This window comes from Dermacentor variabilis, chromosome 5, assembly GCF_050947875.1.
Source record: "Dermacentor variabilis isolate Ectoservices chromosome 5, ASM5094787v1, whole genome shotgun sequence".
NCBI lineage: Eukaryota > Metazoa > Arthropoda > Arachnida > Ixodida > Ixodidae > Dermacentor > Dermacentor variabilis.
Genome location: NC_134572.1, coordinates 84219003 through 84291091, shown reverse-complemented (window position 1 = coordinate 84291091; position 72089 = coordinate 84219003). Strand labels below are relative to the sequence as shown.

The 72089-nt window shown below is 46.1% G+C and overlaps 2 protein-coding genes across 2 annotated transcripts; one reads left to right on the top strand and one right to left on the bottom strand.

Annotated features, from left to right (window-relative positions):
* The first annotated feature begins 25281 nt into the window (after positions 1-25281).
* LOC142582909 (glucose-6-phosphatase 2-like) lies at positions 25282-32202 on the top strand. Its single transcript, XM_075693034.1, has 5 exons — positions 25282-25482; positions 26045-26149; positions 27100-27264; positions 29377-29708; positions 30607-32202. Exons 2-5 carry the CDS (start codon positions 26088-26090, stop codon positions 31122-31124), a joined length of 1077 nt encoding a protein of 358 aa, XP_075549149.1. The 5' UTR covers positions 25282-25482; positions 26045-26087; the 3' UTR covers positions 31125-32202.
* Positions 32203-33354: 1152 nt separating this feature from the next.
* On the bottom strand, positions 33355-64443 carry LOC142582910 (trypsin-1-like). The gene is made up of 6 exons (XM_075693035.1): positions 64239-64443; positions 50708-50826; positions 41580-41680; positions 39617-39885; positions 36036-36175; positions 33355-34662 (listed from the first exon to the last, which is right to left on the bottom strand). The coding sequence occupies exons 1-6, from the start codon at positions 64291-64293 to the stop codon at positions 34303-34305; spliced, it is 1044 nt and encodes a 347-aa protein (XP_075549150.1). The 5' UTR covers positions 64294-64443; the 3' UTR covers positions 33355-34302.
* Positions 64444-72089: the final 7646 nt, after the last annotated feature.

Below are 72089 nucleotides of genomic sequence, written 5' to 3'. Positions count from 1 at the left end.
TTGGTGTTTCCAACCCGTAAATGAGGCTATAGAGTTGCACCTTACGACAGCGCATTCGAGTAAAGACGACGAAAGCGCTCGGTTACAAAAGGGAAATTGCTGTGGAGGGGCATTGATGTTCACTGGCAGTTTCAGTCGAGGGGCGGAGATCGCCATGCATTTCCGTATGCCTGGGTGGTGCTTTTCATGGAGGAACAAGTTAAAATGTGGCAGTAAGCGTATCCGTTCGGTAAGCCTATTCATTCTTGAGCGTTCTTCCAATCGACACGGCACCTCGACTTCTGAGAGCTTCATGTAGGCCGCGCAATAAATAAAGTGCTCACCGCTTTCCCGTTATAATTCTATCATCACCCCTACCACATTTTTGCCTTCTTCGAATGCGCTTCCCTTCTCTTGGCACCCATTATGTAACCCTAATGGTCCACCGGTTATCTACCCTACGTATTAAATAACCTGTACAGCTCTATTTATTTCTCTTAATGTCAAACTAGTATCGTCTGCCCCTGTTTGCTCTCTGATCTACACCGCTCTCTTCCTGTCTCTTAACGTTACGCCTAACGTTCTTCGTTCCATCGCTCTTTGCGCGGTCCTTAACTTGTTTTCGAGCTTTTTTGTCAGTCTCCGAGTTTCTGCCCCATATGTCAGCACCGGTAGAATGCACTGATCGTACACTTTTCTTTTTAATGATAATTGTAAGCTTCCACTCAGGATCTGACAATGTGTGCCGGATGTGCTCCAACCCATTTTTATTCTTCTGTAAATTTCCTTCTCATAATCAGGGTCACCTGTGGAAAATTGACCTAGGTAAACGTACTCCTTCACAGAGAGGCTGACTGGCGATCCTGAACTCTTGTTCCCTTGCCCGGCTGTTGATCACTGTCCTTGTCTTCTGCACACTAATCTTCAGCCCCACTCTTATACTCTCTCTGTTAAGGTCCTCAGTCATTTGTTGTAACTCGTCCCCAGTGTTGCTGAACAGGACAATGTCATCTGCAAATCGAAGATTGCTGAGATATTCGCCATTGATTTTTACTCCTAAGCCTTCCCAGTTTAATAGTTTGAGTACGTCTTCAAGCACGCAGTGAATAGCGTTGAAGAGATTGTGTCTCCTTGTCTTACCCCTTTCTTTATAGCTGTCTTCCTACTTTTCTTGTAGGGTATTAAGGTAGTTATGGAATATCTGTGGGTACTTTCCAAGATATTTACGGAAGCGTCCTGTACTCCTTGATTACGTAATGCCACTATGACTGCTGGTATCTCTACTGAATCAAGTGCCTTTTCGTAATCTATGAAAACCCTATAGAGAGGCTGATTGTACTCTGCAAATTTCTCGATTACCTGATTGATGACATGGATGTGATCCATTGTAGATTATCCCTTCCTGAAACCTGCCTGTTCCCTTGGTTGACGAAAGTCCAGTGCTGCCCTTATTCTATCGGAGATTATCTTGGTGAATATTTTATATAATACTGGGAGTAGGCTAATGGGCCTATAATTTTTCAATTCCTTACGTTTCTTTTTTTGTGGATTAGTATAATGTTGGCATTCTTCCAGTTCTCTGGGAGCCTTGAAGACGATGGACTGTTCGTATAAAGGTCCCCTAGTGAGCACACTAGGCTAAAGAAAAAAATAAACAGACGCTCTCAGTCCTTCTGTGATTAGTGTGATAACCACGGCTTTATAAAACCACATCGGCGCAGAAAGAAATACAGGCTTCATATTGGCCTGTTTTTTTCTGGACTAATATAACGCACGCCTATTGGACGTTCTCCTGACGCATGCCTAGTGAATCTTCAACCGGACTGTCCTCAGCCGGTTCCATACGTTGCACAATCTCGCCTCGCTTCTGTGCTGCATATGCATGAGAAAGAGTGGGAGAGAAACAAAGAAAGCAAGGAGAGGAAAGGCAGGGAGGTCAGCCGGACGAGCATCTTGTTTGCTACACAACAAGGGGTGAGAGGTAAAGTGGGAATAGAAAGGTGAAAAAGGGAGAGATCGAACAGTACATGCACATGGTACAATGTACAAAAAGGCTAAAGCGGTCGCTCAAGCTGGTACCCTTCAAGAACTGTCCTAGAGCACGAATAACTTTTTGTGCCAGTGACAGATGTGGCCACGGTGCGAGTATCTTTGACTCGGAGAATAATCCCCAGTCCAGCCGGTAGAGAGCCTGACCTTTACATTATTGGCGATTACACACGCTCCACTTGGTCCGGATGCTCCTTCCACCCTATTCTCGCCTCCATTCCTTACTCTGCTCCACCGCTCGTAAAAAATTCCCCTCGGCAGGACATACGCGCTCTTATCTCACCATGTGCTTGTGCTCCCTCGCACTTCGCCTTAATAGGGCGGAGGAGGTTGTGCTTAAGAGGCTGCGAGCCACGGGGTGACCTTTACACGGGCTGTTACCTTTACCTAGAACTAGGAGCACTTTCCTTTTGATGCAACGTGCCCAAATTGTCTCCTTCAAGTGACAGAAGCAGATGCTCGCACTCGCTTAATATTAACTTGTCCGATCTTACGCGCAGTACGGCTCCCGTGTCCGTCAGCAAGCAAGCCTCCACTATAGTACTGCAGGAGAACAGTTACCGCAAATGGCGCATTGATTTCACACAGAACACAGGTCTCGCAGCATACGCACAAATTATTTAGCTACATGAAAAGCCTTCAATGAAATCTTTAAAACTTCACCATATAATACCAAAACGGTACATTGAACTGAACTTGTCGTGTTCTAGCTTTGTAGTGTCAGCATGTAGGCGCACCTTTCCGCCTGTGTGCAGTTATTTAACAACAAACAACACCATGTGCAGACCTATGCCTGTACTGATCGCCCAAAGACTGGTCGAGGATTTCGATATTTCTCTTTGACACTATGTCAGATCTTAGTGCAAGGAAGAGCTGATGCGGCCGACAACGACCGATTGACTCCTATCCTGCAATGCAAGAGAACGTGGTGTCGCCAACAGTAATGTTCAGATAGTGTTTCACTTGATGTGTATGCATTTGAGTGTATGTCTGTTCCACGACGAAGGCTGAGGACCTGAAAAGGCGATAAAGGCATGCGCCAAAGTTTGCAGAACGGACGTACAGTGTCGCTTATCATATTTCGTTAGGCTGTGACAGTTGGAACGCTGGACAAACAGCTCAGTATTTCAGGGATAAAGCTACGATGTCCACTCCATCACTGCGCGACAACGCAGCTGGGGTCTTATCAAGGCATTGTGAGCAGCGCGTGGGCGTCACTTTAAAATAAACAACACATGATCTACAGATTTGCAGAATATATGAAAGGGCGTGTATTGGCGAAAAGGCGACTGTAAAAGAGTAAAAAGCTGAAACAATTGGCAATGATCACTGCGTTACAACCGTTGACGGAGTAGTCGTGTTATCGTTCTTGTCAGCAGCTGTAGAAGAGCTACAAACCCCGGCTTATTGTGTTTTATTTTTAGCTCTACAATTTAACAGGCGTGAACGCTTGAGCATTCGTTCCCGTTTGCTTCCTTAAAATTATGCAGATGTTTGAAGAGATTCTGAACGTGTCCCTGTTATTTCGTGTAGCTTGTCGCTGCTCTCTTGTCGCCTTTGGTTTCCGTCATCGCCTGTGATGTCGCTTTACATTAAATAACAAAAAATTAAGCATATTAGAAAGCGCGCTTGTCTGGTCGTAGTGCGCACACAGAAGAAGAAAAGCCAAGAGTGAAAGGGAAGACGCAGAGCTTAACTAGGATTACGTCAACTTTGCGACACGACATGTGGGAAGGGAAATTGCGGAGCGAAAGTATTTCAAGCAAGAGATCAGGAAATGTACGGGCGTTAACACAGTAACCAGTGTTAGCCCAACTATACTCGGGCCGCTCGAATGCGTTGACTTCAAGCGTCGAAGTATCAATAGAGTGGATACCAGGGTCGCGCGAAGCGAGGCCATGCTCCCGCGATATGAACTTCGGTAGAGTCTGGTGGTTACAACTCCTATCATGGTGTCTCACATAGCGTCCTCACTTGGCGATGTTCCTGCACTTGGCAAAACGTCGGCATGTCAGTATTTTCAGTGGGAGAGAGAGAGAGAGAGAGAGATGCAAATGAGAGAAATGCAGGGAGGTTAACTAGAGTTAACATCTCCGGTTTGCTACCCTGCAGTAGGGGAAGGGAAAGGGGAAGTAAAGACGGAAAGAAGAGCGTGACAAAAATAAAAGCGTGAGAAAAAAATATGAAGAAGGACGGAATGGGGTCATTATAGCCTTTCTAATAGGCCACTAGTCAGATCTTTCACACATAGGTCTTTTCAGTGAGGCACTGTAGGTCTTTTCTGTGAGACAAGGATATAAATTAGTGAAGGCTAGATGCAGAGTCACGGCCGATGCAGCAATGTTTCGTCGCATTGTGAGAGATTGGCTGAAAACTGGGATTGCAACAATAGAATGAAAGGGGGTTGGAGTTATCCGAAGGGTTACGACGAGCCAACGCGACATTACGCGGCAGCTGGCCAACGCTCTCTTACAGCGTACATTCTTCACAATGCTTTTCAAAAAGAGCTCTGAGAAGAGTTAGCGCTCTGATATGGACGCATTGTTGAGCACCGCTGGCGAGTCGGTTACCATCGATGACGCAAGACAGATGGACACAACACTTGCTTGGAAGTCTAACTCGATCCCGGCCACGGCTGCCACATTTCGATGAGGTCAAAATGCAAAAAAAGAAAACAGACACCGTGTACTAAGATATATTCTTGGGCAGCACACACAGAAACGAAACACGAGATAGAAGACAGGACAAGTGTGTGCACTGCCCAATATTGAATAGGTTCCAACTCGCCGGCTTTTCAATCCTTCTGCACTTAGACTTAGGTGCACGTTAAAGAAACCCTGGTGGTCAAAATTATTCCGGAGTCCCCCACTGTGGCGTGTCTCATAATGAAATTATGTTTTATTGCCTGCAAAACCCCATAATTTAATTTTAATTGGAAGTCTGGCTTTCGTCGCTTGCCGCATGTCCCATTTCGCTTTGCAATCGTTTTAAGTATCACTGACTTGTGCTAGGCGCCACGATGACGCCATAAAGGGTGGATATGCTTCTTCAGACCAAGATTATTAGGCTTGTGAATGATAAGAAAAGCAATAAAGAAATATGTGCTTGGAGTCATTGTCTTGAAAAGGCATTCGATGTATCATAGTAACCGTTGGGTGCTCAAAGGAACACGATGACCACTCGTTGTTTGATGAAACACTCAGGCATAACCGTGTTAATCGCTCGAGATTGGCTGCCTGTAATGTGCCCCTTCCGCGGCATTAACGATGTGCTTTAAGGTAGTAAAAATTATATAGGACTTGGGCAGTTTCATTCACGCAGCTTTGAGACGCGCTTTTTACACTGAGATTTCATTCTCCCGCTTTGCATTTATCTAAGAGAATAGGAGTAATTTCCCCTTGCACAACATCAAGAAGCTGCGATAAGCAGTATACGTGCATGGGTCAAGTTTACTGCGCGTAATATCTTAATTACGCGTTTCCTGTCAGTGTCGCGCCATAGCGATTGTTCTTTCCGCATGCAGTTCATTCGCCTTGAAGTTCAGTAACCAGAGTATGTCAAACTCGGTTTCGAGGTTGCCTGCGTAATTTCTTGAAGCGCTGAGATGTTTATTCACTTATTATCACAACTGATGTTATGGCACGTCAAAGGACAGGAGGTCACGGGCAAGAGAGTAGCTTTGAGATTGTGCCGACTTTCTCAAACTTGAGTTACAACGCCCAAACTGTACTCTTTTGCGACATAACTGGAATAGTTTTGGACGGTCAACGTATGAGTTTTTTGACCAGGGCTTAACTTGGACGTACTAATTGCCTGCAATTCTACACTTACGAGCTACATTCATATGCTATTCTTCCAAGTTCTTTAAACTGTGTATATATAAGTATTCCTACAAACTAAATTTACTGAAATCGACCATATAGACATCCTCATACTACAGAGAACCGTTGTCGGAAAGATGACTGGGGTAATGTTACGATTCAATGCCACCGCTATTCTCGCGCTTCGTGAGTAGTTCGAATGGCGTCCTGCCAACATGTTGATCGGCTGGTGGTGAACGGTGGGCGATAACGGAGGGACAGAAAAGAGCGACAAGAATCCGTACATTATATCGGCGCACGCGCTTTCGGCCGCCGGCATTGTTTTAAGCGTATCACACAAGCTTCAACTCATGAGGAAACTGGACAGCTTTACTGCTATAAAGCAATTTAAGCCTCACAACTGTGTTTGGGTGTACGTCCAGGATTTTCGTTACGCCGTCATGATTATTGTGCCATCGCCAGGCCACAACCTCTTCATCAACTTCACCATGCAGTGAAGGGAAGCAAAACTTTGCCTTCCACCGAGGATCGAAGTTATGCACTTGTGGTAATGTGGCAATGCGCCAATGTGCGTGGCCATGCGTTGCAATGCGTCCAGTATCATGCGGATTGTATGACTTAGCGATTACAGTATTACAGCCTGCCTTACATCTGCCTGTCGTGGTCGCACAAATCACCTGACAGTAGACGCCGAGGGTTGTCCATCAAAATTTTGCTGTGATTCTGTTGGTGATTGCTGTCATTTTGCTATGGCCGGCCAAGATTCGGCAGATGTGGTCTTTTCACTGGCTTTGTTCTTCGTGGTCCTTTCCACAGTACCTAGCCTAGGTGGCAGAGGAGGAGGTGGCGGTGTAGGGAGTGGAATGCGCGTCGCAGAGGCAACGGCCTTCCTTGAGGAGCTTCCTGATCTTATCGACGGCTTCTCGATGGGATCAATGTTCTCTCACCATCTCTTTCAAGATGGCCATTTCCTTCTCAATATGTGGGCAGTTCTTCGATGCAGCTTCATGTGACCCGCCACAGTTCGAACACTTCATTACAGTCATGCCACGTTTATCTGCAGCGTGGGGCTCGACACAGCGAGGGCATGCTGCGTGGCTTTCGCAGACACTGCTCACGTGTCCCAGTTTCATGCATTTGCGGCATTGAACAGGTTTCGGAATGAAAGGCCGCACAGCATGTCTGAAGCCTTCCACCTTAACATGCGAAGGTATATACTCGAATGCAATCTTTCGCGCAGCGTGAACTGCCTAGCTGAGTAACATCAACAATGACCTCATCATTTGAAGGCTTGACAAGAATCGGCAAGTCTTTATTAAGGATGGCCACGTCTACGTCGTAGATAACGCCGGTGACTACATCAGGTCCCAGAGGGATGTAAGGGCGCACCTGAATGCCACCGATTTCTGTTACGCTGCAAAGAGTAGTCATAGCAGCCGCATACTGGACATCAACCGCCAGTAGATCTTTCTTGGGTGTTTACTCGAATGTCCGATATTTCGCTTGGCGCCAGGGCTTCCAGTGAAATCGACGCAGATTGCTTGCTAAGTAGTTTCATGCTGACGGTAGGAAGAACGGGCATAAATATGATGGTATTGCCGTCCGGCCTCTACGTGTGTCTTACTGCTTGCTTGCTTGATGATGAAGACATCCCGGTGCTGCTTCTTTTCGCTCTGCGGCTCTGCACAAGCTGGAAGTCATCATCGGAAGGGTCCTCACTGCTGAGGGAGTAAGCATGGGTGTCCTTGCTGTCGCTGACGTTCTGCTGACCGATCTGCTTCCATGGAGGCGGCCGCCGCTGACGCCGCCGTCGCCGGCGGGCGCACGGGGTGGTCCACTTCCATCACGACCGATCAGGGAGCGAGGTCCAGTGGATGCACTTAGATTTTCACAGAAATGAACCGGAGCTGGAAAGGCGTTGAGATGAGGATGCAAGTAAGGTGCGTCTGCGTGTGCCTGTCTGAAGATGCGTGCGCATCCGCGAGGCTGCTGCGAGGCGCGACTTCAGGCGTTCTATTGTAGGTCCTGCCAAATTCAAATTTCGTCTCCCGTTACAGCGTCTCTCGTCAATAAAGTAATTGGTTGCCAAAAAAGAAATTGGAATGCAGTGAACGTGCGCTACCGAGCGGTCAATGTAATAGAACAACTACGAAGCTACCTGAAATGCAATTATTTACAAGCGATCCGTTGCGGTACAACCTGTAAGTCTGGCTCGTATTGACGAAAATCTCATACACTAGAATTCTTCGTGAGACCAAATGGCAACCAATCGTGACGTTGGACATGTTATTAGCAAAGGCGGCCGGCATGTAGCCAGAGGCACTTATAAACGAAAAGATTTGTGAAGTGAGCCCCCTCGTTCTTATACTGCTGCTACTACAGCCACCACGGCCATCCCCAGAGAACCGCCGTGCGCTGGGAAATGACACTTTAGTTGAAGGCTCGTGTTTTTCTTGCGGTGCCGGCGGCGGGCACGCGGCCAATGTCGAGGGCGATCGGATGCTGCTCAAGTGGCCGGCCGACGCCGCCGCGCGGCGCGGTCAACCGGAGCGTGCGCCTATCAGCTGTCGTCACACTGGCGTGTGCCAAGACCGCGTGCCGCGGCAGGCAGGCACGCCGTCGCGCTGCGTGCCTCAGTGAGCGGCTTCCAGTTTCGCATGCTCCGACTTCCGCGATTGCAGGTCACACCAGCGGCAGCTTCTCCGATCCCGTTGCCGCCGCGAGGTCCCCCTGCGGGGAGACGCCACCTTCTTCTGTGTATGCATATGAGAGGGCGGTTTTATGGGCGTCACGCACTCTGTCCCGACCGTTTGCGCCCATCGGATCATGTGGACAACAACTTCGCCGCTCGGATTGCCCCATCCGTCGAGCGCTCGTTTGTTCTGTCAAGAAGATGGATGTTCATTGTGGGCATTGAGCTTTTCCTGCTGCAACACAGGGAAAGCGATACTTGGAATGAAGAGAGTCGCGCGAAGCGTACCGATCGAACACTTTGCCACCGGTTGACATCAATAATTAAGTGATGAAGAACGTAGTGAATCAGGATAGCTAACTTTTAAATGGCACTATTTGCAGACGGAAATACCATTAACACGAGCGCGAATTCGCATTTACATCCCTTCGGAATACAGCCGCCACGACGGGAAGTTGAACCCACGTCCTAGGGCTGGGCGTGCTGCACGCTGTTACAGTTAAGTCATTGCAAATGATGATCGAAATGGGGGCTGGTTGGCTTGTTCCTGATGTGTAGGATTGAAAAGGGTACGACGAAGGTAAATTTCTATATAACTGAAAGCTGGGCGATTTGGCCGTGGTTCATTCTTGAACTGCAGCGCGAACGAATGACGAAGGGCACGATAGGGCTTGTTTGTCACTTCGTTCCTGTGTCCTTTGTAGTTTGGGCTCGCTTGTATCACCGACTAGCCCAAGCCCGCACGCTACTGATACCCACAATGTGCTTGCTCTGGAAGTGCTTCGAGAAGGTTTCCGCGATGACCTTTGCTTACTCACAAGTGAGAAAATTTTGATATACTCTACATTACTGTTTCGAGGCCAATCGCAAGTGCGAGAACAGTGCATGCGGCGAGTGTTCGGGCTAAGAGAGCGCACGACATGCTCGGATTCAAGTGTGAAACACGGTGCCTGCGAAGAACAATGGCGTCGAAAAATGCGTCACATCAGCGGCCATGGGTCTAAGAACGTATGGAGGACGGTGCATCGCCTTCTGCATTCAGGCTGATGTTCAGTGATGGGTTTCATCCAATCACGCAACCAAAGGCTGCGCGTTCTCAAGGTTGTTCGCCTGTCCACTTCGCAGCCTGTCGAGGTTAACAAGGCGGCAAGCAACGCCTCATGGAAGAGGCTTTCGGGTAATAATGGAATATGTGTAAATACTGATAATCTCTTCGGTGTTAAAGAGACCTCATTTTGCTAACGTAAGCAATGCTGTACTGTCGAAGCCTTCAACGATGTGGCGTGTTAGGCTTGCACGAAGCTTCTGCAAACAAGAACAATTTGCATAACTAAATTAACTACCCGGTAGGACTGCGATGAAACTCTATCAGACTTTAATAACAAGTGTTCTTTCATTTTACTCAGTCCCTGTGCACCAATTCTCCAAACAATGGTGATAATATTAATGAAACTTGTGAAATAAAACGAATAAAAAAATAAATATTGTAAAAGTAATTCTATACTTCGAGCAACAATTTTAATGACATAAATGTTAGCCCTTGTGTAATACGGGGCCGGGGCTAATGTTATTTTAAGTTTACTCCAATGCTATTCCCTTTCTGCTTTCGTAAGTTGTCCTAATGGTGCTGCGCCCTAGCTATCACCGGGATCGCCCGTGAACGGTAGGTAATAAGAAAGGAATAGAGTTGAGTGAAAAGTACCCTTACGTTTAACCGGCCCAGAAATCGAAATACATTGACCAGCGCAACCCGAAGATGTATTACCCCTGTCAGTTGCCGTAACTGTTACGGAAGCTGTTGCACCCATGAATATTTAAAGAATACTAGTTCGCAAATTATATAAACAACAGGTTCAGGAACTAGCCACAACTTCAACGGCAGTGCTCCTTTGCTTCATTTTCAGCAGTCCGGAAATTAGAAACCGAATTCACAAAGCCTTGCGTACGTATAAGATAGTTTGTCATTGATCTTTTAACTTCGCTATAAGTTTGCTATAGCGAATAGTGATTGGCCAGCGCCTCATCTTACGTACGACTCGAGCACGCGAACGAATTTGTTCGTTACAGTCTTAAACGGTAGCCACATTAGGCCTGTTCCTGGCATGCCTCTGACGCAAAGTCCGCGTCGGGGCGTCTTTTGCTCCACCGCACGATATCCACTCGATATAATCACGAATGAAGCGCTTTAAGGTGACCAGTTCAGTGGCAAGACGTAAACTGTTATTCAGCCGTAACTACAAAATTGGTGTCGAACGACGCTCAACAGGCACGTGGGTATTGCCTCGAAAGTAAATTTGATTAACGTTGCCTTTTGCGGGCCCGTTTAGTAATCAATGTGGGGAAAGCAGCGGATAAAGCTGAGATGGTTAACGCGTTGCGTGATTTCACAGAACCGAAAACTGTTCAAACCATTTGGCTGACGGCTACGCTTTCAGTATTTTCCACATTTTGGTGCTGTCCAATATGCCGGAAAAATGTAAACGTAAATATGTTTTCTTTGTTTACCTGTAGCTATGACTCATTGGCTACTGCGTTCAAGACGGTTGGGCGCTCGACTGTCACACGCAGCAGCCACATTATTATGCTGGTGAAATGCAAGGAAGCTCGTGTGCATAGTCATGTGCACGCTATAAAATTGTTCATTTCTCCGCTTCTGAACAGATAAACAGAAATCAATCAATCAATCAATCAATCAATCAATCAATCAATCAATCAATCAATCAATCAATCAATCAATCAATCAATCAATCAATCAATCAATCAAATTTCCGGAGTTCACGTTAAAAGTGATGAAGTCATTTGAAAAAGGGAGTGAGAAGGTATCTGTGGGGAGGAGATGACTGTAATGGCTGGTGAAGGGTGTGCACTGCCTGATAAAGGGGGTAGATAAGAAGGAGCACTTAATACTTGTCAGCGGTTTTTGACCTTCAATGTCTCCATTACTCCAATGCTAGGTGGGAGCACGTGGACGCAGGGTGTCCAAATGTGTAGGGGGATTTGTCCTTCGGCACTGCTTTCGTACATTTAGACGATGCTTTCGAGCTCATTCGCTGTTATAAGCTACACAGGCACATATTATCACAAAGATATGATTTGGTAACGGTATATCAATGGCTAGGATTGCGGTATGTTGCGCAGTAGACATGACAATATGTCATGTCTACTGCGCGAAAGAAAAAGAAAAACGGGAAAAAATTGACCAAACAAAGCGTCTGATTTTCCTCTCACGCAATTCTTTATTCTCCCGGGCCCGTATTCACAATAAAATTTCTTACGATACGATTCTTCATAACATAAAATTTCCGGAGTCCTCCACTACGGCGTGCCTCATAATCAGAAAGTGGTTTTGGCACTTTAAAACCCTATAATTTAATTTTTAATTTAAATATACATGCGATGTGAAAACAGGCGAGACGACGGGGGCCGTTCTAGACGCGCGAATGTATTTAGATCTTCGTAGAAACGTACGCACCGCACTGCACGTTCTGCGCATTTGCCAAGAGTAAACAAACGGAAGAAGGCACAGAAAAAAAGAAAGGGAACCATGGGCAGAAACGGAAAGTTGATAAGCGCGACAGCCACGTTTGCTGAAGAGACTGGAAGGCGACGGAAAAAGTGCCATCTGCGCTCTTCCTGCAACAGGAGCTGAGGTTGCGTGAAACAGAACGTGAAATGTATCGTCGAAGAATTCCCCAACTTCTTATTGCTCCGGGATGAAATGCGGTGCTTTTTTCTTCCGTAAAGGACGGTGGAAAGGCAAATGTTTGGTTAGGATGTCGTTTTGCCACAAGGACCAGATAAATGTGTGGCGTGGGGAACGTGGGTAAGAGAGCCCTGTACACATCCGGTTTGACGTGCGCCTCATCCATCTTTGTGCAAATACAGAAGTATTGAAGTCATTATGGTGGAACTGTCTCTAGAACTTCAGAAATGAAGAAACATTATAGTTTATAGGACCCTTGTGGGTACGAAGGTACGTAATTTCGACCCCGGTACTTTTGTGTACCCCAAGAAACTACCCCCCCCTCCCCCCAATAAATGATATGATTGCAGGTAGTCCATTTTTCTGCTGTATTAAATAAACAGTTGCTAAAATGGAAACCAAACAGCCCCTGCAGATTAATATATTTGGTGGAAGCTGTGCTCACCTCGCTGATATACAGAGCATGAGGAAGCCTATATATACTTCCCTGTCGAATGGCTAATAATCAGTTCTATGCTAACAACCAATTAGTTTTCGAGGTACAAGTAATAAATTTGCTTTAGGAATGGCACTATGCTCGAGCAGTTGCCCTTAAATGCGACAAGCGTGGCATATGGGAGCCTCTGGTCACACACGTCTTTGAAGGTTACTCAGTAACATTCGGCTTTCTCGCCCCGTTTTATACTCTTCAAACTTTTAAAATGATGCTGAAGCTCTAGGTTTTCTCTCACCCTCTCTACCTTGTTTCTTTGCTTGGTACTACGAGCAGACTATCAGGCTAGAATACATTTACCTCGTGCCGACATCTCGGCTTTTCCACAAGTAAATTTCCCTCTTCTCTTGTTGGGTATATGATCAACAGTTAACGAAAAGTCTTCGCCATGGCATATGCACGCCATGAAGACCTCTACAAGCGCTGCCGATCGCACGCCACGCTTTCTCTTAGATTTAGCGGGTCTAGCCCAAACGCTAAGGAGAGCTCTCAAAGCTGTGGGAGAGCTTCACCATATCAGCCGGAAGGGTTTCCAAGTGCTCGACTTGAGTGCAGTTGCGATAAGAAAGACGCGGGAGAGCGCGTAATGTTCGTTGCAGTATCGATGGCCCGACGGCATGAAATTTTATCTTCGTTCATCACGCTGTTCACAACTTCTGCCGAGGTGCGAACACCAGAACAGGCGTCGATGCAGCGATGCCATAAAGGCAAAGGTTATGTATGGTGCTTTGTCACGATAAGGATGTGGCGAGGAAGGGTGTATGCGTAGAGAAGTACGACGCACATCTAAATGCATTTAAGGATTTTCTACTTGGTGCGTCACAACGGCGCATACTTATTTTCAGAGATTGGTGCTTACATTAAGCTTCACTTCAAAAGCATCAGAAGAGATTCGGACTGCACGAAAGCGTTGGCCCTCGCTATGAAGCAAGGGGCAGCGGGCCTTATTGAATATTTGCGAAAACCTTTGATGCGTACTTGCGTGTCTGTGAGGGTGTTTGCAGGTTTGCGCAAGTACTGCATATACCATAATTCTCTCCCAGAACCTGGAGTAGCCTGGCCGGCAATGCACCAGGTGAACATCTCCAGCTTCTCAACAAAGCCAGCACTCCTCTTCCTCTGTTCACAGGTCACAACGCGTGAGCTCTTGTCTACTAAATAGCGACAGCCCTGTACAGGTGGAGTCAACCGTGGCACGCGCGCATGTAAGACAATGGCACCGCTCACAGTAGTCGTCGAACGTTTCCTCGGGACCTTATCTCCGGAGGGCTGCCCAGCTTCTTCGGAAAACAAAAGGGCGCTGGCGCACGCGCCCGCGAGCACATACACAAACAGCGTTATCGCACTGCGAGGTCCTGAGGTTAGGCGGCGAATGCGGGACGCGGGCACCCACCACGGCGGCAAACAGACAAGCAGCGAGAGGTTGTTCTTAGGCTGAGAGTTGTAAACAGCGCTGACCGACCGGTCGTTGCCCACGCCTGCCGCCGAAATATGGCCCAGAAGAGCAGAAAGCTGCCGGCATACCGCATTTCCTCGTGTGTTACTCTCTACGAAGAGAGAGATGGAGGCGATCGAAGAGAGAAAGACATGGACGAAAAACAGGTTTGTGCCCTACACGGGAGAACGGGTGAAAAAGGGTATACACATACGAAAAAGAAAAGAAAGAAAGAAAGAGAGAGAGAGAGAGAGAGAGAGAGAGAGAGAGAGAGAGAGAGAGAGAGAGAGCGTAGACACACGATAACGGCCAGTCATGGTTACCACACTCTTCCACAGCACAAGATCACGCGCAGAACAATGAGCGCCCACTAAAGACAAAAGCCGTTTTTGTAGGTTTGTTCTCCTTAACAATCGCAGCAGTACCTTCGTCGATAACAGGCCACTAGCGTAACGAGCCTCTCTACGAAACCTCTACGAATTCTATACGGCTGGCATGGAAACGTTGACTTTTGTGCTAGTTTTTGTTAGCAATCATACATTCAAAAATGTCAGTAATAGCCACGTAAGACACCCTGCTGAATTCTAAGGAGCCCAGGGGCTTAATTCACCAAAATTTTGTTTATAAGTGCTGTTTGCCACTGACTCACTGTTTTGTCTAACAACAATACGTCGTGCATTTTGATTTGTTCGTACGAACATCGTACGAACAATTCTTGTGTGAGGATGGTTTGAGAAACGAGCCCAGTTATACTAATCAAGGTTAACCGTAGCGCGATGTTGAAGTTAAAGCGTATTGACGAGCGGTCCTGTAAAATTTAGGTTGGGCGTTGAGCTAAGATATGCTTGAACCTACCAGTTCCTTACTAGTTCGGGTATAAGCGCATTATGACAGCACGATCCTCCTAATTATCTCTGTGTACGTGAGGTCATTAAAATTGCGTTTCGTCTCATTAAAACCATGCATTGTGGTTGAACATACAGGAAATGTCTTAGCCGATCAGTTACCTAATTTCAGCAGCTACATGCGCTTCATTTCGTACTTACTGGTCGGGGCAAGCTTGCCGGCAAATAACTAATAACGAGTAGCATAAATGCCATACACACCGGTCTATCCCCAGCCGCTCTTATGTCCATGCTTGCTAGCAACCGAAATATTTTTGATTGGTTTTCGCTAACCGTATGTAGCTACCACAAATGGTGCAAAACGCAAATTGTGGCAGTGTTACGTCCACGCGTTTGCTTAACATTGCAGCGTGAATGAACCGTCAATGCATGATGAGTGAATCAGGGCCCGCATGCAGCTAAAAAAAAGTTTTTACGCTAGAACTGTTCGTATAAGAAACGAGCCGGCCGATCGGAATCTCGGACACTTTAGCGAAGGTGGTCTGCTTATGACAAATAAGGCAGGGGTAATGTAACGATACTATTTCAATGCATCGCCAGTGATTGAAGTGGCCCTCAGTCCGCGTTATCACAGGGAAGGATGAATGGCCGTGAACGGTGGATACAGATAATGAAATAGTTTCGAGCGAAAGGAATCCATATACGTTATGCTGGCCCAGCTCCTACGAACGATAAGCAAGACGAACAAGATGGTATACGAAACCTACTTTTTTTTTGCTTCACCGATTGTAGATTTAAAGGACCGACAGAGAGATTGGTTGAACCACTGATTGACTGGATGACCGGCCCATCGAATGATCGCATTCGCGAGTTCGCGGGTGGGCGGAGGCGGCTGTCAGAGCGCGCGAAAAATCGGTAACCCAGTGGATTCAGTCGTAATGCCTCCAACACATACGCGTCCATTCAGCCACATCGTGCACGTTTCGACAGACCGGAGCGCAATGCACTAGATGCCTCTCATGTTGTTCTGCGTGCGTGCGAAAGAAGAAAAAGCAAACGGCCCCTTGTAAATGAACGGTTTACGTGCTGTAGTAAGCTATAAGAGGCCGGCCGGCAGAACAGCGGTGCGGACCAGAATGTAGCTTCGCGCACACATGATCGGGAGTCTCGCGCCGCGCTTCCATAGCCTTGTGAATGCCATTGGAGTATATATAGCGATGGCGGAAGGAGTGGTGCCTTTGTTCCTTTCGCGGGGTGTTTATGCGTCTCAGCCGACAATTCTCCTCCCGGGAGCACGCGTATACATTGCCCGCGCGCCTCACGGACTTGTCCGAGATCGTGAAATAGCGGAGGCAGGTCGGCGCTGGCTGCATGATTCGGGAGGTCCCCCCCTCAGAACAAAAGGGCGCTTCTTGCTGGGATTGTTGGTTTTCTTCTTGCGGCTGCAGCCTCAGCTCGTACTAGGCGGTGAAAATACTCGGCCGGTTTTCTCGCCGAGAAACCTAACGTTGCCTGCCGCGCATTTCTTGCCATCTACCGTGAACAGATGTTCACGGTACATGTTCGAGTGCCCTCCTCTTCGGCACCCACGCTCTGACGGAGTGGCATGCAAAAAAAAGAAAAAAAAAGAAAGACGCTGGGGTACTTATAGACTAAGGTTCACTTTAAATAACGGCGCTTGGTCAAAGTTATTCTAAAGATTTTTTTTTTCTACGCCGTCCTTAATAATCCACTGTGCAGTTTTGGTCCGTGAATAACAACTTACCAATCGATAAATAAATCCCACTTCATTGTCAATAGATTGCCCCAGATGATATCAGAATACATTTTCTTCCGCCGGACTAGAGGGCTTGCTAGGCAGGGAGTTTCCAGCAAACGCGTGAAACGCTGTTTCACTGCGACTGGATTGTCTGAAAGAAAAAAAATAATACTTATGATGAGCAGCACTTTGGTCACTCCAATAAGAGGATCACTTCCAGAAGAGGCACTATGCGCGCTTCGCAAATTTTCACTTAATGAGTGGCAGCTGAATTGTAAGAAGATAATTAGGCACAACTTGTTTATCACGAGAAATAAAAGTGCGCCGGCTCTTTCTCGCTTCCGCGCGCGCGACAGGCAAATATCGGAAGAAGCCGGAGGCCTCCTAAGAAAACGGCTAGAGTTTCACCGGAACAATTAGGGCCACGACACGTTTCCTGTCACAGGAGAAGCGAACTGCCGTGCTATTTCTTCGACGTCGGCTGCGATCACGAGCTACGGTGACACGTCACATCAGAGTTGAGCAGAGGAAACGCCACTGATGTGGGCAGTGCGCCTGTGTTTGCAAAGCATACGGGTGGGAGCGTTTACTCATTGGGCAGCATTCAGGCACATGCCACTGATGATCAGGGTAGGAGCGAGACGATCGCTGCTACGGAGGAAAATCGCGAAGGGAACTTATCTACAAGAGAAGTCGTGCGATTACCAGCCCTGGTATTAAAAAAAATAATCTTACGTAGCTTCGGCGCGTGAACGGCCTGTCGATATGACGGCCGTTACGTAATTACTTTTATCGCTATTAGGAGTGGTGGGTGTCCGATCGCAGGACGACAGTAGAACACTTTTGCGTAAGAGCGCTTCTTCATTGACCGGCGTATGCGCTCGCGCACGCACGCACGCACGTACGCACAGGTAGGAGCTCTAAACCGATTGCACCATTTTTATCTTTAAAGGTGTACATTATTTGCTGCGTACACAAATTCACAAAACTTCGCTTTAGTAATGGCCTCCGCGATTGGCCATCGATGGGGTAGTTGCTTCGTTACCACGGCACTCGCTTGCGAATACAGGCCGTAGACAATCTAAATGCTTTCGTTTGCCAAAGCAAAGTGAAAGAGGGAGGTTCCTCGGAAGAATGCACAGTGTTCGCGAGTCCTGAATGTCTTCAGAAAAAAGCCAGCAGAAGGGATACGAAGTACGAGCTTCTTGTACTCCAGGCGATCCCTTTCCCAGCTTCATTGGGGCGATAAGCGCAGTATCTGTCGAGTGCGCCGGTTCCTCATTTTATGAGAGGGTGGCGTGAGCAGTGACATCTCGGCGACCGCACAATCCTCCAGCTTCGGGGTCTCGCCGATTCTCCTATACAACCTCCGGCTTCCAGGAAAACAACTCTGGTACAGAAATGGAGCTTTCGGGAACTACCCCTTCAGGCACTCTACTGGATTTGCGATAGTACTCCCCACTTCGTCGCCGGGTAGATATTGAACGCGTGACAAAGCGTAAATGGCTATCAAGAGGACGTATTTTGTAACAGTTGTTTTTATTTCCAATTAATTCTGCCCTTTCCAATTGTCTCGCGCGAAGCTGCATATCCTCGAGATTAGACCCTTGGAGGAACCAACCATAAGCGACGGATATAACCCGAGTAAATTCATCCTTATTAAACACGGCTTCTGACGTCTTCGCATATCTTCTGAAAGAGTGTATACTGGGCGCGATTTGGTAGTGATGCCTTTCAGATGCTATTCCTTTTCGCGATTTTCGCACTGAGATTGTGTGTCCGTGCTCCTTTCTTTCTTTTCCTCTACTTTGTTATCACTTTACCCCCCTCCCCTCTTTCCCCAGCGTAGGGTAGCAAACCGGATCTTCCCCTCTGGTTAACTTCCCTGCCTTACCCCCTTCTCTCTCCCATACTTCTCCAACTACCCCGGTCATGTACTAATTGTGGCCATGTCTTTCCTGCAAGCTTCTTAATCTCATTCGCCCACCTAACTTTCTGCAGCCCCCTGCTACGCTTCCCTTTCCTTGGAATCCAGTCCGCAACCCTTAATGACCATCGACCTTCCCTCCTCATTACATGTCCTGCCCATGCCCCCCGTTTCTTTTTCTTGATTTCAACTAAGATGTCATTAACTCGCGTTTTTTCCCTCACCCCATCTGCTCTTTTCTTATCCCTTAAGGTTACACCTATCATTCTTCTTTCCATAGCTCGTTGCGTCATCCTCAATTTAAGTAGAACCCTTTTCGTAAGCCTCCAGGTTTCTGCACCGTACGTGAGTACTGGTAAGGCACAGCTGTTATGCACTTTTCTCTTGAGGGATAATGCCAACCTGCTGTTCATGATCTGGGAATGCCTGCCAAACGCACCCCAGCCCATTCTTATTCTTCTGATTATTTCAGTCTGATGATCCGGATCCGCGGTCACTACTTGCCCTAAGTAGATATATTCCCTTACCACTTCCAGTGCTTCGCTACCTATTGAAAACTGCGGTTCTCTTCCGAGACTGTTAAACATTACTTTAGTTTTCTGCAGATTAATGTTTAGATCCACCCTACGGCTTTGCCTCCCCAGGTCAGTGAGCATGCATTGCAGTTGGTCCCCTGAGTTACTAAGCAAGGCAATATCATCAGCGAATCGCAAGTTACTAAGGTATTCTCCATTAACTCTTATCCCCAATTCTTCCCAATCCAGGTCTCTGAATACCTCCTGTAAACACGCTGTGAATAGCATAGGAGAGATCGTATCTCCCTGCCTGACGCCTTTCTTTATTGGGATTTTGTTGCTTTCGTCATGGAGGACTACGGTGGCTGTGGAGCCGCTATAGATATCTTTCAGTAGTTTTACATACGGCTCGTCTACACCCTGATTCCGTAATGCCTCCATGACTGCTGAGGTTCCGACAGAATCAAACGCTTTCTCGTAATCAATGAAAGCTATATATAAGGGTTGGTTATATTGCGCACATTTCTCTATCACCTGATTGATAGTGTGAATATGGTCTATTGTAGAGTAGCCTTTACGGAATCCTGCCTGTTCCTTTGGTTGACGGAAGTCTAAGGTGTTCCTGATTCTATTTGCAATTACCTTAGTAAATACTTTGTAGGCAACGGACAGTAAGCTGATCAGTCTATAATTCTTCGTCTTTGGCGTCCCCTTTCATTTGGATTACGATAATGTTAGCGTTCTTCCAAGATTCCGGTACGCTCGAGGTCATGAGGCATTGCGTATACAGGGTGGCCAGTTTTTCTAGAACAATCTTTCCGCCATCCTTCAACAAATCTGCTGTTACCTGATCCTCCCCAGCTGCCTACCCCCTTTGCATAGCTCCCCAAGGCTTTCTTTACTTATTCCGGCGTTACTTGCGGGATTTCAAATTCCTCTAGACTATTCTTTCTTCCATTATCGTCGAAGGTGCCACTGGTACTGCATAAATCTCTATAGAACTCCTCAGCCACTTGAACTATCTCATCCATATTAGTAATGATATTGCCGGCTTTGTCTCTTAACGCATACATCTGATTCTTGCACATTCCTAGTTTCTTCTTCACGGCTTTTAGGGTTCCTTTGTTCCTGAGAGCCTGTTCAGTTCTATCCATATTATACTACTTCATGTCAGCTGTCTTACGCTTGTTGATTAACTTGGAAAGTTCTGCCAGTTCTATTCTAGCTGTAGGGTTCATATTCTAGCTGAGGCGTTCATACGTTGGCGTTTCTTGATCAGATATTTCGTCTCCTGCGATAGCTTACTGGTATCCTGTCTAACGGAGTTACCACCGACTTCTATTGCACTCTTCTTAATGATGCCCATAAGATGGTCGTTCATTGGTTCAACACTAAGGTCCTCTTCCAGAGTTAAAGCCGAATACCTGTTCTGTAGCTTGATCCTGAATTCCTCTATTTTCCCTCTTACCGCTAACTCATTGACCGGCTTCTTATGTACCAGTTTCTTCTGTTCCCTCCTCAAGTCTAGACTAATTCGAGTTCTTACCATCCTATGGTCAATGCAGAGCACTTTTCCGAGCACGTCCGCATCTTGTATGATGCCAGGGTTAGCGCAGAGTATAAAGTCTATTTCATTTCTAGTCTCGCCATTCGGGCTCATCCACGTCCACTTTCGGCTATCTCGCTCGCGGAAGAAGGTATTCATTATCCGCATATTATTCTGTTATGCAAACTCTACTAATAACTCTCCCCTGCTATTCCTAGAACCTATGCCATATTCCCTTACTGACTGGTCTCCAGCCTGCTTCTTGCCTACCATGGCATTGAAGTCGCCCATCAGTATAGTGTATTTTGTTTTGACTTTACTCATCGCCGATTCCACGTCTTCATAGAAGCTTTTGACTTCCTGGTCATCATGACTGGATGTAGGGGCGTAGACCTGTACGACCTTCAATTTGTACCTCTTATTAGGTTCACAACAAGACCTGCCACCCTCTCGATAATGCTATAGAATTCCTGTATGTTGCCAGCTATATTCTTATTAATCAGGAATCCGACTCCTAGTTCTCGTCTCTCCGCTAAGCCCCGGTAGCACAGAACGTGCCCGCTTTTTAGCACTGTATATGCTTCTTTTGTCCTCCTAACTTCACTGAGCCCTAGTATATCCCATTTACTGCCCTCTAATTCCTCCAATAGTACTGCTAGACTCGTCTCACTAAATAACGTCATGTCATTATTTACTTGTGATCAATTACAGTTTATATACTTTTGTAAACGATCGATTACTCTTTAAGTCGGTAACGCTCACGGTAAATATTTAATTTGCTTGTTTCAGTAATCAATTACATGCAACCAGTTATTCTATTTACGAGAAAAGCTGCAACAGGCTACACAGCTTAGATTGAGTACTCCCATTTAGCGGGAACTGCAGTATAGTTATAGTTCGCGCTCATGCCGCACACCAGCTTCGCGAATGCGCCATGTTCATATATGAAAGCCCGGTTGCTCAGTATTTATCTCCTCATCTTAACGCTTCACCGGATGTTGATCGACGAACGTAACCGGCGCTGCTATAGCTCGATATCCATGGACCACTTCGTAAGTTGATGCCGCGTAATAGCCTATAGGGTCCCGATTTTTCCAGATTTCTTATTGGTTTTACCGGGATGACCGTCTCTGAACCCCACCTACAATGAAGCACCGCGCTTAATTCGTGGAGAACACGGACGCTTGCATCGGTCATTGAGTAACCGCATCTGGTGCTCAAGATGTTTGTACTTATACTAACGCCGCCCTTCTCTCCAGCGCGCATAAAGAGCGAGTTTTCAGCGTCGCTGCAGATGTCTTAAAGAGAAAACGAGCGGAAATGACCCACGAAAAATTTTGAAAAGCAGTTGTTAGTGAAAATAAACAACGTGTCAAACGTTGCACGGGTCGCTCCTAAAGGACCATGGCCGGCTCGTTCTATTTACTGAATTGGTGCAATATTAATAACAGTTGGGAGGAAGGTAGTGTAATAGCAATTGATTACTTTTCTTTGTTAATTGCGCAGTTACTTTTTCGGGCAGTATTTGATCAGTGTAATCAATTACATTTTTGAAAGGAGTAATTGTTATTGGTAACTTTTTTTGTTTCTGTAACGTGTGCAAAGGCTGATTTCAATGCGTGGCGCCGACCGCCTACCCACAGCAACGCAGCGACGGTGCTGCCACTCGCTGCGAATCGCGCGGCAAATGCCTTCGTCGGGGCCTTCAGTGAAGCCGCATCGATGAACGAAAGCAAACATCACCGCAACGCCAACATCGAATTGATCCGCACCTCGCGTGCCACTGACCCCCTTCTACACACCCGTCGCGCCCAACCGGTCGCTTCCTAATCTGCTGACTAACGGCGCGCAGTTCTTTACGAGATAGGCGGCGATACGGGCATAACCGACGCGTCACTGACTGATAATTCACGAACATGCGTGAGCTTTGAAGGGAGCGCCGCTTTTTTGACGAATCAGCGTCCCGGCTGGCCGATTCGGCGTGCTCGACTTTCTCTCTCCACATGGGAAGAATCGCGCCCGTCGGTATCTCACTGGACTTCGTTCCTTTGACGCCCGTATGGCCGCACGGGGGCCCGATTTGAAGGACGCCGTGGAACAGCCGCATGAACCGCTTCCTTATCGGAGAGGAGTGCCCCAGATATCACTGGTACGACAAAGCTCTCTTGGATGCTTCTGCTTCGTCTGTGCATTGGAGAGGGCACTTTTAATCAAACCTTCGTTCTTCACTATTCTTCTGCACTAAAACAAAATCAATATTACCGATACCATTTGCTCCACTATCAGTATTATTTGCTCATAGCTTGAATAGCCGTGGCGATGACTGAACGAATCGTGATTTACGGTATAGGGAATCGGAGTCTCCCGTTTTTAATGGCGTGTGGCGCTCATCAAAGATATTCCTCATGCTAGTTTTTTAAAATCTGTTTTGAGGCGCGAGTTCGACGTTTCCAAATTTTAAGCAGTGTGGGCACTGTAACATCTTACGCTTCACCGTGGTCTTTCCGACGGCACATGTCATCACCTTGGATGCCATTTAAATGTTTTGTTTCTCAAGTTATACAAATTTCAAGCCATCGCTACTTCAATGGGCAGGTTTAATTTCTGTTTGGTTGCGTCGAAGGACGACTGGCTATCGACGCTCTCAGGAGTCCTTTGCATGCCTGTCGCACTCTCGTCATCGACCTCGTACATGATACAGGCTCGGTTTCGCAATATTTACAAGGCAGTCATCGCTGTTTTCAGCGCTGGTATTAACCTTTCCCAGCACCTTCAGACGATGCCCTCAGCGTCGTTTGAGTACGTCACCTACAGTTGTTGCCTGTTTCAGCACGATGTCTGAACGACCTTGCGTAGTCGAGCGCTCTTTTGTTAAGTGTGGCACATATCTTATGCACGTTAGACGCGCGCGCACGCACGCACGCACGCACGCACGCACGCACGCACGCACGCACGCACGCACGCACGCACACACACACACACACACACACACACACACACACTGAAAAAAAGAAGGACGCAATTGCTCAGTTGCCTCGAAAGAGGTCACTACAGTATGTCACACATGGTAAACAGAGATAAGCCACAGCGCAATCGTTCGGAATACTGCTGCCTGCCCGCTCAGCTTCTACTGTTGTGCGAAGACAGCGCACGTTGTGAATACTCTGTTGTGCCCTATGACTTTAACCAAAGGGTAGGCTGACTTGGCTTGCCGCTTAGCTGGCCTGTTTGGGACTGTGCTAGCGCTCAGAGGGCGGTGGAATCTCGCTCACGTCACCTGCACCGCGCGTGCCGAGCGGCTGATTCAGAGGGGCGGCCGAAAACTCCCGTGAAGAACAGACAACAACGCGAGGCCGTCGTCTGCGGCCCTGCTGCGCTTGTCTTTCAATGGACCTATTTTTCTGGGTGCTCTCTGTCGACGCCGGAAGAAAGCGGTAGTAACGCGAGAAAGAAATGAAACAAGAAGACAGAAGTGAAAGCGTTGAGTCACGATAGAACGAAAGGCAAAACAGATCGCTGCGTGCCGACGGGGACAGCCGGTTGCAGCGAGCAAACGAAGTAACGACGCAGAACCTCGGCGCTAAGGCAGGAAATTCTCTGTTGCTAGCCGAATATCGTACGCTCTTTGTCATACGCTGGCGGCCGAGGCAGGAAGGCGAATCGCGGAGGCGTTGAGCCAATGCGTCGTGTATCGCTGTCGGTCTTGCTGTGTGCATGGATGCTGTTAGAGTTGGTAGAAGAGCAGAGCAGCAACTGGTTCCCCCGCTTTTTATTTTCTTTCTCTTTTCCATCCGGCACAGCAGGAGCAGTTACGTCCACGTAATAAAAAGTCCAACACACGTCCGACACGATCAGCCGTTGAACGCGTGAGCACTCCGTTTTGACAGCCGAGGTTTGTCATAGCTAGAGGGTGGGCTGACATAGTGGAGGGACGAGAAAGCGAAGAGGTGATTTCCCAGCAGTGTTCGGAAGGATACCCTTCGCGGCTTCTTGTTTTCTTATTTTTTTTCCTAACTTTTTCCTCGCCAGACAAGCCAAGAAAGCTCCTCCTTGCCAAGGGCGCCGGAGCGTCTGCGACTCGCCGCCGCAGCCCAGCAGCAAACATGGGGACACGTGACGGAAGCCCCCGGGAACAACGCGTCCGTATCGTCATAATTACGTAGCGGCACATGACGCCGCCACGCCGGTAGCACGTGTCTCCCTCTCTGTCCGGCCTCCAAAGCTTCGCCGCCCCGGCGACAAGCGTTATGAGGGCGAGGAGGTGATCGGAGGAAGAGAAGATAGAAGGCACCTAAGCGCGCCCTAACGCGTGCGCCCCACGAGCGTGATTTCGCGCGGCGCGTCGAGGCTTTTATTTTTTTTCCACCTCGCGCTTCTCCCTCGCCCACGATCTCACGCACCGTCTGGGCTATCGGGCTTTGATGGGGCGTGACGTCGGCGCCCGTTCTTCTCCGCACCTGATAATTGGCGGGGCACCGCGAAGTCGCCTGGAAGGAGTATTTAAGAAACTCACTGTCACGTCGAACCCCCACATGACCGCAGCTCTCCGTTACTGCCGATCAGGTTGTTCGGTCTTCCGGATTCGAGTGTTACCGAAAAAGCCGCTTCTCGAGTGCCTTCTTATTACTCTGCTCTTTCGTGGACACGTGCTTGTCCTTTAGCGCTGCAGCGTACTTGAGCATTCTCTCACCTTCGGAATCACCGCTCCAGTGTTCTTGGTAAGCATACGCTTCGCTACTTGTTACCTTTATTTTGGTGTTGCTAGAAGCTCGGGATAAAGTTTTTCGGGTTTCGCGCAATATTTGCATGACAGGCGATTCCTTGTATTTCTTTCATTTTATGTATATGTGCATTCTTTGGAGGAGGGTAGCTAGCTAGACGCACGCTTCAAGATGTCGAAGGCTGCGCTATCTGAAGCGCCGTTTGCAATTTCGCTAGGGTGCTAACTTCTAATTTCTCGCTGTGCACTGCTGAACGCCTGCGCGCGAGTTAATATAATGCCAGCGCAAGCTACAAAAAAGAAAACATCCTGCAAACAGGCGCTGACGGTTGCAGTCCGATATGTCTTTGGATACATTGCAACACACACGGTAGGCCCCGAGCTGCTAACTCATGCTGCAGTCTCTAATTCGCATGACAACAGCAAGAGCCCTCGAGCGAAATCTACCTACGCTGATATTCAATGCTTACGAAACAGGAAAAACCGAGCGTACCCCTCAACGATCGTTATAGGCTATATTGCTTGAATACTCATCTCTGTTCTCTCACTGTTCATTCCAGGATGTGCCAATCGTAGGTGCCTTGCTCTCGCCGGCTGCAAGAAATGATCCTGATGGATACGCTCTACGATAATGGCATGTTCGCCATCCAGTCACTGCAAACCAGGTGGGTTTTGCTCGTACTTTCCTCATTGCGCACTGTTTAAATTCGCAAAGAGAACTGCCACTTCCCATAAGCACGCAACTTTTGAAATGCTGTCTGGAATCAGGCAGAACGAACTCGGTAGCTGATGGGCTAGTTCTGCATTGTGTTGACCAACGTGTAAAAGCCTAAAACGAAGGAACGCAAACAAGTGCTGAAAGGGTTAAGCTTTTAGTTTCTCGGACGAAGTGCACGTCTTCGCATTAGTCGATCCTGCTACCGATCGCACTTTCTCCTTGCGCTATTTCGACTGCGTACCGGCAAAATTTGCACAATTTGCTGTTTAGCTAGAATTTAGGGACATTCTACGGTACCGCTGGGTCTCGAATTTTGATCTGAGGACATGGAAGCTGAAGGGCTCTCTATTTACCCCTAAATATACGTTACTCAAACTAGTAAAATATTGTAAAAGACCGAGGTAGGCTGCTTATGCTGCTGCAGGAGTGCAGCACGAACGCGATTTCGAACATGAAAAAATGGCTAAATGTACGCACGGGCACGCACAAAAGACACGTCAGAATACAGCTTGCATTCTGAACAGGCAGGATATCTACTAACTTTATGTTCGTCTAGACGGTGACCCTGTCTTTACTCTATCTGGACAGTACATCTGTTTTCGTCTTGTTGATGCCGGCTTTCTGTAGTTATACGTAGCCTACTATCCCAGGTGCGAACGCTGCTGCATTACCCATTCATCTGGTCGGCTGAATGTTTATATCGTCGGCATCAACGTTAACGGGCAAACATTGCCAATTCTCTCCGTTTAGCAACGTTATCTTCCAAGGCACGACTGGCGGATTGAATTACATGTAATCATCACTAATAAGAAATGATACAAATGCATTTTTCCCATTTTAAATAGGTGATAGTCACTCCTCACAAAAAATTCATGCACCATTTTTATTGCAACACAGGTTTCAGCACCAGCATGGTCTGTTCTTCGCGATCTCCAACTTCGGAGATCCTCGGTACGCCTTCCTCATCTTCGCGCCGCTCATATACTGTCTCGACTGGACGGTGGGACGCCGACTGATGTGGGTCACCATCATCGCCGAGTGGTCCAACCAGGTGCTTAAATGGTGAGTGCTATTGCGCACTAGTGATTTTCCTGTAAGCAGTCGAGAGTTGCAGGAGATTGAATTGAACGGTGAGAGTAAGAAACCTGCCGACATAGTGTGGGTTCGCTTGAAGCAAGGAGAGCCACTGGGGGTACCTCGAAGCCTTCAAACTGCGGCGGACTTAAATAGAATGATGATGGTAATCATAATGACGATCTCCTCTCATGGCGTCCACATTCGAAAAGTAATCCTGCTTCGTTCTTTTCCAAGCAGTGATGACAGGAAATGGGATAAAGAAAGAGTTTCTGCCTATAATCGGCGTATTCTGCGAAAAACAGCATAACCACAATCCACAATGGGGCGCAGAAGCACTGCATAAAGACGTGCGCACGTTAGAAACGCATCTTAGAAACGTGCTTGTTCCATGCTGTCAGCTCAACCTATTTCATTGGAATAACCTGTTTTTTTCGCAAGGATGGCAGATAATGACAGAAAGCCCGAAACAGGGATATACGGACACGTTACATTATTTTATATTGAGCGTAATTTTTTAAGACTTGTCCTGTACAATTAAATTTTCTACCGACAGGTCTGCGTCCTTGTTGTGTGGAAGTCAGAAAGTACTAAATTTCGCGTCTTAACGGAAGAAACATTACAGGATACATGAAAACTCCTCCAAAAAATTGTAGTACTGAAGTGCAGATAAGGCGTTAAATTGAAATCGGCTGTTTTTCTGGGAGCTCAACTGCGGGACATTTTGCAAAGCGAAATATAACTTATTGATTTCGCTTGTATGTCTTCATACGAACAGAGCTCATCGAATAACACTTTTTATTCTTTCTGCAGCGCGCTATGGTTTCTGCTGCAACATAGCGCTTAAACGCCCCCATCTGTGTTAAGAACCCGCCTTTATCTTTCCATGGTTGGGTCGTAAAACCTTTGTTATGGCGTTAGAAAGGTTCTTTAGAAAGGGATTCTGAAAGGATATGCGTAGCCAGAGAAACAATGCGCTTTTATTTCAGTTGTTAACAGCACTGGAAAGCTTAACGGCATACGTGGCACAATACTCTAGCAGCATATCTTATTGCCCTTAGGCCTACGTCGTCACTATCTGATAATTTTTTAGCAACAGTAATAATGAAACAATGCATATTTTCGCCCTCCACTGACGAAAAGACAATTAGATTTCTCATATACGGTGGCGTGTTTTACTTCTTTCTTTTATATATAGACACTTTGATCACCTTTGATTAGCTTGTAATTAGTGAAGCGCAGGAAGAAGCATGTGTAATCTCTTTGCACTTTTACGAAATCTGGAATGTTCTGTACATTCGTAATGCGTTTACTGCGTATCTCGTAGATATCAACTTCAGTGCCTCTATAAGCAGGACGTGGAACAGCAACGAGTGATAGGATTCCGAGAACATGACATGTCGTGCCAGATAAAAATCTTGGGTTGCTTATGGAGGTAAGGGTAAGCCTCTATACACTTCATTTCCAGGAATAGCAAACCGTTGCTGGCCGACATTGAGGCGAGGGTGTAGATTAAGTCACCACCGAATGCTCTGCTGAACTATGTCGTTACAGGCCACGCACCGTGGAAGGAAACATCTGGGAAACCGTGTTTCGTCAGCAAATGTAATGCGCTGCATTGACGCGCCGGGTGAAAAGTCTTGAGAAGTTGGCTGCATTTAAATGCATTTAAAGAGTGTAATTCGACCCCATGGAGACAGACTAAAGCACGATCGAATGGCCGCCCTTTCACTGCATTCAAAAAGGAAACGTTACGCTTAAAAGGACCATAAGAGGTTTTAATTTCTTTGAGCATATAAATGAGGTGTCATAAAAAATACGGGTGCTATTTTGACATATCATCCAATGGCGAGGGTGGTTTTCTCACGTGGGCCCTGGTCTTTTGCAAGCGTGATGGTTTAGCATAGGCTCGATAAACTCGAAATAAATGGTATCGTGCTTACGAAGAGAGAGAGAGAGAGAGAGAGAGAGAGAGAGAGTGGAACGAAGGTCCGGTACTTTTTCTGGAGATTCTAGTTCGTGCATAAGCCAAGGAAAGTTAATACCATGGCTGGGTACTGAGTGTTCACACACGCGTCCTTCTTTGTTTGGTGCACGCAGGATGCTGCATGGCGAGCGCCCTTACTGGTGGGTGCACGAAACAGAGATGTACAACCGCACGGGCACCGGTACGCCCGCCATCCGGCAGTACTCGTTGACGTGCGAAACCGGGCCCGGATCGCCTTCCGGCCACGCCATGGTGTCGGCGGCCATCTGGTACATCATCCTGGACTTTTTGCTGCGTCGCACTGGCGTCGCCCAGCAGATGGGCAAGGCGTGGACCTCCTCCTTCCACTGGTGCGCCTACGCGGCTCTCCTGTGCATCGTCAGCCTGTCGCGGGTCTACATCGCCGCCCACTTCCCCCACCAGTGCCTGATGGGCATGGTCATAGGTGAGTGCGTCTCTCCTGTCCTGTCACTGGTGCTCGGTGTTCGAGCAACGATATTTTAGGAAAGTGGTTAGAAAGTAAGAAAAAAGAACGTGTGTGAGGTGGCAGAAGAGAGAGAGAAAACAAGGATAGGAAAGCAGAGAGGTCAACCAGAAGAGCATCCGATTTGCTACCCTACACTGGGGGTGGGGGAAAGGGGAATAGAAAGAAGAAAAAGAGAGAGAGTAAGCACTGAGTGCGTGGGGGAGGGACGCTATACACAGCGACACTATAAACGGTCTCTTAAGCCGGTGCACTTCAACTATTGCACTAGTGCAAGAATCGCTTTTCGAGCCAGTGACGGGTGTGGCCATGGTCCGAGTATCTTTGACTCGGTGAACGGTCTCGCGTCCAGTCGGTGTAAAGTTGCCCGCAGAGAGAGGCGTAGGACATACGTTGAAAAGAAAGTCATTCAGAAGGCTGCGCTGTTTTAGGTACATGCTCCCTAAATCGTACGAATGATATTTATCTTGTAGAGGCTACAAGCTGACAAAGATGGCTTTGCCGTGTACGGGATGTCCTCTTGGCAGGACCCAGTCGTTAATATATATGGGCATAAGAACGGAGTAGCATATGGGCATATGCGTCGCGCTCTAAAAAAGAAAAGCGTAGAAGTAACGCGCCTTAGTACTTAATTGAAGTGTTCGCAGACGGTGATGGTGTGGCTTGGCCAATAAAGAGAGAAGGGGATTGAATACCAGACATCATAATGCAGCTCTGAAACAAACACTGACTGTCGACGGATCTTGACACTGGCACAGTGGATTTCAAACTTCTCACAAACGCTGCATGTAACTAACGTCGTGCATGACCTGGCGAACCAACCTTTAACGACATTCGGTTTGTTTCTCCCGTCATTCAGGCTGCTTTCTGGCCAAGTTCATGTGCAAGCTCGACACCGACCACGTGACCCGCCAGCAGTACGTCCTGATCAGCGTGGGTCTGTGCGCCAGTGCGTTGTCTACTTACGGCGTTCTTCGTCTCATGGGCGTCGACCCTATGTGGTCCGTCGACCGGGCTGTCAAATGGTGCGTCAAGCAGGAGTACATCCACGTCGACACCACGCCCTTCTTCAGCATGATGCGCTACTGCGCCTTCCCATTTGGCATGGGCCTCGCCATGACTTCCGACTTCTACCAGCGCGTCAAGTCGACCGAGTTCACTTGGTCCATGCGAGTGCTGGCCGCTATCTTGGCCGTCAGCGTCGGCAAGGCTTCTGAGTGGGTCTCGCTGCCCAAGAACAACGTGCCCGTCTTTTATGCCTCGGCATTCCTCTTCAACGCTCTCCTGGCAGCGATCATGTTCGGCTTTGTGCCCTACGCGGTGGCGTCTTTAGCGGGAAGCCGTCGCCGGCCTTCGGGAAAGGCAAAGTCTTCGTAGGCAGGGTAGTCTGAGGACGGCGCTGCTTGTCCTCGGCGTCCCTTGCTTGAACAAATTTCTGTCCCATACCTCCCCTAGTTCCCTTAGGTATTTTTAACAAATTGTTGCCAAAGCGTCCCTACCTGGAACCACGAAACCGCAGGTTCGGAATAGGGACAATGGACCGTCTCCGCGCAGGGTTTGTCATGCTGGTCCGAAAATCACACTCCACTAAATATGACAGATTTAAGAAGAGCAAGTATGTTATACGGTTACACAGCTTTCCAGCTGTAGTCTGATAATGCACAGTGCATTTCATGGTACCTAATTGGGTGAATGTATTCTTTTTTTCACTTTCTGGAAAATCATACAGACCATGCGCGGAGGCCGTGAAAAGTTCCTCATGCTTTCATTGACACTTTACCAATCCTCATCGAGCATACAGTACGTCTCACGGAACACTCAGTCGTGATAACCATTTCATCACAGTCATTATCAATCATGAGCAATGGCTGCATTTTACATCAAACTTGTCCCAGATTGAGACAAAATCAAGCATTGTAGAATTACCGGTTTGGAGCAGATCAACTCAAACCCATAGAGAAATAACAGAGTGAGCATACTCTGAGGTAAATTTATACGTTTGCACAATTTAATAATCTTTGCACTCTTGGCTATTGGCATTGACTCTTTCACTATTTCGCTCAAACAGATGTTAGAAGAAAGTAGCGGCTTCATATACCTTGCCGATGCGAAGGCGTTGCCGCAAGCAATTCTCAGGCTTGTGGTGTATTTTTTCTCCAACGACATATACAGCTGTAAACTGGTAAAAACGTTAGTCTGTAACCATTTTCACCTTGCCACCTGAACACATTAACATATCATTCCTCACAAACAAATTCATTGTAATATATCTTCACTGTAAATAATTGTACAGATCTGAACTGTTCGGTTGTGTATTGTGCAGGTGATGTTTTAGAGCGTGTGCGTAATGTCTGGTTAGATCTTCATGTCAGTCACAATGGTAAATGTGCCCAACGTTATACTGCTTTCAGTGGTTTAACTTTGAACATGTTTAATAAAGACAATTTTGCACGTTTTCATGTCTGTTTGATTTAATATCTGTTTGGAGATAACTTGCACGTGGAATGACCAAAAAATAGCATGGCCACATACTTCTTCAGAACCCCTACACAAAGGGTCACACCAGAGGAGACATTGGGTTAATAACATGAGCAAATGTTGTGTGATTCCACAGGTGTTACCTCCAGCGGCGCCTGTTGAGTACCTGTAATTCCTGTACAAGGCTATTCCGTATACGTTTAACGAAGGTATACCTTCGCCCTGAAAGGTTCCAAAAAGCAGCCTGAACTACATCAGCAACAGCGTTGAAATGGGGTGAAATGTTGATTACGTCTGGGCACGTCATGCCGAAAGTCCTGTGTTTGGCGAAACCGGGAATCTCCCAAGCTTCGGAAACATCTTCAGCTGAATTAACTAATGATTCTAAGACACAAAATCTGAGTCCTGGTGTCCTGTAAGTTCAGCTGCCTAAAAATCACTGCAACCTCACATATAGGCGGTTAATAAAGTCTAACTGACGTCGTCGATGAATAGTGTGGCTGCCATGCAGCATTGATTAGTGGTTTACAATGGCGGCCCTGAACTCTCTCAAAACGCTTTCGTTACTGTTCACGCCAGTTAACTTACGCACGTAGAGTGCGCTCTTTAAGGAGATCTGATTCCGAAGTTTACGTAATCTACGCCAACGTGAACTTGGGCCAGCCATGGGAGTGGGCCAAACTCGCGTGTTCGTCCTGAGCACCCTTGAAACAACTAAAACATATTCTGGTGAACAAAAGCTGGGTTACGAAGCTAACATATTATAAAAGAAAAGAAATACGAATAAGCTTAATTAAAACGAAACATGTCTTTAAGCTCCGAGGTGTCCAGATATGACATCGGTGTCACTCACGTATCAAGGAATTGAGCCACACCGGGAAGATATGAAGAGGGGGAAATGGAAGAGAGGAAACACAGGGAGATTAACCAGACGCACTTCCGGTTTGCTACCCTGCACTGGGGGAAGGGGCTGTAGGGATGGAGAGAGAGATCACAGTTTCGCGCACATTTAAAGGTTCGCACCGAGTCTACAAAAGGTCGCCAAGACTTGGTCGACTTGAATGTTTTGCGTCAAGCCAGGCGGCCGATATTATATCGCACTAGCAAGAAACCACCTGTCAATGGCGTTTTTATTTCTTTATTTCGGGAAATACGAGCTCAGATGATCACCACGAACGAGGAAACGTTTTTCCAGTGATAACGATAAAGACTTTCTCGAAGAGCGTGACAGAGTTGAAAACAACAAAAATATACCGCACTGTCTTCTGGTTTTGCTTTCCCGAATCAAAATTATCCATGGTGTCGGAAGTCACCATACTTCACAAAGGCCCTCATTATCATCGTATACTACAATGCGTCAGCTCGGTGTCTCCACTGCCCGTGCACTAGCGACGCAAATAAGCGGTGGAAGTCATGCAGTCCGAGTATCAAGTTTGAATCATTGAGCACTTTACTAACTTTACATGTAGGCGACTGTAAACTGCGAAGCACACTTTTCTAGGAAATTCAGAAGTTCGATTGCACCGTCTACCTGGGGCCACTATTGTTACAAGCAACTTCTATTGAGCATACATTGCCAGGTGAGCTGACCGTCGCTATTATAGTTCTTTTTACCAGGCTGCAATCGACATTGAAGACTACCTTTTTTTAAACTACTTCGCGATACTCTGGGCGATATTGGGAAATCGGCAAGCTAAAAAGCATAGCCGTGCTTTATGCCCTCTTATGGGTTGTCGCTGACTATAGCGATCGTTTTCGGTGTTTTAAAAGTCAGAAAGTGCGACGGTACGACTAGCAATGGCTTATTAGTGTGGCGTCGTTCACTCAGGACCAAAGTGTTCATACCCATAAACTTCCGCCCCTTGATGGCACACACGCACTCTGCAACGCACCGTTCCTGTTCTCAAGATAAGTAAGTGTCTTGGGGGCCGTGCGTATGGCCTGTGACCGTGTCATCAGTCAGTGGATGGTCGAAGCGCTGTAATGGAGCCTAATCAATCCTAAAGGACGTGCCAAATTGCGTCCAGTGTTCCCCGGTATGAAATTATGCGTGAGCGTGGGCTGAGACCATGGCGCATCACGCAGTAGTGTGGTGCGTCCGGTGAATAATCGCATTCGATGCAGTGACGCTAGTGACGCCGTCTCGTGGAGGCGACGGACGCCCGCTCACTGGAAGCCGTCGCCTTACGGCCGGAGTCCTGCGGTTCCACGATCCGCGGCGTCGGGCAGCGAACGTGGTTGTCCGTGTGCGAGGTCGACGACTGGGCAGCGCTGTGCTGTTGTATCGAAGGACGCGCTCGATCCACGGCAGGTACGGTTGAATGTCGGTGTAGACGCCTGGCGAGTTTGGCACTGCACAGCTTCGGCCCCAGGACACAACGCCGATCTGCACGGCAACGTCATTGATGATCTGGAACAACGGTCCACCGGAGTCGCCCTGCAGAAACACGCCGGAAAAAAAGCGAGAAGGGTTAAGATCTGCGAGAGAAACAAGGGGTCTAAGGAGCTCGATTTTTTATTAGTCACAAATACAGGAAGAAACACATTATGAAGCCGAATAAAGCCTACGAATGAAGTAACCCCTAATGATGGGCCGCACTTTAATGCTATTTATTTTCCAGGCACTAGACGATGTTTTCCATCCGTCCGTCCGTCCGTCCGTTCATCCGTCCGTCCGTCCGTCCGTCCGTCCGTCCGTCCGTCCGTCCGTCCGTCCGTCCGTCCATCCATCCATCCATCCATCCGTCCGTCCGTGCGTCCGTCCGTCCGTCCATCCATCCATCCATCCATCCATCCATCCATCCATCCATCCATCCATCCATCCATCCATCCATCCATCCATCCATCCATCCATCCATCCATCCAACCATCCATCCATCCATCCATCTATCTATCCATCCATCCATCCATCCATCCATCCATCCATCCATCCATCCATCCATCCATCCATCCATCCATCCATCCATCCATCCATCCATCCATCCATCCATCCGTGCTCCAGTTTTCTCGACTGTCGAGGAGAAGCTGCTTACAGTGTTTGAGCATGACACGGACGATCATAAGTTGGCTTTAGACGTATACACCAACAACTTTGCTGAGAGCGACGTGGAGGGTCGATATGCTCAACCAACACATGCTCAAGTTTTGTGTAGTGATAGACTATATTGTACTTACCTGCTAGAGTACATATTTCAGCACCGACGCAATCATATAATTTTTTTTGTTCTTCTTTTTCTTCGTCGAGTAAAACGGCGCGACACCGGAGTGTTCCTAAAGCGCTGTTGTTCAAGCCGGAGTCAAAAGATGCCGCCACCAACGCTGCTGTCCCCACCCGCGTATTCCAGTAATCTTTCATACTGTTTCAATTACTACGTTTATAGTATGGCCAAATGCTCACAGATAACTTTAGAATTTTTACTGAATTGCTGTAATAATTTCGCCAGTCATTTCATAATAAGGAGACATAAATATGCCTAATAAGGGTTTCCTTTGGCAACATAACTATGACACGCTTGTTTGTACTCCTGAGTGTTGCAGCGAAACTGTTTGGTTGATCGACTGATTGTAAAGTGGGTACTACATTTTTGGGGGTGAATAGTAAGAGGGCAGTTATCTAATGTTGGGGGGGGGGGGGTGACGGTTATGGAACACACATAAATGGGGTAGTCGAAATATCTAGCTAGTCTTCTCCAGAGCCTACCATTTAAAATAGAGAAAACAAAAGAGTGATAACTACATCGCGAGCAACAATGCCACCTATATTCTCTGATAGGCTTAGTTTCCGCAGTGGCGCTAATCAGTGCTGCGTACCGTGCAGGCGTCCTTCCCGCCTTCAAGGAATCCAGCGCAGATATTTGTGTCTTCCACGAGGAATCTGATGAGCTGCTTACACAGGGTTAGGTTTACCAGTGGTAGCTCCACGACCTGCAGCACGTCGGAGGTGGGACCATCTGTCAACGACGAAGGAGGAAAAATTGTGAGGCTCAAAGGTATACCAATGCTTCAGAAACCCTGCCACGAGTGCATAACAGCTATCGATAACCACATTTAGTAGATCGACAGATGAAGCACTTTGCCTGGGTATTTGGAGAGAGTGGAGGCACTCTGTTGGCGTGACACCCGATTACCGCTGTTTGCAGTAATCGGGCAGAACCCGATTACAGCGAACAGAAATGAGAAGCCACGTGACCCCTGGGTACGTTTATAAAATAGCACATATGATACTGAGTACCAATCAGATCAGATTAGATCAAATGAAATCACCGGGTCTCGATCAACGCGCTGGTTGGGCATGGCGGGGCGCCGCACCGCGGTGCACGAATCCGACGGAAAACGGCAGGTGTTTGCTGGCGCCTAATGCAAATATTATCCGTTACCTTGCGTAAAGCGCCTGTGGCGTCGCAGTTAGAGAGCGAGGCTTGAAAACACAACATTCTTCAGGCCAAGGTCGGAAATAATTTCTGGCGTCATGGTTTGAGTGACAAAAAACTTTGGCGAACAACCAAGCGAATATCCCTAATAACTGCTCTTCGCAGTTAACGATAAGCAGGATGAAATGAGTATAAGCACGTATAGAAGTAATCAGAGCGTATTTACTCGCAGAACGCTCGGACCCCCCCTTGGCAATCAAAATTGTGATTCTTTTTTCAAGTTTTCAACGCACCACCGAAAATTGTTGCAGCGATAGTCTTCTTCTTGTTCCGACATCACTTTTAAAAGCGACTTTGAATAGGTCTGGCGTAGGTAACTTTATTAATTTGAGCTTCTGTTTCAGCTAGTATATTTCAGCTTGCGCATTTGCAGTTCCTGCTTGCGTAGAATGTGTACTCATATTGCAAAGCAGGTGCTGTTTGGAAGTCATATTTTTTGTTTGTTTGTCGTGGGATCCAATGCCGGCCACGGGGGTAGCATTTTGATGGTGGTGAAATGCGAAAAAACTCGAGTACTTAGATTTAGGTGCACGTTAAAGAACACCAGGTGGCCCAAATTATTCCGGAGTCCCCCACTACGGCGTGCTTCATAATCAGATCGTGGTTTTGGCACTTGAAACTCCATAACTTATTTTTCATATTTCGCTTGAGTTTACAGTGGCTGGTGTGAGAACCCCAATTTACAGCTACCTTATTCTTCATTGTTTTTCTATTTAGCACATAGAACGTTATATCCGAGAGTTTTCTTCACTTATGTATTGCACCCTCCAACTCAGCATTCATTTCCCTCGAAAAAAAAAAAGTGTGAGCACTATGCGAGCAAATACGTTATGTACGTTCGCAGTGCCCAGACAAATTTATACTACCGAGGAGACTGCAAAAAGAGTTCGCAATAATCGGCGGGGAGCACTGTCACGAGATGCTATTGATTAGAGAAAGAGCGAAAACAAGTGGTGAACGGTAGGGAAGTTAACCACATCAAGTGTCCGATTGGTTACTCTGCACAGGGGGATGGGGAATGGGCAGAAAAAATGAGAATAGTCTATTGAAGTAAGATAGAAGTAAAATGACGCGCTTGCGATGGGCACCTCTGAGTGCAGCTAGTATATTTTTCCACATTAACCCAGACAAACAAATCAATCAGTAACATATATGATGCTGATCTGAAGTTCGGACTCATGCGGTATACATTAATCGAAATCGGTGTATCACCTTCGTTTCAGTCCTTCGACGTCCCCTTTCTCGTTGATCGCAAACTGCGAAAGCGTAAATGACGGAACCTTAAACATAATCACGACATCAATGAATTGTGTCAGTGTGGTCGCGGCCCTAGCTCTTATCCCCCCCTCCTCCCTTTTTTTTTTTCTAGCGTCCTTTTTCGTGAAGAACATGTAAAAAGTGGTGTGAAAATGACACGTGAACGCCTGAAGGAGTGCATCATTGGAAATAACATCAGAACTACAGGTATAGAACGGTTCATAAGAACACATATGATTGCATTACTTTAAACAATAACTTTCAAACTTCAAACACGCCATCTGATGGTGATAGCAAGCCTAATATAAGCCATGATGACACAACGTTGACCGAAGAGTTCGGAGGAACGAACAGCTTTTGGAATTCGGCCTCAAGTCTTTTTAGCTTTCATGCGTGGTCACCTGCCGTCTTCCTTCTTCGTTCCATGCCTCTGGCTTTCCAATTGGTCAAGTGAGGAGCTAGGGGAAGGTCCAGCTCACTTCTCCTTCTTTCAGCTCACTAAAACTCCTCTCTCCCTTCACTTTCTTGCCCCCTCCTTTGCTGGTCGTGCGGTTTTCCTAAATTTTCGACAGACGGAAGAGGCGCGACGTCTTCTCTACCTATTAACACGAAGCCCAGAAGCTTGTGAAATTCAATATCAAGCTTCATTCGATTGTCTGTTTTCATTTGGCAAGATTTTCGGGTCGTAACCCATAACACAGCTAAGCTCAGCTATCGCTAAGCGGGCGATTTTAAATGATTTTGCAACTTGTTTATTGGAAATGCGCTCCAGATTCACAGCACACCGTAACAGGGAGTCATAGGAGGGTGCTATACACGTAGCACATGGGTAGCAGCGAGAAATGTATGCGGGGATATAGCGGTACGCGCTCCTATTTTATAACTTTTAATCACGCCTCTAATTGTCACTGAGCGGATTATTATTGTTGTCGTCTCCTCTAACGTATAGCACACTGATGCTTCGGCCTTCTCGAAATTTCTCAGGCGCGTTTAATTGCAATTTCCAGTCGAGAACTCACCACACTGTAAGAACAAATAAAGTGCTAGCAGTTCTTTTTTCATAAGGTAAGTTCCCGTCTAATAGCGAATTTCATTTTTGACAGCTCTTGTACTTCCAGATGGAGTACTTCCACTTTGCGTGGGAATGAGCAGAACAGACGTACTCTGTTGAATGATACTCGAGTATGTAGTTTGTTTTTAAAAGGTGGTGAAGGTGAGGCCTTAACCAGGGTTCTCTAGCCAGCTAGGCGGCGTTCGGTCAAGGGCAGAGGAAGCATAAGGTGGAGAATAACGCTGGTGCCTATTATGACAGAAAAGCCCCTTATGCATGCAAATTACTGGAATTTCTCTGTATACCACACATCGACTACGCTCTTTTATATGTAAATCCATGGGAGCATTTGTTACGTGACAAAATATTTTTGGCCACGGACCAAAAGTAACTATTTTGGAAAATGGGCGCCGATTTTCTCATCTCGCCACCCCATTAAATCCTCTTACGCCTTGCGCAAACATGCCTTTGATTACCAGGGCTAGCTGTAATTGGCGAACTGGGCAAACGTTGCCAGCGTTCATATATACCTGGTCTTCATTCAGTGGTCGGCGCTTCACTGTCATCTTTGACCCCTCCTTATCCTTCCCCCAATGCGACGGCGCCAGACTCATTCTTGTCGAACAATACGAACGCTTACATTACATGCTTACTTTCAGACGTGTAGCCCCAGCCGCTGACCAGGGCGAACCCTTCCGGTCGGAATCCCCGCGGCGGCAGGCAAATGGTGTTCACGTATCCGCCCAGCCTCCAGAGGGGCACGTGGTCCTTGAGGCGCAGCAGCGCGATGTCGTTCACCAGCGTCGCCTCGTCGAACTGCGGGTGGATGAAGAAGGCGCACGGCCGCGAGCGCCACTGGAAGAGCGACGGGAACGACATCCGATGCAGGCCCAGCCACACGGTGACGTTTTGCATCGACTCCCTGCACCGGGAGCGCGCGACGAGCGAGATGCCGCTGTGTTTTAAATCGCATCGCGTTGAGTGGAGCGAAATAAACCCCGGTCGCTCCATTCGACGCACGCACACACTCACGCACGCACGCACGCACTCACGCACGCACGCACGCACGCACGCACACGCACGCACGCGCACACACACACACACACACACACACACACACACACACACACACACACACACACACACACACACACACACACACACACACACACACACACACACACACACACACACACACACACACACACGCACACGCACACACACAAAAAAGAAACGTAAGCGCAAACGAAAGGACCGACAGGCTTGTGTAACACTAAAAATGACGAAATGTTGTGCCTTGCGTGGCCTGTGTTGTATCGCATTGTGTGGTGGCAGTTGCCAGCGTGCTCCTCGCTTTCCCTTTCCTGTTAACTGTATATATGTGTATATGTGTTCAAAACAAATAATAAATAATACCCACGTAGTTCGAGCAGGTCGGTGCCTCAACATTAAGCTTGTGCGAGCACAGCAACAGTGTGAAATCTTTTACAGGCTCTAATCTCGGCCTAGCATTGCAAAAAGTGCAAGTGTACCCCAATGTTGTCGGAGACGCGAGTAAATTGAAGGAATTGTGACCAGAAGGGGAAAAAAATGTTGCTGAGGCCTTTTATATTCAACGAAAAGATAATTTGTGCGTCGGCCATGCGTGCATAGTACTACACGACAGCTACGTAGAGAATGAACTGTTTTGGTTGTTTTCGCCTTATTTTATCTAACGTGTGAGGTAGTGGGAGTGAGATGGATGTCCGGGTGCGGCATGCGCGCTGTCTTTGCACGTTTCCTTTTTTTTACATTAAGCCCTCAGTTGTAGTTGGTGTAGTATTTATTCTGTCTCCATCCCTTACATTGCCCCTCGTGTTAACTACCTTTTCAAATATAAACCGCTTCCTGCATAACATGGCCACAAGGAAAAAGAACGCTTCTGACCATACTAGATGTCAACATCAACGCAGCTGAACGCACAAGGTGTGCGCCAGATTCGGGTGGAACGAATTTAGGCAGTATTCGTAAAACGTCTAGATCGTTATTGTAAACTTCTTCACCTTCTTATATACATCTTCAATTACTTGAAGAGGTCTGTTACTAGATAACATTCATTAACAAGTCTACTGCATTCAGTGTACTATTGGCCCAGAATCTTTGGGGATGAGCTATTTGCAGAAAATGCAGAGATCAGTCGATAAAAAATGTAAAGCCACAGTTACACAATTTTCACTGGAAAGCATCTGTAGACTTTCTATAGGTGATCTCAGTAAATTTTGTGAAGGATTCTATATTTTTCAGCACGCCTTAAGGTAATCTAGGCGTGCACTGGACCCGCCATGGTAGCTTAGTGGCAATAGCGTCGTCCTGCTCAACTGGACGTTGCGGATTCGATCCCGACCGCGGTAGTCGCGTTTCAATGAAGGTCAAACGCAAGAACTCTGCTGTACTTAAACCTGTGCAAGAAAATACGAAACACATCTCTCATTTTCTTTTTCTTTGCAAAGTTACTTCTACTTCCTAGATTTTTAGCAGTCATTTGTGTTAAGAGTGAACTCGCCTTCATTTCAGGTATGTTGAAAGCGACGACAACGTATAGTACCTATTGTAGCCCTGCCATTGCATTTGACGTACCTTGCCAGACAGTGACCGCAGGTCAGCACAAACTTGTCCGTGATGAGGCTTCCGCCACCGAAGAAGACGTTTCTGCCTTCCTTTCTGCGAATCAGAGCCGCCTGCATAAATGCGCTTGGTTAGTATGTAGCGACGCTTGGAGACGTTCGTGAATAGTAAAGCCTGCTACAGCAGTCCTGTACTATACATTAGGTTAAGGCAGAAATAAAGCCCCTTGAGTTATTTTTAGGCGTGCTGTTTATCGTTGAAATGATAAAGAAACTGTGCGAGCATTTATACAGTTCTTTGACGACAATAGACCAAAACATAAAAACAGGCAGTACAAATGAAAAACAACGATATGGAAAACAAAGCACTTGGCTTAGATCTTCGTAGAGGAAATCGTATAGCTCCCGCGCATTCACCAATGCTACCGAACAGGGCAAACGTTCTCTAGAAATTTCTTGAATGCTATTAGCGGGCAGTCTTGCAATGTGCTTGCAGGCACAGAAGCACATTAACGTCTCTTTAAATAAAGCCTTGCAGCGATACTTCTGAAACCTAATAGCTTTTACACAAACAAGGTGACATGATATAACTGACTTCTTCAGATACTTCCGCTATAACAAATCAAAAACAAGAAATAGGCCAATATCACAGGATTAATTTCTGGATCACTCGGTACAATAACATCCGGCAACACAAGAACGTTCAAGCATAAAGCTGACAGAAGCAATTAGGAAAGTAGGATTAGCAGAAGACAAGTAGGAACTATGTAATAAGCTTTTATCAGCAGCATTATTATATTCAGCCGTAAGCTTTAGTTCAAGCCCGCTTCCGTATTTTCCACGCGCAATTTCATTCCATTTCGTGCACAATATATATTTTCAATTGTTTTCATGTGATCCGTCGATAACGCAGTACATTCACAATGTTTAGATCACGTGGTACAGCCTTCACTCAACCGAATGTAAAGGTCGTGGGCTCCGACATTTTAACGAATTAACGAAGAAACCTGGCAGTAGGCTATAGGCGCAAATTACAACGCGAACTTATGTTGCCCGGACACGTGCGAAGACCGTCACGTTGAAAATCTTGTGAATCCTTTTGCTAGCTTATTATTTGTCCCGAAATTCTAGCCCATTTTAGCCAGCTTCATTGGGTGGAATCCAATTGAAAGCGTTGGTATTGAATTATGACTCCCACACGAGGGAACTAAGCTACACTGATAAGCATGAGGCGGGGCGCGCGAAGTAAAGGCTTATGCGCGCTAACGTAGTGAGCGTTATTAGATTATCGCCCATTGCTTTTAGCTGTTCTTGTTTTCGAGAGTGCGCTGGCTTCAAAATTACATAGCCCTGTTATTCTCCATCTTAGTTCATTTATTCATCTTTATACAGGTGGGCGCAGGCAGTGGGAAAGGCCATTTTCTGCTCCCAACATGTGGGCGGCTCGGGCGTTCAGTCTTGCGTTGTTGATAAAGCCCTAGTCGAGAATCGGGAGATCGCCAGATAACAGATTTGCTTTGGAGCGTTGATGTAGGCGGATCTCATGTGGCCTGCGGGAAACCTTGGAAGGAATTTGTAGAAAAAAAAAGAAAAAGGAAAAGTAAAAAAAAAGGAAAAGGGAAACGTCAGCGGCAGAGCTGATCTCGAAGAGAGTCGATTTTGCATAACCGCAGCGTATACTATAACGGAAAGAATGCGGTAAAGTTTCGCGAGATTTATCTAGATCGATTGCTCGCGCCAGAGAAAAGTTCAAAGGTCGGGTGCGAAGAGCGAAGGAAGTAACTCAGAAGCTCTGACGAGGCTGGCGAGTCTCATATAAACTTGAAGAGACGAAATATATGCAACACTATGCGCTACTTGATCTGAAACTCTCGTTGAATGCGGGTAATAACCACGAATAATGCTAAAGCAGCGAAAATTTCAAATTTCAGACGGCTGCCCAGGCGTAACCGTTAAGGCACTCGCAGTAACGCGAGCGCCAGTCTGAGTGCGTAAATCTGATTTCAAGGCAAGAATGCGCTGATCGACACCGAGAACTTTCGGAATACTCGCTTCTCTTTGTGGTGGGGAGGTTCTATAAGCGGTCATAACGAATAAATTTTTGATGCCATCGCCTGTGATGGTTGGAGTCGGGCATGAAACGGGCATGAAATAGATGGTAGCTGGCCCATGCCGTCGTCCAACTTATCCACGCTGTGTACGTTGTTGAAGGGAGAGACTTGTTCTCGTCGAGAACGAGGAATATGGGATTTATTTACAGTATTTACATGAGAACGTTACAGTTCATCAGTCTAACGTGAGTGAAAGCGGAATGCACACTGAGGAGCCACCAACGGCTCCTAAAGTACACTATGTCCTCCCTAGATCCCTAGGTAAGGGAAAACGGCCGTTCAACCTGCTACCAATTCGGAGCGTTCAAAGTCATCGCAGCCGACCCGCCTTTGAGGGGGAGGGTTCACACACACACACTTCCGCACAAGTTTCACTGACCACACCAAGGTGAGAGGGTTTTCGCAGAGAAGGGTCTTGCCCCGAGCAGGCGCCTCTTCATCCCAGTGTGGACACCGCAGACAACCGCCGCCGCGCCTGTCCATGACTTCTAAGCCCTGTGAGACCGCCGCAAGACATCTTCTCCCAGGAGTTTCACCGCTTCAAACAAGCCGTGACGACCACGGCACATTCACTAACAATACTACAATACTTGGTCCGCCGACCGCGCTTAGTCATAGCGGTGGCGCTCACTTCGGGACGCGGCGTATTGTTTTTTTTTTCCCATAGCGGCTCATCGCAGCGAACCGGGTGCGCTCCAAGGTCTGGTTCTCCGAATATGCAGCTGCGGCTGGCTGGAAAAATTTTGTAGGTCGGTACCCTTGCAGGCCGTTCGTAACACGCCCTACACCATGACTCTTGTGTACAGCAATGCCACATACAAAATAAATAAATAAATAAATAAATAAATAAATAAATAAATAAATAAATAAATAAATCCGATAATGCAGATATTGTATTGCAAATTAATACACTGATATACTGATTGATATACGAATTGATGAGCGGGTGGTCGTCCGTCCGTCGTTTTAAGCCCTCCCGTCCTATTGTGTTTTATCGTACTATCGCGCGTAGATTAGTTAGGCATTTTGCATTGTACTCAGGCTTTCGTCAGCGTGTCTCTTAAACGTCACTACGACAGGGCAATACCCCATTCAATTTAATCATAGGTGGGCTCTGGTGGCCCCCTGGTGTCAGAACCATGAACTGTTACAACGTCTTGCCAGGGCGGCCTTCAAAACTGTACTCTCTACATGTTGTAAATAAACTTGATCTATCCTATCCCGTTCGATAGTAAAACCAGGGCTCATGCTCGCAATATATGGAATGAGAACGCAGAAAAAATGCGCGTAGAACCAACCTTGCGTTGATATCTTGGTAACCGTCCCCCGGCATATCATGCTATGTAGTACCACAAACATGCAAACATATATTTACGTATTACATATGTAAACGTTTGTTGGTTTTCGCAATAGCCCTTATAAAATGTCCATGTCTTCTTTTTCTTCCGTCTGATTTTCTTCTGATTCCTCTTCAATCAGGTGTGATGCGTTGGAACGCGTAAGTTGTATTTGCTTCATCGTCAGCTATTAGACGCACAATTTTGTATAAGTAAATTGTTGCAATGTGATGCGCCCCCCAGAGTAAGCTGTACTTTTATACAGCTATAAAACTTGTTCAATAGCCATACATGACTTGCTTGACCTTGAAGAAGCGCGCCACAGCGACACAGTACAATGATGGACGCGAACCCAAATTCGGGGACGAACGCGTTCTGTAATTTTACTTCATCGTCAGCTATGAGCGCTCGCTCGCTTTTTATTAAAGCGACAGCCTTGAGTCACTCGTCGCAATTGCTCATACCCGAAAAAAGCGGCGTCTAGTCCAGCGATGCAAAAAGTGTGATCATCAGGAATGGCTCATACCCCCGTAAGCAAGCAAAGATGCAATCGCTGAATACGATGAAGGGACGATTGAGAGAAAGAACGATGGAAAGAAAGAAATAACGAAAGAAGAAACGAAAAAAAAAAAACGAACGAAACGACCTATACGTAGGGCATTAGGTGCTCGCATGTGTCATTGAGGAAATCGACCTACAGTGCCATACGTTTACTTCACACTGCCGCTCGTTATGTCTCGCCCCTATGATCGTATAACTTAATGAATTAGCCTGTGTGCAGCAGGCTTTCGCTTTCACGTGTTACAGGGATGTTTTTAGAGTGTAATATGCTGCCGAATTTTTGCGATAGCAGTTATTTGTACATTCCAAGCGAATTTTCATCGTCGTCGTTGGCATTGGCGCGGTGGTTCGTATGGATGCTTCGGTATACTTGAATGTATGTTATATTATTGAAAAGCCGAAGCTTCTCTGATTATGTTTTATGCTTCTGACTAAATTCTTCCCCAAAACTTTTGATAATTGCAGGTGGGAAAGAACAGTTATAAAAAGTTTAATTCGCAGCGAATGCCTTTTACCGTATATCTTCTGAGCCATAATTTACAAAACATAATTAGGCCTAACAACCTGAAAGTAATGTAATTTCACTGGCGCATGTAGTTAGTGCTTTGTTACGGGCAGGGCAGAGGAGCTTGTGCGATGCCATTACAGGCCTTACACGGCGTGCTAAAGCTTTCGAGGGCGCCGCAAATTTCGCGCTCCAATTCTTTGTGCCGACAGAAATTGACACATTAAAATTAAATGAATAAGCTTGAAATCGTTACCCAATCGAATGAAACAGCAGTGATAGAGACGATAGAGACACATTCACACGGCCGTTGCCGCCGCCGGCGATGTAGTGCTGTCCAGCTGATGACGCATGCGCAGGTTGCGCGCAGAAGATTACAGTGTTGCCTGATGCGCGTGCTGCGCTTCACTGCAGCAACTATGAAGCCAAGTGGACGCACTATCAACGCTGTGTTCAATCGCCTCGGCGGTGAAGGGAGCTCTGCTTTCTGCTCTAAAAATATGCCGTACTTGCATTTGTATTATGCCATCAGCATCGTTTTACTTCTTAACTTCAGTTGACCAGTAAAAAGCAATCCCGAGAGAAACACCAAGAAAAACTGTTGTCTGTAGAATGCTATAGATCCATTGTATATATACTGACGAATGTAGACTACGAAATTTATGCAAAAGTCTTATCCAATCGACTCCAGTATGCAATGATGTTGACTTCACCAGACTTGCGGATTACAAGGCTGATTCATACAAACGGATTTACACCTAGTCCGAACAGCTCTTCAGTATTGCTCATCCCACTGTGAACAATTTGCACTGCTTCAGATTGATTTAGGAAAATCATTTGACCGAGTGAACCGCGCCTTCCTTTTCAAACTTAAAGAAAACGTTAATGTTGGCTCCCTTGTTCATAAAGGTGTTCACGTGTTCTACACAAACTGTTCTACCACTATTATTGTTAATGGTAATCTGTCCGAGCCGGTATCTATTCCTTCCTCTGTAAAATAGGGTTGTCCGCTATCGCCACTTCTATTTGCCCTTTATTTAGAGCCATTGTGTATAAACATTCTCAAGTGCAGTGACATTCATGGTTTTAACATTTTGGGCAACAAAGTATTAGCCTACGCACATGATCTTGCCTTTTTCTGCTCATGACACACCGAGCATTGTAAAAGTTCTATTATTGACTTATGAAATTTGGTATGGCTTCTAGTGCACAGATAAATTGGTCAAAATGCTCAGGCCTTTGGTTTGGTTTGTGGGGATGTACGCCGACTCACTATGCTGATATAGAACGGACAGCCGTGCCACCCAAATACCTTGGTGTTCCTTTTGATGTGTATAAGCTTAGTGCACATTTCTGGCGCGGACGTGTACCGGTACTTCAATGACATGCGGATGCCTCTACGCCGCACCACCTTTCTATATTTGGCAGGGAGGCGGCTTGTACGTTATTTCTGGCTACAAAAAATATTTTATGTACTGCAGATACTTCATAGTGCCCGAACATTCAATGTTTTCATAGAATATTTGCTACTTTCGTGTGGTATTCTGCTTATCTGTCTAAGAGGCGAAATAACATCTTTAGGCCCGTATGTGCTGGTGGACTTGGTCAGGTGCATCTATTTGTGCGACATATAGTTTGTCGTTTCTTATGTTTTTCGAGATATTTCACAGCCAATAGTACAGTTTTTCATACAAGTTAACTTAGTCAGTTGCCGAACCTGGTAGTTTCATCCTAATATTCTGAACGACATTACTTGTGGGGCTCTATGTATGAAATGTACTTCGCTGTGCAGTTCCTTTTGGTTCAGTTTTCTACTGAGCATCTCTACACAGCGTCCAGAAAACAACTCTATAAAGATTTTGTATCAATGATTTCCCCCATCTCCTTTACCGTTCTACATTCTCCAGTCTGCCGCGGCATGTCGTACTTCAGCGAGTCTGCAAGATGCCTTCGTCCCCATGTGCAAAATCACTTATATTTTTAAACTGCACAGTGAAACATTACCTGTGAAAATATGGTTACTACAAAAATGAATTTTTGTATCCACTGTGAATTGTCGCCTTTGCGATGTACCCGAATCTATAGAGCATTGCTTTATAAGTTGTAAAGGTGCAATATTATTTCGGGATGTGCTTCAAATAACTCTTAAGAAAGACTTCATTTTGAATCGGCACACAATCGGATACTTGATTGCACCCCACGGTCAAGACGTGCCATTGATATGTTTTTCCTGACTGGACTACGTAGTTTATGGAAAACACACATGTTGGACCGAAACGCTGAACCCGTTGTGTCGTCAAAATTTCAGCATTCTGAAATGACTCGACATATGAAGGACAATGCATGACTTTACAGGTTTGCAACTGGATTGCTACTACCTTTTGGTAAGTTGCTTGTCGTTGCCACTTTCTAAGTTCAAAGCTAGTTGTAGTTTTTGTGGGATGCATAGTGTGCTCGACGTGATTTACCGATCCTTCTTAGGCCATGAATACGAGATATGTTGGCTAAAGACTGCACGTTTCTCGCGTATAGTACGACTCTTGCATGTACATGGTGCAATAAATACCACATAACAATAAAAGAAAGCCAGTGGTTTACTGGTTAGAACAGCGAGCTTCTGTGCGATAGGACTTGGGTTCGAAACCGACCGTCGTACATTTTTTTACAAATAATTTATTTAATTTATTTCTAATGACAACAAGTGTATATTTAGTGTACCAAGTTAGTCATAAACGGCCAGAAACTGACAACCGGGGAATTGTTATTATTGTTATTTGTTTTGAAAACATATATATTTGACAGGAAAGGGACAGCGAGGAGCAGGTTGGTAACTGTCACCGGTAGGGGCGCCACACCTGCCTACTCTTCAGAAAGGAGGTGACAGAAACACAGAAATGGAAGATGGGAAGGAGGGGAGGAAAGAGGAAAGAAAGAGCAACAGGACAAATCTAAAAGAATGAAGTAGAACACACAGTACAGGTCACAGGCAGTAGGCCAGGTCACGCTACTACAGAATGTTAAATAGAAGAAATAGTGTCTGAGCTACAAATTGTGGGGATGCGCAACTCTCACGCATCCTCTGATACGTCGTTTTCCCTGCATGACTTGTGTCTCCTGTAATGCGGCTTCTCCGCGTAGCTTATTGCCGGCGGCGGTTGGTCTGGTTGAATGAATGAATGAATGAATGAATGAATGAATGAATGAATGAATGAATCTTTATTTCCCATTTAACATAGAGGAGGGTGAAACAAAAAAATGCCATAAAAAGACGGCTTGAAAAAAACTCTCAACCCCTTGACCCCCTGCAGTGCATTACGAGAGATCGCGCGAGTTTCGCGTTGCTGACGCCACCTAACGGCGGGTTTAGTCAGGCACAACACGGAGTAAGCTCTTCCTCTTTGACTCGGGATAGGCAAGCGGCGCGGATGATCCGCGCGTGCGCGGATCCATGCTTCTGCGAGACCGTCTCGAGAGGAATACACCGGAATGGATGAACATGATAGTTCGAACGCGCCACCGTTCGCGTGACCGTACACGGGAACGATCAGGCGTTGCTGTCCAGCACAGGGCGATCATATTCGCTCGCTATATGGTCCGCGGTGAGTCGGACTTCCTAGATTTGACGCGCGCCCATCGGCATGTTCTGTGTGTTGTGAGTCGGCTAGCAATCATTGGTGTATAAAGGTGCAATAAATGCCCTTGTGATAGTTTGCTTCACTGTGTTGTCGTCCCCTTTTCCCAAGAGCAGGGATGAGACCCCCACATAATGTGCATCTAAATTAGTTAATTCCAGTAAGGTAAGCAGAGCGCAATGAGCCTGATTGCGTCGAGACTCACCACCGCTCGGGTACAAACATTCATCCAGTGTCGTACACTGCAGGCCAATGATATGATAATCCTTCACTAGCGACATGCAATGCGTACTGAAAGCGGGACACTCTATATCAGGTGCTGGAGTGTCTCGCATCAACCGCAAGACGTACACGATGGACTGGCCCTACGTCCTTGTCTGTATAAACGTTCGCACACGTTCACACAGTCAAGCCTCAGCTTGAGTAGTTGCGCTCTAGCGCGACGAGACAAGCCTCAACCGCGAACTCGAGGCGGGAACGTTCAATTTGCGACGCACTGGTCTGAATGCTACCTGATTAGGTGGCGACGAATTGGCAGACGAGCGTCATCAAGCTTGCACAAAATTTCAGGGCAGGCACAGCTGTTATGAGCGTACGTTGAAGGCAGTCGATCAGCCTATTAAATTCCGGCGGTTTCTACATGTGAAGGTATGCATTGAGCAACGAGAGATACCCCAAGTGAAATTTTGTTTGCCGAGTCAGTAACGCTGCGCATCACTAGGCAATCAATCTGACTGCGTTGTAACCTGCTAAGGGCAGCGCGGCAGTCCGTAAAGATGGTAATCTTCAATGCGGCGAATTCCTCTTGCACGTATTTCAGTGCAACATTAATCACTGCTAGCTCTGCAGTTGACGAGGCTGCATGGGGTATTTGGAAGATACGTACCGCGAAGTGGGGAGAACAGCCAAAGAAAGCTATTGCTTTAAATCTTGTAGCTCTGTGGTTACGGATTCTCTAATTTGTTGTATGGGTGTGCATGCGTAGTCGGTCTTACTTGGAAAGGAAACTCGGCAAGCGCTGCGTCTCGTCCGCCCACGATCCTGGTGCTGGTCTCGACGCGGTTTCGCACCAGCCGTCGTCCACATTCGTAGAGAGGCCTTGGGAAGGGAAACCCTGCACGAAACGACGAGCCACTTTGTTTTCACGTCGGTATTATTAACAGAATAAGTTGTACTGACCATGCACTGACGGTGCGCGTCTTTTGGCTTATGTTATAGAAATCTTGAACGTGCGGTCTACGGGGCTTCACGACAGACTCTAAGAATGCCGCCCCCTACCGCTCTGTAGTGTACGCGCTTTGTTCGTGCTTGTCTCCGTTTCTTTCTATCTCCCCCTTCCACTCTGTTTCTCTTTTTATCCCCCTTAACTCTTCCCCCTGCGCAGGGTAGCCAACCGGAACTATCTCTGGTTAACCTCCCTGCCTTTCTCTGCATTATTCTCTCTCTCTCTCTCTTGAATGAGCGCACTCAGCGAGTCCCAAGGCGTTGCTTGCATTTAAGTGTCGGTAAAAGAAAGCGCGCAGCGCGGCAGAGTTGTTAGAACCAATTACAATCGAGTTTACATGACCATCAAAAAAAGAAGACCATTGTTTATAACGATTGTAGGCAAATAAAATTCTGGTATAGTTATTTGCACCATGCGAATACTTTTTTACTAGGTGGGCTGCAATACTGCTAACACCGTGCGCACGGCTAACATAAGTGCGCACGGTGCACGTGTAGATGTCTTCGTCTACTTCTAGTGCACTTAAGTAAAGTGTAAATGGCCATAACTTTCACCGACTATTTTTTCATGTGGAGTAACATGTAGGTTCTGTGGGCGACCAACCTCTCCTGTTTTCAGGAAACCCGTCACCTGTACCCATCCGTTAGCCCTGGCTGGAAAAGTGCTCTGATAAAAAAAGATTCAGAGCCTTTCAACTATGTGAAGATGGAAGACCAAAGAATCTGTATTGTTCAATAGCTATATTAAGTTCTTTATGGTGGCTATGCTATACTAGTTGAATAAAGGCACAAACACATAAATTCTTGTTTCTTTCGTCTCTATTTCTTATTTTTATGTTTCCTTATATATATTTTTATTTTCCTTTATATTTCATCTATCTTATTTTCCATTTGTTTGCTTAATTATTATTGTTATTAATATTATTATTATTTACTTTACACATATACACTGATGTTCTGACTCGCATCGTCATAGACTAGCGAGACCACAGGGGTACGTGCCATTGAGCTTGGACCCTTTCTGCACTATCACCAGGATCGACCCACATGATGTTTTGTTTTTGTCAACGTCTCGGGCACACATTTTTTTTCCCTGATCCTAGCCACAGACCGCTTTGCTGTAAAAATAAATGTCTGACTATCTCTCTCCCTCTACCTTTTGCGACCGTGGAGGGCGCTCATAAATGCGAAACATATTGACAGTCGCTGGTTAAGAGCTTAGCGAGCACTTTTAGCATACGAGGCCGGAGCTTCACCGAGCGTCCAACGCGGTGCGCACTACAGCGACGCACAGATTGGGAACGCAGCGACGGTTGACTTGGCGGTGTTCCATGCGCGTCGTTTGTACACACGTCGTCAGTGCCCTCTGGTCAGCAAAACACTCTAGCGTATGTCAACCATCGAGATTAGTGCCGCCGATACGGGACCCCACTTGGCACGTGGCACGTGGATGCACGTAGATGCATCCGAAAACTTCTCTCTTTCTCACTTATTTATGTCCCCTTACCCAAGGCGCTGAGTCGTAATCCCTAAAGGGCTGCAAAAAATAGCATGCCTTCAACTTCACAACCTCTCTCTCTCTCTCTTTCTCTCTCGCAGCTATGTGCAGCACGTGAACAACCCCAATCTAATAGGTCTAGGTGAAGGCCACGGTACGAAAGGACTTCTTGGGCAAGTTGGTGCTTAGATTTCCTAGGTATACTTTGTGGCGCAAAATACATTTCTTGAAAAGGGACAGAAGAAAGGAAGACAGTGAAGCGCTTCACTGTCTTCCTTTCTTCTGTCCCTTTTCAAGAAATGTATTTTGCGCCACAAAGCATACCTAGGAAAGCCACGGTACGAAGTTGCTCCGAAGCTCGAATATACGACTAACGTGTGCAGCGATTTGGTGAGAATAGCTGTGTGTATTACGATTCTAGGAGGAGGAACTATCCTTCTACGACACCACACACTTTGTGCTTACATGTGAAATCTCTTTGGTACTGGAATTGGCGCTGTTATGGGTGTAGAAGGTCCGATATTTAGCATTTCTCGATCAGAATGACACGAATAACTTTGCGAATAGTCGAGCATAATGCAATATTATTAAGTGATCGCAACATTTCTCATTAACAAACTTCTCCTGCTAACTTGCTTTGGTTACTTGAAGCTGGCCTCTTGGTGTGTTGCAATCACCGTCAATGCAATTTCTTGAACCACAATACCACGTGTGGCTTGGCGCGTTCTGAACACCGGACTGTACGCTTGAGCGACAGAGTGGTTGCTTTATAGGTGGTGTCCAAATTGCACCCACAAATTGCACTCCATCGATGAGCCAATCTCGAAGGCCATGCTTTCCTGTACTGCAGGCGTTGGTAGCGATTGGCAGGAGCTAGAAATATGACATGGCCCCTGTTTTTCGGAAACCACCCATTGCGCTCCGCCAGAAATGCGCCTTAGTCGAGATAGGTAGGTTTAAATCTGGCTGTTGTAGATGAAGATGGTGTATGAAGCATGATCTTTTCTAGAGAAAACGTTTCAAGAGAAAATAAATCACACAACGGCACAATCATCTTGGAAAACTACAATATGTCCATGAATGTATAAACAATTGAAGGGGTAAGCAAGCAAATGCGAGATATTTACGAATACTTTGAACACATCTTTCAAAGTCATCTTTCAAAGTCTTTGTCGATGTATAGGGTGCGGAGGGACAAAGGAGGGGAGGGTGAGGAGTAGGTGCCCAATAATAAATGAATAAATAAATAAACAAACAAACAAACAAACAAACAAACAAACAAACAAACAAACAAACAAACAAACAAATAAATAAATAAAAAGCTTTATTTATACCAAAACAGAAAACCTAGCGAAGAAGATGACCGGGGAAAAGCCTGCTTAATAACAGCTTGACAGAGCACCAGCCACATCGGCGGTGAAGACAAGGTCCAGCACTGATAATAATAATATTGAGCATAAGAAATTATAATAAAAATATGCAAACAGAACGTAATCTCAAACAATTTTCACACAATCGCAGATTTGTACTGCAGTGGACGCACTGAGTAGAAGTAATCTGACGATTACGACACATGTATTTCTCGGAAAAATGTATTGTTCACGGTGCAATGCAGAAATGCCCTTTAAGACATGCGGGTAACATAAGAGTAATTAATAGAACAAAATACAAAGCTCAACAAAACACTAGTATAAAAGAAGGCATGTTTACATTTTCCCAGAAACAATGCCCTTAATTCTTTTTTTTTTTCGTAAGGAATGAATTGTCCACATAATTTAATGCCGTTGGCAAGACAGGTCGCATCTGGAGCACTCCGTACTGCGTGCGTGAAATTGGAACGTGCCAAGAAGGTTGATATCGGAAACGATAGGGAACGGCCTTTCGCTCAAGGTTTAAGAAAAGTATCTGATGTGTCGAGAGCTACCTTTTTTTGTCAAAGCATAGTAATTTGTAATAATACATCTCTGATATTTTTACGAGCCTATGTATTTTTTATACAGTGGCAGTGTACAGTGGCAGTTCTAGAAAGGAAGCATTTGAACTTATCCGAGCAATTTTTTTCGGTAACGTGCTCAATGTGGATATATTAACTGCTGCCATTTTACCCCGTACCAGCAGGGCAATAACATAAGTGAGAGTTAAAAAGGCAGTGTATTGTAATCTATTTATTGAAACTGGTAGCATATGTTGATGACGGTTCATTAATCCTGCACACTTACCTAATTTTCACGTTATCGTTTTTACTTGGTCATTCCATGACACGAGTTCATTGAAGATGATGTCAAGTATTGGAACGCATTTTTCAATACGGACAGTGTATGGACCTAGGGTAAGGTTCTCTGGTACCGCACACAGTGTTCCAAGCACACGATATACAATACACTTAGTTTTTGTTTCGTTCAATATTAGGCTGCTCGCTTTGCACCGCTCACCAAGATTCCAGCAAAAAACACTGGCTTCGGTTTGAATGCTTGACCAACTTTTACCATTAAAGAAGACTGTGCAATCATCGGCGTGAATGATAAAGTGATGGCGTTTATTTTCATTACGTCGTTTATATAAAGAAGGAAAAGAATAGGCCATACAATGCTCCATTGTGGCACTCCACAGCAATTCGTCGCAAACTTGATTTGCATGCGCCTATTTCGGTATATTGAAGTCTTTCGTCAAGGTAAGAGCGAATAAGCTGCAACGCAACTCCCCGAAATCCACATAGTTCATTTTTTTTTCTCAAGAAATATCGCGTGATTGACACGATCGAAGGATTTTCTAAAATCTAGATACACTCCTAGCGTCAACGACTTATTTTCGATGTTTTCGAATATAATGTTTCTCTGGAGCAGGAGCGCGTCTTCTGAGGAGCGATTTTTTCTGAATCCAAACTTACGGCTAGTTAGGAGGTCAAATTTTTTACTGAAATTTTCAGTGCGGGTATTAATAACTTTCTCAAGTCCTTCCGAAAAAACTGGCAAAATTGAGAGGGCGGTGGTTGTTAGAAAGGTTGTTCTGGTCACCTCCTTTAGTTATTACTGTTACTCAAGCTACTTGCATATTAGTATTGCTACGGAATAGTATTTCCAATGACGAAGAGGCGAGCAGTGAGAAGACGACGACGACGATTGAAGGCTATAGCGCGGGCTGTTGCCTCTTGGCAAAGTGCGGCGTATTACGTTGTAAATATGCTTGTATGTAGCTTTTCATCTGCGTCTTCTTACGTAACAGTATAAACACCACTTGAAATAACTCTCTCAAATGTTTGTGTAAGCGAAGGGGCGATCAAGTCTAGTACATACTTAATATGCTTTATTACTATTCCGTCTGCGTCGCTACCATGGCTGTATTTAAAGACCGCAAGAAGAGTTGTAAAGAGTTGTAACCTCAGAAATAGAAGTAGGCTGAAGAAAACGAAGACTATGGTAATCTTGAGATATCGATGGAAGTAAGCAAGGGTGTAGCAGTGCTTCCTATCTGTATAAAGAAGTCCTTAAAACGGTTCACAGGCTTTTCTCCGCTTAGTAAAACGTTAACTACCACGTAGTCGACAGCGTCTGACATTGGCTTTATGATCTATGTGGTTATTTAACTTTTTCTAGACGATGTCACTTTTCCTAAGGCAGTCACCATAAAAAATTTGTATAAAATATTCTTCCTTTGATTTAGAAATATCTTCGTTCATTTTTTCCCCAAAAGGTCTGAATTCTCGCAACGTTTCGGTGTATCGAGTCTTAAGGAAGGCCTCAAACATCCTGTTTTTCATGTTGATAACGTTTACTAAATATCGAGCGATGCACGATTTGCGAGCTTTCCTACGGCTATAAATGATTTTCTCTAGAAAGTACGCGCAGTAACACTGTTTAAATATTTTCAAGAACTTATCGTAGGCGACAGCACGGTTTGCGAGCTTTCTTACGGCCATAAAAGATTTTCTCTGGAAAGTACGCGAAGTAACACTGTTTAAATATTTTCAAGAACTTATTGTAGGCAGCGTTAACATCTGTAAGAGCCGTTACCTCCCTCCAATCAGTAAGCATCAGTGTTTACCGAGAGGGCTCGAGTGTACGCATTAATATATCGCGATACGTTGTTTTTCTTTCAGTTAGAAGTAGATTGCGCACGTAGCTGCTCCTTTCACTGCTGGCCATAGAACAAACATTCAAATTACCAATGGATTATGTCTTACGCATTTCTAAGTAAAATGCACAGCCCCCATTGCTTTCTCCTTCTTTATCGGCGTGTCAACAGCGCCCTTAGAGTCGTCTGTTTGTTTATTTCTTCAAACATCATGCACTCGATTTGCTGCCGACTTCGGGTAATGAGAGTGACGGCAAAGCAATGAGAAAAATGTTGGAGCAATGTTTTGGAGTGCTTGTTAGAGTTGTGGTCGCTCATCCGTGAAAATGACAAATGCGGCTGCATGTAAAACAGGGAATGGTAAGGCAGCACGTGGTTTTATCCAAATAAGGCATTAACGAGCGCGAACTGGCACGCGCACAGTTTCAGCTACGTCGCGTGGTGACAAGCTCTTACGAAGCCTTATGAAGATGGTCTAAGGCCGTCTAAAACAGTCTCATGAAACACGAGCAAGGTGACTTTCTTCAGAACAACTCAGCAACAAGTTAAAATGAGTGGCTCGTCCTTTTGATCCTGACCCTTAACCTCATCGAACTTGGTTTGGAGAATGCGAAATATATTGCAATAGCGTTTTAAGGGCAGGTTGTGCAGGCACGTACCCAGGATTTTTTTCCGGAGGGCCCAACCCACAGTAACTTTTCTATGTAATAAAGGGAGGGGTACGTTTACTAGTACAAATGTGATTAATGCCCACCGTTCGCGATAAAGACGAGTAAACCCGCAAAAGGAGAATGAAATACGGTGTATCTCGCAGGTGCACCAGTGAGATACACTTTTCCTTTTCTTGACAAGACAGAGAGAGAGAAAGAGAGAGAGAGAGAAGAGGATGCATAGAAAGGCAGGGAGGTTAACCAGAGGTAGTTCCTGTTGGCTACCATGCATGAGGGAAGGGTTAAGGGGGATAAAAAGAGAAAGAGAGCGGTAAGAGGAGATGTGGCAAACAAGGAAACACATCAAATGGACTCGCGCAGGAAAGTTAAGCAGAAAGAACATTGCCAAGTACAAGTAAACAAGCGAAAGTGTGAAATAAAGATTTCTAATAGCGTTTTTTGAATTAGCTCTGGAAGAAATATACAGAAATATATATTTGCGAAACAATCACAGTTCTTTTGGAACTCTCATTTACTGCTCTGCCAAGTTAGGTGCCAAAACCGACTCGCATTGTTATTTGGGAAGTTGCGTAACAGTGCGTGGCCGCCACTCCCGTACAGCCGCGTAGAGCTCAGGACGCTGTGGTTCTAGACGTACTGTGCCCATCGCGGAAGGTTAGAAAAACACCCACATAAGCACGGCAGAGAAGTGGCTACGTCAGGTGGCTCGGCTGATAACTGTAGAAGCGTCATTCGAAAGACACGGAATAATTCTCCACTTCCGGCGGCATTTGCTGTACTTCCTACTTAAATAAAAAGATGCTGACTATAAATATTTTCAAAAACAACGGTTAAATTGGCTAATTTTCGTTTCTTCTTCCAGTCTGGCTGTTACCTCGGCTCTCTCCCTTAGAAGATCGCCTAATTTCTCAACTCCTTGCGACTTTTGTTTCTAGTTGCCTATTTTGCACGAAAAGTGCCGTACAGTTAGAGAAAAACCAGACGAGGTAACGGGTGACATTGATATTGCTTGTTGGTTTAACGGTTATTGCAGGATCTGACGATGTACTCTGTTTCGCAGGATTTTATTTTCCACCATGTCTAACCCATATCCCGTGTATATATGGTTCCGAGGATCTGCCAGCCCACCATCCTCCCCTGTGTACGTGCCTGGCAAGGACGTTGCCGGAGCGCTTGTGAAAAGTTTATGACCATTTTATTGTCGAAAGACATTCTGAAGCCGAACCCTCAAAGCTTTCCGTTCGTAGGGGCTGCTTGCCATTCGCCGGCCGCCTTATCAAGTATGTCCAACATCACGATTTGTTGGCATGTGCCGCTACGAATAGTTCTGATGTAAGAACTTTCGTGCACAAAGTTTTCCCACTAAACCTGTCATTTAGTGGTGGACGTGTACGTTTCACATAGCTTTTTAGCTTTTCTAGTAGTTTGAATCCACAAGCAGAGCTGGATGATCGATGACACGCGATAGCCGGAGCCACTAATGAGGTTTTACTCCACTCCATCGACAGAGATCGTGTCGTTCAGTGAAGCAGCGAGTCATTTATTACCGCTAATAAATGGTTAAATGTTCAGTTCTAGAATATTCTAGCAATGCGTGCATTTGCGACAGCGTGTATGGATTGCGCGATACTGAATGAACTCGTCCATCGTAGCTTACGGACGTTGTCTTTCCTGCTACCGGAAAAGTTGGAAAAGCCTTAGCTGCGAGTGAGAACAACGCCTGCAAGAAAAAGTTGCTCTTTCTCCCGAAAGGTGAAGCATTGGTTGCGATAACAAATCAGTGGACAGCTATAAGAAATAAGAATAGTTGTTTTATCGGTCGTATTAACTTGTAAACATAGGAATAATACCTAAATTAACAAGCATAATGTCACGCGCGCACAAGCATAGACACGTCTCGCTCGATGACCCCCCTCCCCCTCCCATACTCTTGAAGCCTTGCGCGCGACAGAAGGCAGCGCGCTTCGTCCCCGCTTTCCTCCGTTGCGTGCGCGAGACAGAGCCGCGATCGCCGGTTCACCCTAGCACACTGTCACTCGCACATATATAGCGACGATTCTGTCGCGCTTGGACTTTATACGGAACCTCACGGCGACGCCAACGCCGATGGCAGAAATTCGCCTGGCATGTTCACATAATTGCTATGGCAATAAAGGGTCTGTTGGATGTGCTAAACATTGCTGTGTTAAACAATTCATCCTGCTTGAAGTCTGTATTACAGGCATTGTGTACTTTGTCATTCACTCACGCTGTCACTGAATCCAGCAGCTTGATACTGTTTCACACTATGCCCAAGCGTTTCTCTCAAATATATAGTAAAGAGTGTAAAGAAGGAGACGAAGTTCTTTACACTGCCAAAAAGAAAAAAAAAGAAAGAAGACAGTGGTGGTTGTTAACTGTGAAATGTGGGAAGGTGGTTCCGAACCACTGAAGGACCGGCTATCTCTAAATCTTAATTGCGATGAACAAATAGCAAACAGGAGCAAGAAAATAAGCAAAAACGATAGCTTAAATGGCTAAAAGAAGAAAGCTACCACCTCTTCTGCCTGCCCCTATCCACCTCCATTCTTCTGGTACAAACGGCGCCATCAATATGTAGAAACCAGAATCGCTTCATAGGCACGATGATCGTGTCAGGTGCAATAGTAGTAACGCAATAGTTCGCTCAGTATCCTTTCTTCATTTTTATTCTGTAAGCGCACAAGCGAATCCATGCTAGACGCATAAAAGCCACTCTTACCATACCTGTTTGCATAACAAATGCGTAGCTCTGCATGAGCTGCTTCGCGCCAAGGCGAAGGTATCGCGTATTTTTGCTTCGTCGCGGCGTATTCTTCAGCCAGTATGCTAACCTCTGCGCAAGCGACGTGCTTTGCAAGGCAAAATAGGAAAGATCCTTCCCCAGCACGTGGTCTCACATATCATCCCTGAAATCACCGTGCGCGAGCTTATGTACGTGCCTTCTTATTCTTCGCATCTATAACCACGGACGTAATGGCGCGCGAAGCATGCAGTATACGCTGAAAAAGAGAAAGATGCACCCATCGGTGCCTTACGCACACACACACACACACACACACACACACACACACACACACACACACACACACACACACACACACACACACACACACACACACACACACACACACACACACACACACACACACACACACACGCACGCACACACGCACACGCACACACACACACACACGAGCGCGCGCACAGAACAAAAAAGAGCATAACGCGCAGAGCTGCCTAAGGGAAGTGCGATGCTGGCATGACGACAGGGGTTATGCGTTGCTGTTGACTCAGTCAGAGCGCCGGGGATCAGAAGTGGCTCCCGCGAGCGCCCCCCCCCCCGCCCCCCCCCCTCGATTTTCGGAAACGCGACACATTTTTCCGACGTCTCCCTCTCTTCTCTTCCGTACACACACATAGTATATTATGAGAGAGGGAGGTGAACAGATACGTAGTGCTTGCGTACGCGTACGTATGAAGAGCGCGGGGAGCAACGACCCTTGGAGGGATTTACGCTGCGACGTTAACACGCATGCGCGACACCTGCCGACAATTCGTCAACCAATTCGGCAAAAAAAAGTTTGAACCGTGTGTTCAGTAGTGTATAGGCTGTTGCAGAAGCCTAGTGTGTAGGTCGGAGGGGGTACCCTGGCACTCTCATAAACGCCTCGTGCGCAATTTTAATTCCCCGAAACCGAGACTTCACGAGGGTGTATGTATCTGTATGCTGTTTGCTTCGTCCCGAAAACTCGTCATCTATCTGTGAACACGACAGGTGTACCGTCACCTGTTGATCATTCCTTTGGATAAAAAAGTTATATAAAGCGTCGTAGTCGGCTCGATCTGTGCGCTAGGGATATCGCGGCTTCCGACCAGAAGAACGACGCCAGCGGCAGCGGCGACGTAGCCAAAGCTGCAGCATAGAATTTGCGAGAAATTGCGCGACACCGAGTCATCATAACTCGCAGCATTGTCGTCTCATTTGTCACAACGGAGTTTGCACTTGCCACAATTGTGGAAGCGCCATATTATTTTTAAGTTTTATACGTAAAAAGGGAATGCATAGGCTTTATTGTAGCCGGCTATCTGAATATCTATTACTCGGGAAAGAAGAAAATGAAAAGGAAACTGCTAAAAAGAAGAAAATATCAGCAAGCGCTATACACAGGCGAACACGTCACAAACATACAAACAGCCTCTCTACGGTCACCAGCACCGAAGGTGCAGTCTAGTAGTACCTGAGACGGTTACTTATCAAACAAAAGTGGAGTCCACAGAAATCATTCCACGTATACGTACAAGTACATAGGAACATAATTGCAGATCAACCTGATCGCCGAAAGGACAAGACGGCCGTGACATCAATAAGTTGAGAAAAAGAACTTTTGCGTGACAAAACACACAAGGGTCACTAGCAGGCAGTCCACGAGATTAGTGTCCACTACAAAATCGTGAAGGACGCTGACGGCACGGCTCCGCTTGTCAGGGCATGAACACGGTCCAAACACTTTGCACATTTATGAGAGGCCGTCTGTCAATGGCGTTCTAACGGTCACTCAGGGGAACCCGCTGTTAGTCCTATTGAGTGCATTCTATGATAATATGCTTAACTGAAGTGTCGGAGTTCTCACAGCAAGTGCAATGTGGAGACGTTCGTCATATGATGCGACACAAGAAGTGATGTGTGTGGGCTTTAGCTAAGCGTAAACGATCGAGAAGCATGTTGACCGTGGAGTCAATCTTTTGTGTCACGCAATGATTACGTTTATACGCTACACCCTTGAACAAGTTATGCCGAAGTGCAAACAGCAGTTCATGAGAATGCGCACTGTGAGACTTCGACACAGCGCATCTCAAGAGGGCGAAGATGACGTCTGGTGTTTGTCGAAGGAACAACGGCGCAGAGAGATGCGCGCAGAGAGAAGTACGACGCAAAAGGCTGTGGTAAGGCTGACTATTATTCTTCCATTCCATTCCATTCCATTCCTGGGACTGTAGCCTAATGAGAAATGGCCCGCGCGCACGAGGTATGCGACGCGGCGCACGCTCCAGTCATCTCAAAGAGTCGATAAACGTTGGCACGAACTAAGTAAGCGCGCGATCGTGGCCTAATGGTTAAAACGTCAGGCTTAATCACCCATGTGGGGCGAGTGCAGCTGTGAAGAGATTATCCATCATGTTCTCCGTCACTGTTCCCGCTTGCACAAACAAAGTCAGACTCTCCGGTTTTCCTTGACTATAGACTGTACCATCGGCCTTTTTACCTAATCTAAGGCCCCGAGAGCCTGGCCTGTCAGCCGAGCAGCCCAGAAAGCCGTGCGAGCTTTTCTGCAGTACACGAAGGCGACAAACTTGAGTGCCCCGACTGTAGATGTATATGCTGCACCCTGTACAGTGCGTGTGATTGATCTGGACTCGCGTCTACTGTCCTTTTCTCTCTCTTTCACATCACATCTCCACGTGTAGGGCAGCAAACTGGACAAAGTCTAGTTTACATCTCCTCATTTTTTTCCTTCATTTCTTCCCACTTTTTCTCTCTCTCCCATGCTGGGAGACTCATCTTCGATCTAACCGTCCGACACGTAACTGTTTTGTTTTCTCTGTATGAGCTATTTGTGAAGCGCATTCGAGGGCGGCAGAGAAGTAGGTTGCATGATTAAATTAGAAAATTTAAAGGCATGACTTGAAATCAGCTAGCGCAAGCCAGGTGTAATTGGAGATCGCGGGGAGAAGCCTTCGTCCTGCAGCGGACATTGAAATATACTGATGACGATGATCAATTCGGCATGAAAGTAACTAGGAGCCACGGTCAGCAAAGTCCCGGAGGGTTGGGTGACCTTAGAAACCGGAAGCTGGCTCAAAGTTCGATCCCAGCCACGGCAGCCACTTTCGGAGGGAGGGGGGGGGGGGGGACGACGCGAAATGCAACAACGCCATGTACTTACATTTAGGTGGTCAGTAAGGAACTCCATGGTGCTCGACATTAATTCGGATACCCCACTTTGCCGTTCCTCTTAATCAGATTGTTCTTTTGGCACGCAAAACCCGAGGACTTATTTAACTTTAGCTGGCATCTCGCGTGAACATGACGAAAGAGCACAGTCATTCACTTTCGATTGCGGACTTCTAAAAAAACCGTTCAGCGTTGTGAAAGTTATGAGATGTGTAAATATGGCCGTCACAGCGGTGAATTCACATCGTCGGCGCTTTACAACTTTGTCAAAAGCATCCTGCGCGACCTTATATTATCACTGGCCGCGCTTTGAACCTGTAGTGAGACAGCGGGGTACAAAGCGACTTGTTAAGCGACCTAAGGAATTGTGGAGCGAAAAAAGCAACAAGAACAACAACATAACATTGAATTTCCAGTGGGCCGAATACTGCTCCTGCTACACACTTAGCACAATACTTACTGCATGCAATAAAGTACAATTTATCGTTTTTTTTTGTCGGGATATAATATTGCGTTTATTTCGGAGCGCGTTTTCGTTGGTCTTCCAGTGGCAGCGTACAAATATAGATATGAAACGTTTGAGCAGTTTTCATGCGTATATACACCAAAATCCTACTTAGTGAACTCAGACGCAGAAGTAATACCCTATATTGAACGTTTATGGCGATGTGAATTGCGCGGGAGTGAGGTACAACACCGTGATACTGTTCTCGATTCTATACTCCGGCCTGCATCGCAGTCACGAAACTGTGTGCACACTTTCCTGAAATCACTGCGGAAGAATTAGAAGCACACATCATTAAACGCCGTAATTAACAGGTAGTCCGTGAAATAGAATCATAACCTCACTTGTGTGGAATTTAAACTGCATATAAAAAAAAGGAAAAAAAAAGGAATCACCATACTACGCGCGCATGTAAATAATTCGCTGACATACAATTCCGGCAAAAGGCGCATTTTTTTAGCCCTACAAAAGTTGTGTAAAAGTTGTAGGGGAGCGCTCCTCTATTATCATCTATAACAAGTTTAATACAAAAGCAAGAGGTTACATTTTTTTAACAAGGAAAAGACAAAATAATGTGACTTACAAGCTTCGGATACCACGAAGAGAACTCCGAGCGCCAACAATATCCTCATCCGCATATTCCTTATAACATTAATTTCGAAGAATCGATATCTGCTTCGCTGTCCAAGAAGACGGTCGTTGCGCACCGTTGAGGGCAAAAGATATGCATCTGCGGGAACACTTGGCGTTCATCATTTCATCCGAACAACACTGGCTGGTTCCGGGCCGGTGTCGTACAGTTGCCGAAAAAAAAATAATTCCGAGGTTAATACCTGCCTTGCCGTCGAGAACGACGCGCAATGCACGGATGCTCATTGTGCCATCAGTCTCCCTCTGGAATTAATTACGGGGTCGGTCTGCTTTCTGTATTTTTGTGTGGGTTCCGCGTTTTGTGTGGGCTTCCGAAATATCTGGTGCGAAAGCTCCCTATGGTGCAGGCCAATCGGATAGCTCGTTTTGGGCGGATGCCTACCGACGTGGATATGAACGTTTCCCTTTCCACTAAGAAGGCATTTTTTGGCGCCGGTGGGGAGCATGTTCCAAAGGGAGAGGGCGTGTGTCGATCCCGCACAATTGCCGGCAATAGGGCAGCTGTAGATTGAAAAGAAAAAGATGTCTTACGTGGAGGAATGAATGCAGCATGCATATATATATATATATATATATATATATATATATATATATATATATATATATATATCAGAATTTAGCGGATTTTAACCCGACTTCGATTTTGAGTTGATTTCCGAGACACTAATCTCAGGGAATAGAAAAACGAAATGCTTCTGCATATATGCAGAAAAAAAAAAAAGCTCGGCATGTACGGAAAGTTGAAGACAAAGAGAAATAGAGTGAGATAAAGTTAGCACAAGCTCGCTTGGTCAGTCTTGCTACTGGGAGGCAGAGGAGGAAGGAGGGTTTACTGGAACCGTAACTTTTCCATTGGTCTCATCGGTTTACACTCTTCTTTCAGGCTCTAGAATTGTACATGTCATCTGCAGGAAGCGGCGATTGCGAAGTCAAGACTAAGACCTTCAATACTTCAGGGGCTGTAGTTTCCCGTTTGAGCTCCATCTCTTTCCTCTGCGTTAGCGCATTCTTGAGCAGAGATATTCATACTTTTTTTTTTTTTTTGAGCGAACGATGTGCATTTAGAAGGCCAAGCGTCCTAACCACTGATTTTTCGTGCATTTTTTTTTCATTCATGATATTTATTACAATAACATGTAACACCATAAAATATTTCCCAATTGTGCATATTCACATAATGGTGGGCATAATCACAATCACGCACACAGAAGAGGCACAATCACAAGCACTGTTCATTCTTTAGGAGGAAATGTAGCTTCCCCTTTAGGAGGTGGTAAAGACAAGCACCTCACCAAAATGGGGTACCAGTCCTATGGAGTATCACATTCATAGTGAACACGTTTTAAGTGTGCAGCCATCTGAATGAAATAAAGCCTTGAAGGCACGATCGGTTCGAAGTTTCGGTCCATCATTCGCGCTTTCCCCAAACTGTGCATTGCCACGAAGAAAAACATTTCGAAAGATATGTTAAGAGGTTGGCAGCGGCTATCGCAATGTATGAGGGTTGATTTCGAAGTCTCGCTTCAGAATCCATTGGAGGACACCTCGAAATAGGGTGGTGTCTTTGCAGCTAATAAAATAATGTTATTGTCTCTGGCGTATCACAAAGACATCACCCTTTTTCTGCAGCCATGTTTTTAGGGGTAACGGTTCTATATGAAATTTATGAAAGAACGCTTTGCATGAAGCAGATATATACATTTTGCGAACTCGCTTTAGTGCATTGTGGCCTGGCTAGTCAATGTATAGCGACCGGGAAGAGGGAGGAGGAAGAAGCATGGACTGTAAATCTTTGTGTAACGTCTGTGTAACGGCTCATGCATGAGGTTTACTTCGCGGTTAGTTTCCATGCAGTGCGGCTTTCATCTGAGTACTTGTATTCTGTGTCGCGTAAAACTGAGCTGTCACGCCGCAACAGTGCTGGGCAATTAGGGCAAGGCTTTGCGCTCCACACAATCTTTGAGAGCATTGGCGTCTGTGCAAGTACTTTCGAGACTACAGCGAACAATGCTGTACCGGACGAGTATTAGATTGTGGAAATCGCTGGCACATTTGACCGCTCTTTGATTGCGGTCACCCGCTACGGGGAACCAGTCAAGAACCCAGCGGTTATAGGCCACGTTTTTTTTAAAGTAGGAATTTGAAGAAATAAATAAATAGACAGTGTAGCGGACAAGAATTTCATTATGTGCATCGAATAAAAATGTTCTTGACAAGACGGCGGCGTGCTTGCGTGCAATTCTTCGTTGTCGTGCAGGTGAAGACCGCGTCGGCGGCACGAAAGAGGCGTGCAGTGATGTTATTGCGGCGTCAAACATGGCACACACTCATCATAGAGTAAGGTGGTTGGTGGAAAATAACGTCGAAAGCATCGACAACGTCGATGCCAGCAACGGCTTCGCAGCGACAACGCCATGTAGTTTACACGGTAGCTCAGAGGGATTCACAGCCGCCAAGCGCCCTAATAGCGACACTGCAGAAATGTACCGGGAAAATGAAATCGCTCAAATCTCGTAGGGGCGTAGCGTCATTTCGCTGGGGACATCAGTTGGAGCAATGTTTTAGGTACCAGGTGGCACCTTTGAAACGAGCCATCGATCCTCAAAAGGAAGATGCCCTTAGCACAGCAACTGCCACATCACCTGTGGGCTAAATGTTGATTTATACAAAAGCTGAAACTAAAAATTATGTAAGGAGATTTCGAAATTGAAGGTCATATTAAATGCCACGCTGAAGCCACGTCGCAGAGATGGACTCTTTATTGTAGCCCTACTGAACGGTGGAAATAAGAATAGAAAGAAAGAAAGAAAGAAAGAAAGAAAGAAAGAAAGAAAGAAAGAAAGAAAGAAAGAAAGAAAGAAAGAAAGAAAGAAAGAAAGAAAGAAAGAAAGAAAGAATCTTCGTTGACTCTGGACGGCAACGCCACCTCACCTTGATAAGACACGAAAGAAACGAAAATAAAGAGCATAAGCCATTTGGCCAAACAAGTGCGAATAAATGGTACCATACACATATACGTTTTAGCTAAATAAACCTGGCCTACTGAGACAGGGAGTGCCTGAGAGCGCTAAAATTTGTCTATGTGTCTAGTTCGGAATACACAACATTCATTACTGTGTTGACGCTTAATTCTTCTTATGTCAGGTGGAAAGCAAGTGTCGTGCACATCACAATGAAGAAAAATTCAGAGCTAGTTCATCTAATCCGACCTATTATTTCTGCAGTATTACACACTTATATTTATTTACAAACCACCCTGTAGCCGCTGGGTACTAGTCCAGTTCCCCGTAGTGGGTGAGTGCAATTATTTGAGGAAAAGCAAGCAAATGAAAGTAAGATGCTGGTCTTCACGGTGGTAGAATAATGCTGTCGCAGTAAACAAGTTCAGAGCCCAAAAATCGCTGAAGTCTGCTGACTTGTCTTTTTTTTCTTTTTCTATCTCTTTTGGTAACGTTTCTTTTGAGGGGTGGGGTTGGGGGAGGATTCTCGACATAACAGTTGTGTCTCCCTGCATGCTGAATCATTTTCTAGGGAAAAAAGAGGCCCTTCCCGGTTCTTAGTGTTCTTCACACTGTCCTGTATTCTCGATAACTTTGGGCAACCATTGGCATGCGGCGTAATTTTCAAGTCTTTTTTTGGTCATTCCCGTGGCTGTATGCTCAATGCTAGCTCTGTGCTTTGAATCTCCTGCCCGTGTGGCATATGCAGCACATCACCAAACTTAAACGCACCAACAGGTGGTAATCATAATAACCAACGTAGTAATGTGTACGTTATTAACTGCAGTCCGTCCCGTGATCTATTATGTTTATGTAGAACCGCACACGACGAAGTTCACGTGTGTCACTAAAATAGAGTGATAGTTAAATATTAACTCTGAAACCACGCAGAGGGGCAAAATAATTCCTGCGCAGCGGCTAGCGTTTTACATATCGCGAGTTTCTGTGCTTCCTCGTTGACTAAGATCTATGAAGAGATACAAAGGACTGCAGCGGGGACGCTATTTATTATACCGAATATTGTAGTAGTGGCTCCGACCAATACGTCAAGCGGTAACGCGTATAGCGTGTGCGTGTGAGAATTTAGAATTGCACAGTAAGTTTGCTACCTCCGCACCAGTGGCGGGCGCCAAAGCCTCATTTATTCTCACGCGCGTCGAACCGAGCGGTGACAAGGTTGCTATTCATTAGGCATGCAGGAAGTATACGACTGCGAGACTGCCGATCCATTCCGCCTTCCGCCCACTGTGCTCTCTCCTGTCGCGTACCTCTTCGCATGTGTCACTGGAATATGGATGGCGCCGGCGTGGAACCGAATGTCGCCCTGGGATTCGGCCTGAGCCGGCAGTCCTCGTTGTCGCCATACCGGGCGTAGTTTTCGCGGTGGCGCAAGTCGGAAGCATCAGACACGTGCTCACGACGGGCGAAAGAAAAGCGAAAGAAAAAGAGGAAAGAACTTCGATTGAGTTAGTTCTATCATCTGGAGGTCATCTTTCGGCAGCATCGGGGATCAAATGGCACCTCTATTTCATTGTTCACTTACCACAAGAACCAACTGACACAAACCGAAGCTTTGTTGTGCGCTGACAACGCACTTAGAGCACTAAGGCATTTGGGAAGCTATACTTAGGCTAACGTAAGTTAGGCAAAGCTGATAAGCTTATTCTGCGTGGGTAGACTTCGGCTTGACGAAGTTTCTTTTTATACCAGATCGCCCAGTGAAACGTTCTTTGAGAGTACGATATATACGTCGCAATTGGCTTGATTGCGCGCGAAAGTGTGGGGCCTCACTATTCCGGGTAAATTTTGCTCATTTCCGAGAGCTTTTGCGCCGGTGCTCACCCACGCGCACAACAGTAGAACGGGATTAGGGAGACGCTTGGGGAGCTATCGTTGCAGAGTTTATATGTCATGGAGTTAGAGGACAGAGCTGGGAGCCCGTCAGCACCTCTTATGTGTCTGCTTGCGGATCCTGCAGCATGAAAAGGGGCTTACTTAGAATATGGCAGACAATAGAACAGCGCTAAACCGGTTGAGAGACTGAATTCCAGCGCGACATATCGTTTAGCACGCAGAAGTTTAGCTTAGAATATCTAAACTGACACCGCGGCCAAGGCCATACAGGGTGTTTCATGTAACTTGAGCCAAACCTTAAAAATATGGTAATGTTGTTTGCCGTAGCTTGGAGATATTCAGATTATTTCTTGCGTTCCGCCTAATTAGATAATTAGCCTGAAATAATTTAGATAATTAGTCTGAAATAATTAATCAACTTCACAGTAGCTATAAGTACATGAAACATGTGAATGAGAAAATTGTAGAGCAACATGAAAAACTTCCGACACAGTTTTCTGTTGCTCAATACGTGCTATATAAAAGTGTTTTTCCGAGCGTGAAAGACGCCCGCGAAAGAAAATGAAACGAAGCGAAGGCTGTACCATTCGCTGCGAAATGGTCACGCGTTAAAATACATGTGCACGTGCGAACACTCGTTGATAATCAGCGCGATCACTGCCTTAATATGACATTTACTGCTGTTTTAGAGACAGCGTCGAACACCAATATACATGATTACTGATTTCACGCACACAAAAAAAAGCGGCTTGGCGGACTCCATGGCGACGATCGTACCGTACACAGTTCCTTTGTACGGTATATGTAATGCGTTCTTTGTTTGCTTTTTGTATATGATGAGTTATATTTTTCAGCTACCAACTTTCCTTGTTTTCAAGGCACTTACAGAAAACTCTAGGATGACGCCCTCGCTGTGCTTGATTTGAGCGCCCACAGCCAAACTATGAGGATTGTTCTGTTATCCCTCATAGCACGTACGTTAGCGGTGTTCTCCTGGAAGATGGTGCCACCGTATGTCCTCGCGCCCAAAACGGATTAAAGGTAAGGATTCACTGCAACTGGCAGCGATTCACCTGGCGTTTGTATATCAAAGCTGTGTTACGAGAGTTCTGTGTATTTGCCTTTTCTAAGTTTTTTGCTAAACGGTAAAATTATTTGCAAATTTATTCACAAAAAGCTTTTAAAGCAACAAAAAAGTAGTTAGTTAGTTCTTGTACTTGTTTCTAAACGAAAGCCACTTGCAGAGCATTTACAATTATAATCGATACCGTCAAAGCTGACTTAGACACATTCCACTAGTAAACACCCAAAAGACACAATCAGGGGCACGTATGCTTTTGTGTAGGCGGTAGTCCGAAGAAAAGTTTAAAGCATTTAGCGGTGCATTTAGGAAGCTTTTATAAACCAGAGACATAAAGCGCTGTTTTCATCTTTGATTCTTTCTAACCTTTCATTATCTTAATCCAGCAAGTAATCTATAAATGAGCAGTTACACTCTGCTAGTTAGTACGTTTCAAGGATCATACTGAGCGCAAAGACAAAGATAGCCCAAAGACAAAGATATCAAAGGAACAGAAACGTGTGAAGCTCCGGTAGTCGTCATCTTTCAACGGAGCAAGTCAGCCCTTTAATGAAGCCAGCTTTGCTGGAACTTCTTCCAACATTTAGCTTCACCTGCGCTGCTGTCGCTACGAAACTGACTGAAAGACCGCCGCGTCCGCTTGAAGGAGTGTCCGTTTTTTCAACGGTTCTCGTAACAAGCTATTGCAAGCGCGACCAAAGCTTGTCGCAGGCAGGATACTTCTATTTTGAAATGGTGCAATACAGCGCCGATGTGAAGGTTTAGACACGTGGGATTGACTTGAGTTCATTTAGCTGCTCCCAATGATTGAATGCATAAGTATTCCTATGCGTGCCCAGCAGGAAACCGGTCCGTCCGTTCGTCCGTCACGTGAGGCGATGACTGTCAAAATAGGGCTCGCAGCAGCGAGCGAACTGACTTTCATGTTGCCTCTCGCTTCAACGCGAACTAAGCGGCGAGAACACAGCGCACACGAAGCCATCACCACTTGGCGCACTCTGTCGCCATCGCAGATCGCCTTCAAGATGGGGCCCACACGATCACACCATACGCGCCGCCGCCGGAGTACGGTTAATCGCGGTTGATAATGGTTTGACGCAGATGGATAAGGTGCCAAAGAGAGTTAACGGATTATAATGGTCGGAACGTCATCAGTGCACCTGGCACCGCCACCTGCAGTAGTTTGCTTGCGTCATCAATTCACCTTGCGCCGCCATTCACAGCAGGTGGTGTTGCCGCAGCGCTGTCGTTTATGCTAGCCGCATCAAGATTAATAACATTAATAATGACACCAGACTGCGTGGAGATGAGCAAGTGGTACACAGCTTACGCACACTTAGACAACTCCCCGAGGAATTTTCTGCGTGCCTTTTGATGTTGGTACTTCGCACCCCAAGAAAGGTACAAAACAGCATTTTGGACTTCGCGAAAGAAAATTTCTTATGTTTTACATTGCCAAAAAAAAATAAGTTCACCCTTTTACTGCAGACTCCCAATTTTTGTCACAATACTGGAAATTTCCCACAATATGTGGGCTAGATGTAAATGTCACAAGGCGGATCGACTTTGCAAAAGGGCACACAATGACGGATTGCGTTATATACAAAAAAGTATTGTGACTTTTATAGGTCGCCAGGGCTCAACAGGTAGGGTCAAGCAGGCCTTCAAAGCATTAGACTTAACGTGGCCTACACTACGTCAAGTGGAAAATTCGCCAATACGCTCTGTGTCTAACGCTCCTGAGGACTTGCAACACGTAGCTATGCGACTGCTGCCGCTACTTGTCAGGGAGACAATCTCTGAAGGCCGCGTGTTGCACACGCAGGGCTACTTGAACTTGGAGCGGCGG

Bases quoted from the DNA above. Each gene is read 5' to 3' on its own strand.
- LOC142582909 (XM_075693034.1), top strand. From the start codon at position 26,088: ATGATCCTGATGGATACGCTCTACGATAATGGCATGTTCGCCATCCAG. The intron at 27,265-29,376 runs GTGAGTGCTATT...TGGTGCACGCAG, and splicing joins TCCAACCAGGTGCTTAAATG to GATGCTGCATGGCGAGCGCC. The intron at 29,709-30,606 runs GTGAGTGCGTCT...CCCGTCATTCAG, and splicing joins CCTGATGGGCATGGTCATAG to GCTGCTTTCTGGCCAAGTTC.
- LOC142582910 (XM_075693035.1), bottom strand. From the start codon at position 64,293: ATGCGGATGAGGATATTGTTGGCGCTCGGAGTTCTCTTCGTGGTATCC. The intron at 50,827-64,238 runs GTAAGTCACATT...CGTTTCGTGCAG, and splicing joins CTTCGTGGTATCCGAAGCTT to GGTTTCCCTTCCCAAGGCCT. The intron at 41,681-50,707 runs GTAAGACCGACT...GCATTTATGCAG, and splicing joins TTGCCGAGTTTCCTTTCCAA to GCGGCTCTGATTCGCAGAAA.